General features: G+C 39.7%; 3 protein-coding genes, 1 long non-coding RNA gene and 2 pseudogenes across 6 annotated transcripts; 4 read left to right on the forward strand and 2 right to left on the reverse strand.

Moving 5' to 3' along the window:
- The first annotated feature begins 18,310 nt into the window (after positions 1-18,310).
- LOC115676325 (MADS-box protein JOINTLESS-like) lies at positions 18,311-23,139 on the forward strand. Of its 2 annotated transcripts, XM_056311711.1 has the most exons (10): positions 18,316-18,425; positions 18,600-18,677; positions 18,802-19,011; positions 20,672-20,753; positions 21,001-21,062; positions 21,169-21,268; positions 21,391-21,432; positions 21,657-21,698; positions 21,818-21,941; positions 22,869-23,139. In XM_056311711.1, the coding sequence occupies exons 3-9, from the start codon at positions 18,824-18,826 to the stop codon at positions 21,938-21,940; spliced, it is 639 nt and encodes a 212-aa protein (XP_056167686.1). In that variant the 5' UTR covers positions 18,316-18,425; positions 18,600-18,677; positions 18,802-18,823; the 3' UTR covers position 21,941; positions 22,869-23,139. The 2 variants fall into 2 exon arrangements, with proteins under 2 accessions (XP_056167687.1, XP_056167686.1); XM_056311712.1 differs by lacking the exon at positions 18,600-18,677 and having other exon boundaries at positions 18,311-18,425.
- Positions 23,140-35,283: 12,144 nt separating this feature from the next.
- LOC115676324 (MADS-box protein AGL24-like) lies at positions 35,284-49,616 on the reverse strand (annotated as a pseudogene).
- Positions 49,617-50,198: 582 nt separating this feature from the next.
- On the reverse strand, positions 50,199-52,106 carry LOC115676509 (uncharacterized protein At5g64816). 2 transcript variants are annotated; one of them, XM_056311935.1, is made up of 3 exons: positions 51,944-52,106; positions 51,811-51,861; positions 50,199-50,871 (listed from the first exon to the last, which is right to left on the reverse strand). In XM_056311935.1, the coding sequence occupies exon 3, from the start codon at positions 50,812-50,814 to the stop codon at positions 50,431-50,433; it is 384 nt and encodes a 127-aa protein (XP_056167910.1). In that variant the 5' UTR covers positions 50,815-50,871; positions 51,811-51,861; positions 51,944-52,106; the 3' UTR covers positions 50,199-50,430. The 2 variants fall into 2 exon arrangements, with proteins under 2 accessions (XP_056167910.1, XP_030455318.1); XM_030599458.2 differs by having other exon boundaries at positions 50,199-50,858; positions 51,944-52,104.
- Positions 52,107-52,991: 885 nt separating this feature from the next.
- On the forward strand, positions 52,992-60,153 carry LOC115676442 (uncharacterized). The gene is made up of 10 exons (XM_056311930.1): positions 52,992-53,122; positions 55,009-55,160; positions 55,285-55,376; positions 55,449-55,491; positions 55,613-55,669; positions 55,793-55,847; positions 58,534-58,619; positions 58,709-58,804; positions 58,898-59,746; positions 59,822-60,153. Exons 2-10 carry the CDS (start codon positions 55,014-55,016, stop codon positions 59,969-59,971), a joined length of 1,575 nt encoding a protein of 524 aa, XP_056167905.1. The 5' UTR covers positions 52,992-53,122; positions 55,009-55,013; the 3' UTR covers positions 59,972-60,153.
- LOC130138288 (uncharacterized) lies at positions 53,129-54,818 on the forward strand. The gene is made up of 2 exons (XR_008816695.1): positions 53,129-53,602; positions 53,677-54,818. It is a non-coding gene; the product is annotated as an uncharacterized LOC130138288 (long non-coding RNA).
- A 4,875-nt stretch (positions 60,154-65,028) lies between the features above and the next one.
- Positions 65,029-66,376, forward strand: LOC115676512 (transcription factor bHLH30-like; annotated as a pseudogene).
- Positions 66,377-67,433: the final 1,057 nt, after the last annotated feature.

Genomic DNA, 67,433 nt, shown 5'->3' on the forward strand with positions numbered 1-67,433 from the left:
GAACATCAATTCGGACTTCCACCGGGGCAACCCCTTTTTCCTTGATATATGGCATGGAAGCAGTCCTGCCTGTTGAGGTAGAAATCCCCTCACTACGGGTATTGTCCCAAATGAAACGCGTCGATGCAGAATGGAAGCAAGAAAGATTGGAGCAACTGAATATGATTGATGAAAAGCGATTGAAGGCTCTTTGTCATGGACAATGCTATCAACAGAGGGTAGCCAGATCGTTCAACCGGAAGGTACGCTCCAGACACTTTGAAGCAGGCGATCTTGTCCTAAAAAAGGTGCTACCACTACCCCCTGAGCTTGGAGGTAAGTTCGCTCCTAACTATAAGGGTCCCTATGTCGTGAAAAAGACACTCCCGGGAGGAGCTTTGATTCTGACTGAAATGGATGGACGCCAATTCTCCAACCCGGTCAACTCGGATGCTATGAAGAAGTACTATCCTTGAAATAACTTCTGTGTCCCAACTTATAACAAGGGAATTGGCAGAAAAGTTATTGACAAGGACATTCTTGGTGGCAAATCTAACCGGAAAGGATTTCGCACATGACAAAGTGGCGTCAAGGCAGATCCTGACAACCACAGAAGTATCGATGGTAGTCATGCTCATGTTCGTCAAAGACCTTTAAAGCAGAGATTAGCTTTGCTGCGAAGTTCTCCACGCAAGCAATTGCACATGCCTGTGCGATCGAGAATCGGAGCATCCACAAGAAACTCCTCAACATGCTGGAACTGCATTGACACAACATGCGCTGACAATAGAACCCTCTATTCGGGAGCACCCCTAATTATAGAGGATTTCATTCGAGCTTCGAGATTAAGAGAATGGAGGAGCAGACTGAGATAAAGAAGGCTGAACAAAGTAAAGAGGAGAAAAGACTCTGCTAGCTTTGAAGGCAAAATGGAAGAAGGGTAATTTGTATCGTTCTCAATTTACCCTCAATCCTCTCATTTCTAACATAAGCTCCTGTTTTTGTTAGGAGAAATTATCAACATCTGAGAAAACTCAAGGAGTTGTCAGTTTGATCTCAAATGAAGGGAATCACGAAGGGTAATGTTGTATCGTTCCCAATTCCTGTTCCCCAAAGAGCCATTCATTAACATGGTCTTTTTTATTATTATCTTACAGGTTTACCTCGTTGCTGCTGCAGCACAGGTAAGTATTTCTTTCCCTTAAAACTTTAAGAGTTGAAAGAATCAAAAGAAAGAGGAAATATGTTAAAGTAAATAAATGCTTAACCTTCCCCCAAGTGCATTGCATATCTTTTGGAAAGAATTTCGCATGGTAATTTTACCTGTTTAGTTCACCAATTCCCTGTGAAAATTTTGACAATTCGACGAATGGTGTCGAACTACTCCGAGGTATTGAACGAGGTGTGTCAGGATGATGAGAGGCAATCCTAAGCCTATACACATTCTCAAGTACCAAACCCAGGTAAGATGAGCGAAAAGGTTCCACTTCTACAAGGTAAAGGGGTTTCTCGCATAAGGTATGGTAGCCAAAATGACGAGAGGCAGTTCATTTCTCTGCCCCATACACTACCATTAATCCTTTGCTTGACCATTTGAGCCCATACACTTGGAGGTTCTTTTTAAATCACCCTTGTCAAGAACCACCCCACATTGGGGCAGCTTGAGGTAAATCAACATCACAGGGAGAATTCAGATTCAGAGGGAGCAAGAAGAGCATCCCTCCCTTTCGATCACCGCCCCTGTGACTTCGGCCTCGTCGTTTTCACAGATCCGGTGGTCCTCGACAGAGTCTTCCAAGACAAGCACACCATCGACGGCCGGACAGTCGAGGCTAAGAGGGCTTTGTCAAGAGAGAAGCAGCAAACTAAAGCCTGTCCAAAATGCCAATATCTTATTGATAACAGTGATGTTGTCACTGAGCAAGACAAGAAAGGATGAGGAGTTTGTAATATCTAAAATTTTCTATGATCATCAGCTGCAGCAGCTCGCACAAAGTGAAAAGATGAATAGAAATTTTCTTGCTCTCATTTGCATTAATCTTTGAGTGTTATTATTGCAGGTGAACTCTCACGATAATTTGAGTGCCCTAGGATGACGAAGAGCAGTTCTTTTTTTATCCCATACACTCATATCTCTTGCTAGCCCAATTGAGCCGGCGATTTCATTTCGTACCAACCCAGTTGGTGATCATCCCCTACACCGGGGCAAGGCAAAAGTCACCACAGCTTGAACATCAGGGTCCGAAGTACCGAATCAAGATGAAGACTCCAAGAGCCTAATAACATTATTCTGCTCAAGCTTGTTTAGGTTAGTCTTGACAATACCAAAAGAGCAGCAATAAAATGCTGAAAACTAGGGGCATGAAAAAGCAGTGTGCCTGGTAAAAGCAAGGCCAATGCCCATGAATAAAAAACAAAGAAAAAGAAAAAGGAGAAGAAGAAAAACGATGAAAAGACGACCCCAAAGGGTTAAACTTGAGTTCTTCTTCGATACAAATTCCTACTTTAGAAACTCTGTCTTGACAAAGATCTGTCACATGATAGAATGGTATCCAGGAAAATGCTTGACGCATAAGCTCCTCAAGAAAAAGTTGTCAAAGATGCTAAAACACGGGATTACCCAGGGAATTGTCCAAGAGGATCCTGATGATGAAGAAAAAGACAGGTGACAACGCTAAGATGATCACCAATTTTCGCCCTTACACACATTTTTGAGCCTAACGACCCTTTCGTTTCTCAACCTGTGAACCGAGCCCACGTTACGTCCCTCATGAAGTCTCTTCTGACTAGGACACTTGATTTAACGTGAAATTTCAAATGTTTATAAACAACGCTCGAGGAAGTGCGAGCAAGACTATTTCTATCCCGCTTTGCAGGGTTCTTGACTTGTAAACCCGGAGATGATCGCAGAATATTTTCTTTCATGGCCTTGACTTGAACAGTCACCTTCATTAAGCCATTGACCAAGCCTACATTACGACCCTGAAGAAGACCTCTCAGATTGGCAGCGTCGTACCGCTTGCGAAAAAACTCAGACCCTTGCGGATGTGATAACGGTCAGATTGAGTGTTTTCGATGTTCCCGCATTAATGGACGGGACAAATAGCCCTTTTCAGCGAGAGCGAGCGGAAAGTCCTTTCTGACTGAGAATCCCTCGTTCAGCATCTTGAGAAGTCCACCTCCCGAGTGAATATTGTCTTGATTGACCCTCAGTGGATGTTTAGTGATACAAACATGGCGAAATCATCATGCATGAACTTTCAAATACACATTCTAGGATAGCCTAGCTTGTCTATCCTTGATGAATGCATGCATGTTTGCGCTAACCCTCTTTGACAGGTAAAATATCCTTAAAGATTCAAAGAACATATGACCTTTGGAGCATCTCCAAAGATGTCACAAAAAATTCCTTCTGTTCCCCAAGCGGAATTGACATAGCATGCTTTTGCAGCTCAGAATTCTAATCCCCAGTGATAGAACACGAAAATTCGGGCGCTGGAGAAACCCTCATTATCATCACAGAAGAGATACCCTGAAAAAGGTCGGGCATTCAACAGATGATACATCAAACCGCCGGGAGACACGCCCTTAAGAGGCAGGAACGTGCCCAGGTGCTCATCGTTTGAGCCTTTTCAAGACCTGTTGGCGAGGACCCACCAGGCAAACCGTCAAATCCTCGGGCGAGGACCCCCAGGTAATTTGGTAAAACAAAATCCAGTCAGTCAAGGCAACCGAAGAAAGGTTCGGGTCCTAGACATACAAAATCCAGTCAGTCAAGGCGACCGAAGAAAGGTTCGGGTCCTAGACAGGCAAAATCCAGTCAGTCAAGGCGACCGAAGAAAGGTTCGGGTCCTAGACATACAAAATCCAGTCAGTCAAGGCGACCGAAGAAAGGTTCGGGTCCTAGACAGGCAAAATCCAGTCAGTCAAGGCGACCGAAGAAAGGTTCGGGTCCTAGACAGACAAAATGAAATCCAGTCAAGGCGACCGAAGAAAGGTTCGGGTCCTAGGCAAGCGATTTCCCCAGTCGAGGCAACCGAAGGTAGATTCGGGTCCGAGACAAATGAAATCTAGTCAAGGCGGCCGAAGATAGGTTCGGGTCCTAGGCAAGCGATTTGCCCCAGTCAAGGCGACCGAAGAATGGTTCGGGTCCGAGACAAATGAAATCCAGTCAAGGCGACCGAAGATAGGTTCGGGTCCTGGGCAAGCGATTTCCCCCAGTCAAGGCGACCGAAGAAAGGTTCGGGTCCTAGACAAAAGCAATTCTCGTCAAGGCGACCGAAGATAGGTTCGGGTCCTAGACAAACCATTTTTTCCGTCAAGGCGACCGAAGACAGGTTCGGGTCCTCGACACACAATATCAACTATCTAGAATTACTCTACCCTTCGGCAAGGTAAGTAGCCCCAGGTATGTTTTTACTTGCTTTAGCATGCATCATCTTATATCGCATCATAAAAATGGGACTCCGGTCTCGCCAAAAATAATATTCATTGAACATGCATGGGCCAAATTTAGGTGTCATTTTATCTTTGAACGTAACCTCTGCGAGCTCAATCTCTGCGAGCTCACCTTCAAAGAGGGGCAGCTGTTGACACCTATTTTTAATTTGCCCAAAATTAATTGCACAAAATTTAGGAATTAATTTTCTTTAATTCCTAAAACAAAAATATTTCAATTTAAATGCATTGCATATAGAAATTAGGTACATTGGCACTAATAGAGTCTATTATAGAGTTTATTTAAAAAAAAAAAAAATCGAGTCGGGCCGGTGAGTTTGGGCCGACCCGGCCCATTTCTTTTTTTTCCTTTTTCCCCCCGGGCCCGGCCCCTTTTCCTTTTCTTTTTTTCCCTTTCGCACGGGCCCGGCCCGCTCCCTTTTCTTTTTCTTTTCTTCCTCCCCGCGCGGCCCAGCCCATTCTTTTTTTTTCTTCTTTCTTCCGCGCCGGCTGGGCCTGGCCTGGCCCGGCCCTCCTCCTTCCTTCTTCCCCCGTCGCTCTCGCCGCCCCTGTTCGCCTCTGTGCTCGACGGCAGCGTGACGCACGGCGGCGCTGCTCCTCGGCGTCGCTATCCGGCCAGAGCAGGGCCGGATGAGCACGCCGACGGGACTAGCATTAATTGCCAGTCCCGTCCTCCCCATGTTCCCGGCTCGTCCTTATCCCCTCCTCTCTCCCGGTTCTCTGTTCTCTCCTCTGCATCCCGAAACTGACACCCCCTCTGCACCGGCCTATGGCCACGGAATTCGCGGAGCCTAGGCCGGTGCAGGCCATCGTCACGCAGACGCCACGGAGAGGGAAGCCATCGTCCGTCGTCCGGCTATAAATAGCCAGAGAGAGAGAGAGAGCCCCGGTCGGCCGAATTGAGAGAGAACAGAGGGAGAAAAATTGAGAGAGAAAGAGAGAAAATAGAGAGAAAAAGAGGGGAGAGTTGGTTCTTGCAGGTTCCCAGCCGCGTCGCCGTCGCCCCCCGATCAACCGGAAAGCCCCAGACGCGCCGTCGACGGTGAGCTCTCCCCCCAGCCCGAACCGCCTATGTTCTGCTCTGTTTTTTCTGTTCGGTTTGGCCGGGACTCGCGCCGGCCGTTTCGCGCGAATCCCGGCCCATACCGTCATCCCCCGCCGTCCGTGTGTTCTCACCGAAGGTAAGTTGGGTCGCCTGAATCCACCGGTTCGCCGGAACAGGTCAGAATTTGTTGCTTTCGGTCGCGCACACCATCTGCTCGACAAAAGTCCTCAATGAAACCAGTTTTTGTTTTGGTCGCCGGCCGGCGAACGGCGGTCGGACGGTGACCCCGATGGGTTGAGAGGCTCGGTTTTACTCCCAGGAGGCCGATTTGGGGGCGGCGCTGGTCTGGGTCCGCCGGCGAGAGGCCGTTTTTGGCTTCGCCGGCGGCTGCTCCCACGGATTCGGCCTGACCCGGTTCAGCCGACCCGACCCGGTCAACGACCGGGTCGGATCCGTTGACCCGGGTCAGTTCCGACCGATCCGGTTCAGCTGATCCGACCCGGGTCAACGACCGGGTCGGTCCGACCGACCCGGTTCAGCTGATCCGACCCGGGTCAACGACCGGGTCGGATCTGTTGACCCGGGTCGGTCCGAACGACCCGGTTCAGCTTATCCGACCCGGGTCAACGACCGGGTCGGATCCGTTGACCGGGTCGGACCCGACCCGGTCCGGATCCGCTTCTTTTTTATTATTTTTATTTTATTTTATTTTATTTTTAAAAAAAACTTTTTTTTTCCTTCCCTTTTTTATTTATTTTATTTATTTAAAAAAAGGTTTCGTATTTTATTTTATTTTATTTTATTTATTATTTTTTTATGTTATTTTATTTTTATTTTTATTTTTATTTTTTTAAAATTTTTTTTTATGTGATATATTGTTGTTATTTTAATCTAATGTGATATTATTATACATGTTTTTTTTGTCTTGTTTAAATTAGACAAACCTGAGGTTGCGTGGTAGTATTTTGCATGTTAGTTTTTATTACCGTTGTATTGTTATGCATGTTTTTAATACAATTGCATGGGTGTTATGTTTTTGAATGTCATCTGACTTAGTTAAGGTTAGAACCTTAGGCTGCATGAATTGTTGTGTTTCTGACTGCTGATCGTTCCTGATTATGCACTCGTTTGATCACCTCACATGTTAGGAGAAAGGTCCTAAAATCAATCCAAATTGCCTGACAAATGTTTTCAGAAATGAACAGGGTAAAATGGTACCGAAAGGGCATTAGTTATCCAACTAGTGTAACCAAGTCCCCGAACTCATTTAATCTCTGGTTCGTAGGAATATGGTGATTCTCCCATCACCCTATTTGGGTTTCTAATCGACCCACCCCAAATCGATTAGTGGCGACTCCTTGGTATAAACCACTTGCATGTTAAATACTTAAACCCTAAGTCGCGATATGGTATAGGCTTGGGAGGGCCCGAGTTAAGTCCCAAACCTAGACTTAGCACGTACCAGGCGAGCCCCTTCCTCTTTTTGCATGTTGTTTAAAAAGGGCTCCGGGAGTTCGGTCGCGACACTAATCAAGCTAAGGAAACGACAATCAATGCATCGAAAGTGCGCAAACAAAGGCTTAGCATGCCTCGAATCCGGCACAAGCAATGTCGAATTAAGTACACAATTCAAACATGCGAATCAACCAACGTGCAATCAAGCATGGCATTGATCACACAAGAAGGAAAGAAAAGGCAATTCCATAGCCCAAATTCCATTTTTTTCTGATTTTTTTAATTTAATTTTTTTAATATTAAAATAATAATATTATATTATATTATATTATATTATAAATGGATCTGGGTCGGGACCAACCCGGATCCGCGGGCCCGACCCAAATCAGCTGGCCTAGGCAGGATTTGCGAATCCAAATCGAGTCTGGGTTGATTTGGGTCGGCCAGGGCCAGCAAACCTATCTGACTAGGTTTGCAGGCTCGGTTCAAATGGGTTCTCGCGTGCCTCAAGCACACAAGATTGCCGGCCAAGCGAGATCCGGCTTTTGGCCGACCATCTCGCCCGACCTTTGGCCTTATCGTCCTTGGCACTTCAAACCGAGGAGGCCCCTGTTTGACCAGCCTCTTGATGGCCAGCCAAGATGGTTGTTGGCCGAGCCTCGACCGAGGCGCTTCGAGCCCAGACGTTGGTCGAGGTTTGGCCGGCTGACCCAGGCCACCCTTTAGCCATCCCTGGCCTCCGGTGACCACCACGAGGCCACCCTAGGCCTCTCAGCTTCCCGATCGACTTCGAGATCATCGGCCGATGACCAGAACAAACAAGCCTCTATTCGGCTTGTAGGCGATGGCAAGGCTGGTTGGCTTCCTTTTTCAACCGGCAATCTCTCAACTCTCACTCTTTTGCTCTCTGTCTCACTATCTCTTTTCTCTCTCTGCTCTATTTCTCTCTCTAACTTGGCTGACCCTTCTTTCTCCTCTCTCCTATTTTTTATGGCGATTGGCAACCATATGCTCTGCCTCTCTGGGCCACTCATTCTCTGCTCCTCTTGCTCTTTGCGCCTGGTTGCTCATTTTTTACTTGGTTGTCTGCCGGTGAGCCTCTGCTCTTTTGTGGTGAGGCCATGGCAACGGAGAGAGAGGGAAAGGGAAGAAGAGAAAGGGGCCGGGTCGGGCCGGGAGGAAGGAGGAATGGGCTGGGCCCAACTCGCGCCAGGGGGAAAAAGGAAAAGGGGAAAGGGCCGGGCAGGAGGGAAAAAGAGAGGGCTAGGTCGACCCGGCCCAATTCAAATTTTTTAAATAATAATTTTTTTATTTTTTTTGAAATTTAAAGAATAAATATGTTCTAATCAGTCCTATTAATGCAAATGTGCCTGATGTCTATATACCATGCAATAAAATAAAAATATTTTTGCTTTAGGGGTTAAACATTTGACTCCTAATTTTTGCACAATAAATTTTAATTGGGTAATTAAAATTTAGGAGTCAACAACATGTACGACCCAAGATTGAATCTTGAGAAGGGTGGGACTAATTAAGTGGTCAGTTCATCACAATTCACTCAATATGGGTCACCCTCCCTCTTCATAAAAACGAAAAATAAGACCTGTAAGAGCATAGGCATTGTTCGAGCAACATCAATACTATAAAGACGCGTTTATCTTAATTTCCCGATAAATTTTTTTGCTTTTGGTTCCTTGGAATAATATACTTGTTCCAGTTGGCAATCTTGGTGGATTTGGACATCTTCTCTCGAAGCCCTGGTGAAAATCTGGTCCCGTTGGCTGATGTTCTTAACACACTCCTGAGTTGAGAACAAATGTACTGCATTAGATGTTTGTCCCATCTTTCCTCCGAGTCTTTGGTGAAGTTCTTACACTTGTGACAGGAACTGAACTTTTCGCATTCTCTGCTATATGAATGCCCGCCTCCTCCTTGTTGCAATCGCATCTGTTTGCATCGCAATAAATATATTGCATCGGTAATGCTTGCACACTACATATGAGAATGAAATAAAGAGCTATACAACTTATTGTGAATCCATCTTTTGTCATGGAGCTCTTCTTAATTGGCTGATCAGAAGGGACAGTCTTACCGCTTTGCTTCTTTGGGATTGAAACAATTCTTTAACTTGAAAGCTACATTGAACAAGAAATTGTTAGAACTAATTTAAGCTGATACCTGTTGAACCTGGATACTCATGGATCTGCACAAAAATCCAAACTATCTGTCGAAACTTGAAACATATGGATCTGCATAATATGCATTGAACTTCCGAGAAGACAAGTGATGAAGTTGAGTAACTGCCCAGTTCAAAACTAAACAAAAACTACAGCAAATAAGCCTTATAGCAGTGAGTTTAACTTGTTAACATAAAAGGATAATGACACAAATAGTCCATAAACTTTACCCATTGTATAATTTGGTCTATGAACTTTTAATTTGTTTAATATAGTCCATGAACTTTAGCTTAATGTTCAATGTGGTCCCTGGACTTTTGATACATGTCCAATTTAGTTCCTGAACTATATGAAAATGTTCAATGTGGTCCTCGAACTTGAATTAGACAAAGTTAACAAAGGGGCTTCATTGTACTAATTTAATGAGTTTTTGGACTTGATTGCACTTTTTAGAAGTTTTAAAACTCAATTGCAGAAAATTTAGGATTTTTAGTGCACTTAACCCTTATTAAGAGGAAGTGAACTTTTACATCGTGTTACTAATTGGTCATCCATGAATAAACAAATTGGAAGATAGTGCTCCTTAATTATGCATAAATCACCATAACTTACAAAAAATGAGGAGAGAATCTAAGAAAATGAGCATACTTATTAATCTTTTGTTGATTGCACAATATTTTAATAAATAGAAGTAAGGAAAAAGCTCGACCCAGTAGGGGTGTCGCTTTTTCCACTCCTTATTTGGCTCAAACACTCCCTTTTATAGCATACTGACCATATTACCTCTCACTTTTTCCTCCTTAAATGTTGTATCTCACAAAGTCAAATGTGGGGCCAATTTGAGGTCTTTTTTTTGTATTTATTTCTTTTTTCTTCTACTTTATTTCATCTTGTTCTCGTTTATGTTGATTTGTATTGCCCGTGCGTCTTCATCTTCCTCCTCCGAGACCTCCATGCACACCAATAACTGCGCGGTCTTATAGAACCTCACGAGCTTCCTCCCTACCTTGCCATTGCCCCTCACAAACCCCCGGTTCCGGTTCACACATGGCCACGAATCGGAACCGGCCGGTTCCGAACCGTGGCCATGCCTAATTACAAGGCCGACCCAAGTTTCTCCCAGAGAATCAAAGCATTGTGAATGACAGTAGACTAGGTTACTTGACTGCCGTTGAAGGATCTATCACCGTCCTATCTATCACAAATTCCAAGACTTTTTTTTTTCTATTTTGCACTAATCATGTCACTCGCCAGGTTTCTATTTTGAGAAACCTTTTTGCAACACTAATTTCTCCGCCTGTATCATCACCTTGGAGGCTTCCCTTCTGAAGCTGAAGTTCCAGACAGGAGACAGCCAACCGGTACATTTTCCTGCAAGCAACAACAAATTATTGAAGCCAATGACTACGATAATAAAAATAAAGGATTGAAACCTATGATTGCAAATAACTATTATTATGGCTTGAATTGAGGATTCTTCTTTAAGTGGAATACATTAGCCGATTGTCAGTGTGATCATCGCAAATCATTAATTTTTTTTTTCTTTCCTTTGTATTTGGTATTCAAAAATAGCATATTTATTTAAATAATGTTGTCTGTGACGTAACAAGATGCTACTTTTGAAGTGTCACACTTCGCACTAGTAAAATAAAAGTTAGGGTTCTGGTGTAGACTTTATGGGTTCTCGTACACGTTGGATTCTCGAGTCCAGTTCCTAAGTTTAAATAAAGAAAGGCATTCGAAACGGAATAAACCAACGGATCAACTTGAAAAGTCACATCAGAACCTATCCGCAAATTGACTCTGAAAAGGACGCATAAAGGAAAGGAGCGAGGAGGCCGATGATATATCGACAACCAAGAAGGTCGAAGCTCCCTATTGGACCATCCCAAGAAGACTTTTTAAGAATAGAATCCTCCTATCTATATCTCGAAATGGAACATAAAGGGCACCGAAGAAGACGTAGCGTTTGGCAGATGAATAGAATCTTGAATTTAAAGTTTTTATTATTATTTTACCCCTTCCCAAGTAGGAAGGGTGGCCACTGGGGCAAACCCCAGTGGTTAATCTTGAATAGAAAGTTTTGGGGGCTAAAAAAGGATGCTAAACAAGCTGAGATACGTGGAACATTTTTGTCGTTTCAAGCACAATAATGGACGAAGTGCCAATAGGTACATCGAATCTTGCATAGAACAGTGTTGCCAACCCGAAAGTACACTGGATAAGCTAAGGCGCTTGGACCACCTTAGTCTTTTCATGGTGCGGACGTGGATCCTCCACCTCTCACACAGTGAATTCACATATCGATGTCTCGACCTATTTTCAGTCATCGATGCATTTCATATCGACGTATATCAATGACCAAGAAGTGCTTTTGAGACGCTAATGAGATCGACTCCATACAGGATAAGGGATGTTCATGCTCGTGCTTTGACTTGTGGAGCTGCATTATGTGTGTTTGGAAAGACATGTAAAGTGTACCAAAATCTGACCAAAAAAAAAAGTGTACCAAAATGTTGAAATTGATTTTTGGAGTGCATGTGCATGTGTTTATATACAGGTGTGTATCAAACACCCTACAAAATTTGAAGCCCCTGTTTTCACAAGTGTAGATTTTGCGGAGAGTGTGTTCTTCGAATTCTCTAATGGTTATTTTTCTTTGAAGATAGTTGCCCCACGAAGTGATATTACATATCGTTGCTAATAACATTAATAAAAACTTGTGCTATGTACGGTTGAAAATGAATTTCAATATTATCTAATTTGGTATTCTTAATAGGTTGGAGAATATTATCCAACAAGACTTAAACCTATTGTACGGATGCCAATTCAGGCATGAACTTTCAAATTTTGCCAATTCAATTCTGAACATTTATGTGAAATTTCACTAAAGTCATTCCGGTTAATTTTCGCTAAAAATTGCTGACTTGGTGATGTGCCGTGTAGGATGACCGATGATGACTGGGCCGCCACAACAGCAATTTTCAGTGAAAATTGACCGAAAAGACTATATTGGAATTTCATACAAAAGTTTAAGACTAAATTGGCAAAACTTAAAATGTTTAGAACTGAATTGGAATATTCGAACCTAGGCATGCACTGCCAACTAGGAATGCCGTAGTTACTGGAGAAGGAATTTCCGGTGTGTGTTCACCACTGACGGAGATACTATATCCTATGATTGATCGCCGATTATTTTGCTTGAAAGATTTGTGCTTGTGGAACAAGCGTATGCTTAACCCTATTGGTACTCAGTTGATCCTCTTTGTTTTTTGAATTTGGCTTTGTTTTGCAGTATTCTGGACTTTGCTCCGCTTCGATTGGCTAAACTATGAAGTCTATGTACTTGTATCCTTTTGAGTGATGACTACAATTATCTTTCGACCAAAAAAAGAAAAACCTTCATCTCGGCTCTTTGTTACTAGATGTGCTCAAAATCCCACTGTAACAATTTTAATTCCGGTGAGACAAATCACACATATGAAGTAGCAGACCTCTATTGCAAGTTTTCAATTACTAATTTTGCCCCAAATCCATGGTTGTGAGGTTAGGGAGGAAGAGACCGAGTTTTTCCACAAATCATCTATTGTGAGGTTAGGGTTTGACGAAGAGGCTGAATTTGAGGCAATCATCCCATAAACGACGTCGTTTATGTCAATTAATGTTGACTTACTATGCCGGCTAGCAACATCGGTTGAAAGAAATGTTAGAATATTGCATCTTCGGATTTCTGGGGTCCCAATCAAAGTTGGCACTTAAGTAATTTTTTGTTACCAAAGTGGAATTGAAGTTATCTGTCGAAAATTTTTAACACTCAAGTGAACGTCGTACGAAAGTTATAGCATTTTTAGTATCATTTTCTCATTTTTTTATTGGAAAAGTGCACTAGAGATCCTAAAACTTGTCACGAAAATGCGATTGAATTTTAAAACTTTGAAAAAGTGCTTTCAAGTCCTAAAACTAGTCGAATTGGTGCAATCGAGTCCTTTAGTTACTACTTCCAACTTGACTAAAAGAAAATATTAACGTGGCTCATTTTATTATTTTATCTCTCCTACGTGGCATTAACTAACTAAAACATGAAGCATAAGACTAAAATGACATTGTTTTGGTCCAAATCCAAAATTTTTAAACCCAAATTTGTGTTAAATTAAATTAAAAAAGGTTAAAAGTTAAAGAAAACATATAAAATGAAATAAAAAAAACTATATGAAAGGCCTCCCTGTGGGGCACCGCTGCCGCCCCACCATCACCAGAAAAACCGATGAGGCCGCAAAAATGGCCGGCAACCCTCACTAAACATAGGTGAGGGCCTGCGATCGTCGGGGCCCTACCGACCCTTTCCGGCGATGGGGTGGCGGCCCACAGGGCCCTCCCACCTAAGGGTTTTTATCATTTTTATCTTTTTAATCTAATTTCACCTAGATTTGGGTTAAAAATTTTGAATTTAGATCGAAATGATGTTGTTTTAGTCTTATGGTTAATGCATTAGTAACATTAACGCCCCGAAGGAGAGTGGAAAATAAACCACATTAGCATTTTCCGTTAGTTAGGTTAGACAAAGTTAACGGAAGGACTTGATTGCATTAATTTGACAAATTTTAGAACTTGATTGCACTTTTTGAAAAGTTTAGGACGCAATAACACTTTCTTAATAAGTTTTAGGATTTCTAGTGGATTTGTCCCTTTTAATTTTTGTTTAGTATTAAACAATCCTTATAAGCTACTCCATCAATTGTTTTTTCTCCAAAAGTTCATGTAGTATTACTTAAACTCACCAACTTGGAGGATAGTTAAAGGTATGATAGAATATTAATAAGGGATTATGACATAAATGGTCCCTAAACCTTGGCCCAATGTGCAATTTAGTCCCTGAAGTTTTAATTTGTTCAATGCAGTCCTTGAACTTTAGCCTAATATTCAATGTGGTCCCTGCACTTTTAATTTATTCAATGTGATCCCTGGACTTTTGGTACTTGTTCAATTTAGTTACTGAATTATATGAAAATGTTCAATATAATCCTTCAAATATTTTAAGTTTAAGGACTACATTGAACATTTTCATATAGTTCAAGGACTAAATTGAATATGTACCAAAAGTCCAGGGACCACATTGAACATTATACTAAAGTTCAAAGACTATATTTGACAAATTAAAAGTTCAGGGATCAAATTGTACATTAGGCCAAAAGCTCAGGAACTGTTTGTATCATTTTCCCTGCTAATAATAGCAAAAATGTCCCAAGTAACTATTATAAATATTACCATTATCTTTTTATAATAAAGTGATCCTCAATAATACATGTGTACTTCATTATGTGATTTTTTTTCATAAGGGAAGAAGGGGGGACCAATGCATCAAACCACTATTCGCGTTTACTATACAAGCATGTCATTGCATTTTGTTCTACTAGCATGCTAGAAATCAGAATGTCTCGGGCACAAGCCAGTTAGGGATTCATTCACGACATCTCTCGAACTTATGACCTCATGGAAAGACAGTGTAACCTTTTATCACTAAATGACCACGCTTGGTGATACCGACTGATGTGAATTGCACCATTATGTAGCTAGGTTTTATTTTGGAGGTGTAACCTTTGTAATTCACCATCAAACAGTACATATGCTTCCAAGGTAGGTTTTTTTGTTCATAATTTACTCATATTTTAGTGTTTGTGTAAGTTCACTCATGCGGTTCCTTCCAATTTTTTTTAAAAAAATTTTAACGACATCAAAGAACTTACAAAATTGAAAAAGTATCTTAAATGTCGACATATAGGTTTTTTTAATAAAAAAAATACAGATATTTAGTGACAAATAAAAGTATAATGACGTTTGATTTTAAAAAAAAAATTGAGTTGATTTTCACTATATAAAGATAACATAAAATGTAACACCTCATACAAAATAATATAATAAAAAATAATAAATGAAAAGATGTTTACATCACTCTTTTATTGTTAGCATTTCAGTCGAATCTACTTGTGATTGACATTTTCATAATTTTTCTCCTTTTGTGCTATTTTGAGTAATTATTTTCTTTTTCTTTTTTTTTGAGTAATTAGTTTCTTTCATAGCCACGTGGACTAATAAAGAACGTGACCTTGTAATAAAGGTCAGAATGGTGGCCACGCCACCCTCTGACTTCATATGGCAATCAATTGCTTTGATGTAGAAGAGTTATGGTAACCAGCAAAAAATAGAGTAATAAAGCAATGAAATGATAACTCACTTTATAGCCGTGGTCGTATGGGAAAATGAAGATCTGCCACATCTAACTTGTGATAAAAGTGCCCAACCTTCTTGCTCTCAACTTGGGCTAAAGTCAGATAGCATTTGCACATTCTCCTTCATGCAGGTTTATTAGAACGGACTTTGTGTCTCCTTAGGTACCGCATGATAACCATTCTGGTTCTGTCCAGAACTGGTTTTTTGTTCCCAGAATCAGTTTTGGACCAGAAACCCGTTTGTTAACGCAATTTCATTTTTCTATTTCTGGGACAAGTTTTTGTTCCAGAACCGATTCTGAACCAGAAATCAGAACAAAAAAAAAGTTAATTTTCTATTTCTAGACCAAAAATGAGAATCATTTCTGAGAGAACTTTTTCTTCAAAACACATGTTCATCTGGAAGTCACGATCTTTGAGGTGGGAAAAAAAAGTAAAAAATCAAAAATTTCAAAACTTTACATAATGGTTTAAAATCTGTGGCTACCCACTTTGAGCGAAATTTAAATTTTTTTAGGTGCCGAAAATAAAAAAAAAAAATAAAAAATAAAAAATTTCACAAAATGGCTTAGAATACCTATGGCCACCCACTTTGAGCGAAATTTAATTTTTTTTAGATGCCAAAAAAAATAAAAAAATAATCAAAAAATCTAAAATTTAAAAACTTCACAGAATGTCTTAGAATACATGTGGCCACCCAATTTGAGCGAAATTTAATTTTTTTTAGATGCCGAGAAAAATTAAAAAAAGCAAAAAATAAAAAATTTCAAAACTTCACAGAATGGCTTAGAATACCTGTGGCTATCCACTTTTAGCGAAATTTAAATTTTTTTATGTGTCGAAAAATAAAAATAAAAAAATTTCTAAACTTTACAGAATGGCTTAGAATACCTGTGGCCACTCACTTGGAGCGAAATTTAATTTTTTTTAGATGCCAAAAAAATAAAAATAAGCAAAAAAGCAAAAATTTCAAAACTTCACAAAATGGCTTAAAATACCTGTGGCCACCCACTTAGAGCGAAATTTTATTTTTTTAGGTGCCTAAAAAAATAAAAATAAAAAGCAAAAAATTAAAATTTTAAAACTTCACATAATGGCTTAGAATACATGTGGCCATCCACTTTGAGCAAAATTTAAATTTGTTTAGGTGCTGAAAAAAATAAAAATATAAAAAATTTCAAAACTTCATAGAATTGCTTAGAATACCTATGGCCACCCACTTTGAGCGAAATTTAATTTTTTTAGGTGCCGAAAAAAATAAAAATAAGCAAAAAAGAAAAAATTTCAAAACTTCACAGTATGGCTTAGAATACCTGTGGCCATCAACTTTGAATGAAATTTTATTTCTTTAGGTGCCGAAAAAAAGAAAAAATCAAAAATTTCAAAACTTCACAGAATGGCTTTGAATACATGTGGCCATCCACTTTGAGTGAAATTTAATTTTTTTTAGGTGCTGAAAAAAATTAAAAATAAAAAATACCATTTGGGCACCTAAAAAAATTAAATTGCACTCAAAGTGGGTGGTTAGAGACATTCTAAGTCATTCTGTGAAGTTTTAAAATTTTTGATTTTTTTATGTTTTTATTTTTTTTTCGGCACCTAAAAAAATTTAAATTTCACTCAAAGTGGGTGGCCACATGTATTCTAAACTATTCTGTGAATTTTTGAAATTTTTGAAATTTTTGATTTTTTGATTTTTTTTGGGCACTTAAAAAAATTTAAGTTTCACTAAAAGTGGGTGGCCACAGGTATTTTAAGTCATTCTATGAAGTTTTGAAATTTTTGATTTTTTGATTTTTTTTGAAAAAATTCAACAAATTTCCTATTTTCTAGAAAAATCTGAATTTTTTTATTTTTTGGAAATTGTGATGAATTTTTCTAGAATTTTTCAATTTTTTTGGATTTTTTGAATTTTTTTGAGATTTTTAGGAATTTTTTGGATTTTCTAATTATTTTTATTCCATTTTTTAAAAAAATGGATTTTTGTTCTTGGAAATAGAATTTTGTGTTGTTTATCAAACGGATTTTTGTTTTAGGAAATAGAAATTTTGTGCTGTTATCAAACGGGTTTCTGTTTCAGAAATAGAAATTTTTGATCGTTATCAAACGGGTTTTTTTTTATCAAAAACTCATCCTGGAATCAGAAATAGAAAAATCTATTTCTATTTCAGGAACTCATTCCGGAACAGAATGGTTATCATTCGCTACCTTAATGTAAATCGAAATGAGGGGAGGTTCATACAATTTGTCTTCGATCATAACTCGTCCTAACTACAAACATGTTATTGTAATTCTATATAAAATGTCCAAATATTTAAACTATCAAAAAGTATTACGTTACGTGTCAATGGCTACAAATCTCGTGCGGAACAGTTTGTCTAGAGATTATATAAATATTAATCTAAAAAAGAACAAGCCAACACATATTTGTTAGGGTAATCTGAAGGGTAGCGATGAAAATCAGAAACAAATAGATGACGATTTTCACAGATAAACATGTAATCCAAAATTCAATCGGGATTCCGTCTCCGAAACATAATGCTCATGCTCTACTATTCTTTTGCTAGTCTGTTTACAAAGAAAAGAAGAACCAGTTTGAACTCACTTTGATGGCCGTAGAGTATAAAACAATGAAAAAGAGAGAGATCACGTGTCCTTTGAAGGAGCATTACCCTTCGCCAAAACAAAAGAAAAATGACTAGATGAATGGAGAGTTTATACTTCGCAGGTGCTAAAAGAGCTAAAAACACACTATTATGGGGCAAAGCAATATATGTAGATGAATAAACTGAAGTCCTAGATCGCGTTGATTCTGGTCTCCTCATTCTGAAAGATAGCTCTTAACCTTTCTTCGGCAAAATGTAAATGATAAAGATATCCCTCTTCGGCTATAAAAGGGAAGACCCGGTTTCCTTTCTCGAGTCCACAACACACGCAGTCACACACGCTCTCTCTCTCTCTCTCTCTCTCTCTCTCTCTCTCTCTCTCTCTCTCTCTCTCTCTCTCTCTCACTGCTGGCTTTTTATATTTTTTTTTTGCTATGATCAGACCAACAAAAACCATCTGGTTCAGCGTCTGAACAAGGTAAACTACATCCCCACAAGGTATAAAAAAAAAATAAGTCAAGAAGAATCACAAAACCCACAGATCTTCACTCCTCCCCTCAATTTACTTTGCATTTCCTGGGCATTTTCTTTTCTTTCTTTGTTTGTGGGTGTGTTGTGCTCATGGATCTGAACTGGTTTCCTGCTTTTCTAGGGTTTTCTGGGCATTTAATCTCGCAGAGCTTTCACCATGTGAGTCAATACCTTTGTGTTGCTCTCGCGATATCAATTTGTAGGCCTCATCGCGTCTCACACTAGGTGAAATACTGCTAGTTTGTTGACCTGGGTCTCGTCTGATTTCTTCTTCTTCTTCTTCTTCTTCTTCTTCTTCTTCTTTTGCCTTATTGAATACATAGAAAGAATTTGAGAAGAGATTCAATGAAGATGGCGAGAGAGAAAATAAAGATAAAGAAGATAGACAACTTGACGGCAAGGCAGGTGACATTCTCGAAGAGGAGGAGAGGGCTGATCAAGAAGGCTGAGGAGCTCTCCGTTCTGTGTGACGCTGATGTGTCCCTCATCATCTTCTCATCCACTGGCAAGCTCTATGATTTCTCCAGCTCCAGGTACTCAAAAATTAGTTCTTAAGTCTCTAGTCCTTCATCATCGTATTATATGCATCCCTTTGGTGTGTGTGCGGTGTAATTAGAGAGAGAGAGAGAGAGAGAGAGAGAGAGAGAGAGAGAGAGGGAGGGAGGGAGGGAGGGAGGGAGGGAGGGAGGGAGGGAGGGAGGGGAGTGCATATTTGGGTACTTTGATTGTCTCTTGAGAGATCAATATGTATTGGTCATGATCCGTCGTAAGAACGCATATTTTGTTGCAATTCCCACACAAAGGTACGATGTATAGAAATTTAAATGTATGTGGATCGAAAGTTGAGATCTATTATCTTACAACGGGACGGTGATCAAAACCAAAAGAACTGCAAGAGAGAAAAGCACCAGCATATTTCAGATTCAGGACTGATAAAAGGAGTTAGGAAGAGAGAGAGAGAGAGTCTAAGAGATTTCCGTCTTACTCATGAAATGACAGCAATAAGTAATGGCTTACAATGAGAGAGAGAGAGAGAGAGAGAGAGAGAGAGAGAGAGAGAGAGAGAGAGAGAGAGAGAGAGACCTCCAATTTTAGAACTAGGATGGGGAACTTCGAGAATCTGCAAAGATATCTACAACAGTTTGATGCTGCGGTCTCTTTCTCTTGTGCTGAACACTTGAGGCAGAATCTTTGTTTTTACTCCTTCGAGCTTTGTTTAGGGTAAGTTTACAAACACTTACATGTGCAAACATATACTATACCAAAAGCAAAGTGCACTTGACCAAGATTCTACAATCCTCTTTCAGCACTTTTACAAACTTGTACTGTACCTTTACAAACATGTACTCTACTACAAGCAAGATATACTATACTATACTATACCCCTCGGTACTTGGTATAGACTTTATCAAACATGCACTATACTCAAGTTTCATATCTCACCTCTCGAGCTATATTTCGACATCCACCGCAATGGGCTAGTTAGGCTTGGCCTAACCCTCTTATGTTTATTGAGGCAATCTATCAAATATACAAATACAAAACCTAACCCAAGGATACCATCGATATATATCCTTTTTCTTTTTCGCCAACCTTAAAAAATTATACATGTACATAAATTTGAATATGCCGAAGTTTCATCAACACACATCTCGATATTGGTCACTGCACTTAGAATCTTTTCTTTTTTCAATTAGGTTAATGAGCTCCAGGTTCATTGTTATCATATTTGTGACTCATCCACTGATTCTTTAGTATCGGTTGGTTCGGACCTTCACTTAGTTTCACCCAAGCATTCGTTCTTGTTATGGATAGATCACACAAGTTTGGGTTCATAAGCAATGAGAATTGCCCTATGAAGACTTTTTACTTGACGTTCACCTGAGGTCACTCAACTTATTGTAGACTTCACAAGTGGTCAGCCAACTTTAGGCAACATCATCTTCTATGTTTGATATTGGGTTGGTAGTTGGTTGATCCTCAAGCCGAATAAATTCATTGAACACGAAATCAAAATTTACCGGCTTAGTGGTCAAAAACGAAAAGTTTAGTGGCTTGATTGAAATAGGCGAAAATCTTGCGTCGTATAACAGATACGTAAGTAAGATGTTGAGTTCTGTATATACTTTGAGTAGCATTTTCACTTTCTAAATCTTCCTTCGTTTTTTTCTTTTTGGTTCTTTTTCTGTGAAGTACGGAGGATACACTAACGAGGTATTATGCTCTCCACTCCAATAAAGTTGAGAAACCGGTCCAACCATTTCTTGCACTCGAGGTGAATCACTTGCTTAGATATGCCTTTCATGTTTTCTTAAACTTGTGCCTTATGTTCGTGAAACGAGACACATATTCTCCCGAGGAAATCATTCTATTACACCAACAAATTCCTCTTCGAATGCGCAGGCCTTGCATTCTTTTACCGTGAAGTAAAATACGGACATGCGAAACTCTGATATAAATGAATTAGAATGATTTTCATATGGAGGATTTAACCTTTTCTCATGCTTTTTTTTTTGTCTTAGATAGGGAACACCAATCTCGAAATGTTGCGCAAGGAAGTGTATGATAAGGCTCATAAACTGAGGTGCGTGCCTATGTTTTCCGTGCTTGTTTGAGTAAAAAATATGTTTTCTTTTTCTCGTACCTCCTTGTGGCGGATCAATTACATTTACTTCCCATTTCTTTTACAGGCAGATGAAGGGAGAGGATCTGGAGGGGTTAAACATGGAGGAATTGGGGCAATTAGAGAAGAAACTCGAGGCAGGACTGAGCCTCGTGATCAAGGCTGAGGTCTCTCCTTTAAATATTTTTCATTTGGGTTTTCATAAGAACCAACAAAAGGGTCCCTCACGTGTGTTCTTTTTGTTTCACTCTTTTGTCTCTCCCCATCTTGGTCGCTCCTCTCTTTCCAGGAAGAGCGAGCGTGGAACGAGATCAACGAACTGCAGAGAAAGGTTCGTGCACACTAACTAAACCTCTGTGTGCATCTTTCATTATAAACAGTACGCGATTAGGTCGACCGTCCAAAAAACAATTTCATATGCTGCGAACACTGCATAACATTAAAGTACTTATTCAAGTGGCACCGCACGAGAAGATTTAAGGTTTATTGAAGGTCATCATGAATACAAAGACTGTATTCTGTTGATTTGAAGATTATTTCTTTCTGAAATTGCAGAAAGCACAGTTGATTAAAGAGAACCAGCAACTGAAACAGAAAGTAAGATTACTTCCTGATAATTGATATTAATAGTCACCAATATATGTCCATGCACTTTCTCTTTTTTTTAAAGAATTGTTAACGTCGAAAGTTGGTCATTTGATTTCGATAAATCGCAGATGAAGATGACTTTACATCAAGGGAAATTGGTGACCGTGAACTCGGAGTTGGTTAACAACGTTTCCATCGGCAGCAATAGCATTCCTTCTCTGGATGATGATAGCCCTAATCCCTCAACTTAGGGTGAACAAACAAGTAGAACTGATTTACTAAAGGTATATGTAACACATTTTGATACCCTTTATTTTGTTCTTCTGGTAATTGAATTTATGTTTGCCTTCGGATGCTTTGATATTTGGAGAATTTAACTATATTAGCCCCGGCCTCTTGAAGCCAATTCTTTTATTTTTGAAGTTATGATTAGCTGATGTTATTGTGGGTTAGGTAATGCGTCCGGCTAATAAGTTGGATTAGCTTTTCATTTATGTTTCCTTGTGATAACTCAGTATTGTCAAAGTAATTTATAGGGTTAATATCGCGAAAAATCGCAAACTGATACAACTGTGACAAATTTACCCTCTATTAATTTTCGTTAAATTTTATCATCATATTGTTAAGTTGGATGGTACATAGCAGTTGACGGGTGTACCAGTTTGGGGTTTTACTCTCTATTTGTCACAACTGTAGCAGTTTGTGATTTTTCGTAGTATTAATCCAATTTTAATGGAAACTAACCGAGGGTAAATTTGTCATAAATGTACGAAGTTATGATTTTTTGTGGTAAAAAAATTAGCTTGGGGAAAGTTCGTCACATGTGTACTAATTTGACATTTTTTGTGATATTAATCCTAATTTATACATGATTTTTGAAAAGAATAGTGGTTTTTTGGTCGTCCAGTGTATAACAATTGACTTTGGTTGATAATCTTTTATTTTATTTTTGGCCCAACTATGAAAATCATTACAAGGCGGACTTCCCAAAGAATCAAAGCATTGTGAATGACAGTAGAGTAGGTTTCTAGACTGCCCTTGAAGGATCTATCACCGGCCTATCTATCACAAATTACAAGACTTTTTTTTTCTATTTTGCATTAACCATGCCCATAGTCACTTTGGTTTCTATTTTGAGAAACCTTTTCGCAACACTAATTTATCATCATCACCTTGCAGGCTTCCTTTCTGAAGCTGAAGTCCCAGACAGGAGACAGCAAACTGGTACATTTTCCTGCAGGCAAACAACAAATTATTGAAGCCAATGACTACGATAATAAAAATAAAGGATTGAAGCTTTTGATTGCAAAAAACTATTATTGAAGACTTTTAGTTAGTGCATATATCTAGTTAATAACAATAACGTATTGTACTATATTCTCTTGCTTGGTTGCTCTAGACAACAACATCGATACAATGATGTACTATTGAATGCGGACATCTATCGATAAGTTCCGGTGACTAAATATGTCAATGCCAGTAATATCCATTCACATAAAATATCACCCCCTAATTAATCAAAATTTGGAAAGGCTAATGTTTTCCTTCATTCTTAATCAGTGGGCTACAAGTTATGGACACAATATGGGTGATGGCCATAACTTATAACCTATCAATTAATAAGAAGCATGGTTGGAGGAAATAAGGGAGTTCTAGAATTGGTTTTAAATAATTGATCCTTTTTGACATTCAGTCCGAACCTAAATTAGAAAGGATTATAAGAGCTTGTGTTCTACATGGTTGAAGATACTAGGTTTGTAAAGTTAAGAGATTCTACACTTGATTACGAGGGTGCCACTTCGTTCGCCAAATCTTAGCAGTAATGTGTTGTTTGGAAAGGACGGAAGGGGGAGGAAAACCAACGGTGAATACGAAAAGTTTGGTGAACTTTACACTCTATTGGGCAAGTGGGGAAGTGTTGAGAAAGAAAATTTGAGTGCAAAATTCTAAAATTTTAAATGTTTTGTGAAAAACAGAGAGATGAAAATTCAAGTTTACTAGCATTTTCCATCTCCTTTCCTTCTCCCTAGGTCTCCCAAGCATAGAGTTATTTTCCATGAGGACAAAAAAGGGGAAATCTAAAACTTTTTCCTCCTCTTTCCTCCGGCAGATTCTCCTAATTAGAGGCTAAGAAAATCCGAGTCTGCTCCCCTTAGGAACATAAGTAAATCTATAAAAGACGTAATTAACTGCATCTCTCTCTTGCTTATTTCTTTTTTGTTGGAGACTGTTTAATTTGGCTATAGGAGAAAGCTTACGCAACTTTTATTATTTTTTTAAGACATATGGCACGATGCGACTCCCACCATGCGCTACATAAGAAAAACTTGTTAAATTGGTGCAATTAAATCTTTCCGTTAATTTCGTCTAATTTAACTAACGGAAAATCATCACGTTACTTTTTTATTTACTATGAGGTTTCCCATATACACTTGGCATCGAAGTGGCATTTTTTAATTTTTTTTAAGAGAGATATGATGATGCGGCATCTTCTTCTTCCTTGGTCCATCGTATACCTCCTCCTCCTCCTAATTCATCCACCAACACCTCGCTGAAAACTTCAAGAAATGGAGCAAGGCAAGCACGAGGTAATCGTTGAAGTCATGATTTATCCATATCCCGAACAGGAAGGCTATCCCGAAAGAATTTTGGAACAAAATAGAGTCAATCAGGCAAAGAACAGTACTAGGTCGACCGTAGAAGACACAAGCTAAACGAAGCTGGAGCAGCCATGGCCGAGCTCGACGAAGCTCGAGCGGCCGTGGCCGCGAGCTCTAGTAGCCATGGCTGGGCCACCCAGTTCAACTCAACAGCGCAACCGCGGAGTTCCAACCTCAGGCCACTGCCAGGCCACCGCAGCGAGGTGGTCGATTTTCCTTCCTCTCTCTCTCTCTCATAATCGAAATCATGGTGGACTGTAATCGTTCACAGTGGTCGGCGGCAACCGCCACGAGGTAGTCGAACCTCCCAGTCAACAATGACAACTTGGTCCGAGGTCACAACGGTGGTCCAATTTGTTCAGATCTAGTGCGTCGGAGTGGGTTCGATCTGGCGCACCCAAGTTGGTTCAGATCCGGCTCCGCGGATTGAGTACGTTCAGCTTTTCCGAGGTGGTCCCCCATCATAGAGGCGACTGCTGCCGCCACCGTCACCGGTGGTCACCGTAGACCGGCGACCACCGTCACAGTGGTCGTCACGAGAAGGGCAACCGACGAAGGTCCGACAATAATCGTCACAACTCACAAGTAGCTGGTTATTTTGTTCCTTCTCTCCATCTTTTTCTTAAAATATATTTTATAAAACCTTATTTTTAGTTTTGTTTAATTTTTAAAATTTATTTATTTAATAAAAAAATTAAGAAAAGATGACATATCAGTGCCTCTTTCTTCAAAAAGTAATAAAAAAATGCCATGTCAGCACCATATGTCTTTAAAAAGTATTAAAAAAGCCAAGTAACTATTTTTCGTTAGAGATATTGGACGAAGTTAACATAAGAATTTGATTGTATCAATTTGACAAGGACTTGATTGTATTTCTTGAAAGTTTTACGACTCAAATGTACTTTCGTCACAGGTTTTAGGATTTCTTGTGCACTTATACCTAAAAGGAAATAAAAAAAATTATAAAAAAGATAAAAGTAAAAACTATAAGAATTAAAAATAATGGTTAATACCACGAAAAATCCCAAACTGGTACACCTATGACAAATTTACCCCAAACTATTTTTTTAACCACAAAAAACCAAAAACTGGTACACTTGTGACAATTTTACCCCGAACTATTTTTTTGACTACCAAAAACCCCACATCAGTACACCTATGACAATCTTACCCCAAATTAATTTTTGACCACAAAAAACCCTAAACTGGTACACCTGTGACAAATTTACCCTCAATTAGTTTCCGTTAAATTTTTCTGTCAAATTGCTAAGTTTAATGACACGTGGTAGTTGACGGGTGTACCGGTTTGGGGTTTTATCCCTCTATTTGTCACAAGTTTACCAATTTGTGATTTTTCGTAATATTAATCCAATTTAACATACACTAACGAAGGGTAAATTTGTCACAAATGTACCGGTTTGGGGTTTTTAGTAGTCAAAAAATTAGTTTGGGGTAAAATTGTCATAAGTATACCAGCTTAAAATAGGTCTAACAATTTCTTGTTCAATGTAACTTTGCAAGTTGAAGAATTGTTTTAATCCCAAAGAAGCCAAGTTAAGAAGACTTTTATGACAAAAGATGGATTCACAGTAAGTTATATAGCTCCTTATTTCATTCTCATTTGTAGTGTACAGGCATTACTGATGCAGTATATTTGTGTAGAGGCAAACAGATGCGATTGCAATGAGCAGGAGGCGGCGGCTATCTCATATAGCAGAGAATGCGACGAGTTCAGTTCCTGTCACAAGTGTAAGAACTTCACCAAGACTCAGAGAAAAGATGGGACAAACATCTAATGCAATACATGTGTTCTCAACTCTGGAGAGTGTTGCAATTAACATCAGCCAAGGGGACCAAATTTTCACCAAGGCTTCGAGAGAAGATGTCCAAATCCACCAATATTGCAAACCGGAACGAGTATGTTATTCCGAGGAAAGAAGAGTAACATTATTTGGTGGGAAAGTGAGATACCTATGTCTTTATAGTATTATGTTGCTCGAACGATGCCTATGTTCTTACTTTTTTCCTTTTCCTTTTTATGAGGAGGGCGGATGGCCAATTTTGGATGAATTTTGATGAGCCGACCACTTAATTAGTCTCACCCTCCTCAAGATTCGACCTCGGGTCTTACCGTGGAATGGCGAATGTGGTATGTCATCCCCCTACCAATTCTACGGGCATATGTTGGAAATCAGGAAGTCTTTGCATATGATGTAGCCAATGCTCGAGGGAAAAGTAGGTTAGGGATTCATTCGCGACTTAACTTGAAGTTATGACTTCATGTACAATAAGAATACTGTGACTCCTTTAGCATTGGATTACCACGCTCGATAGTGAAATCATAATCTAATTGAAGATTGTTATGGTAATAACTAATCTCTCTCTCTCTCTCTCTCTCTCTCTCTCTCTCTCTCTCTCTCTCTCTCTCTCTCTCTCTCTCTCTCTGTACAGCCCTGATGCAGCCTGGTGTAGGCTACTTGAACGTTAGGATCGGGAGAGTGACTTGCACACGTGGAACAGGACGAACAGTAATTACAGTCCTGCGCAAGCTCGGAAAAATGGATGTAACTTCGTCGATACAGATCGGAATGACCTGATTCCAAAGCCAAATGAACAAAGACTTCTGGATTGACAATTTCTCTGTTTTGAGTTTTCTCAAATAAGCACTATAGGAAGGACGAAATCGGGGTGGAAGTGGACGGATGTAAATGGACAGAACAGAGGAAAAGATAGAACTTCGTTGGTTGCTCTTCCAGGCCTCCAAGGAAGTGGATAGGGCACCGATTTTTCTAGATCGATGACTGTAACTCTTCAAGGATGCAGATTTGAAAACCTCCGACTCTTCAAGGACGGAGTGAAAACTCTTCTAGGTTTTCAAGGGAATGAACTCTTCAAGGTTCAAGATAATTGCTTGATGAAATATTTTCATTAATCAAATTCGTCTGTCGAATACATAAAGTAGATGGTCTTTTATAGCCAAAGAAAAACAAATGAAAAGACTCAAGCAAATGAAGAGACTAAAGAGCATTAAAGACCCTAGAAGGCATAAAACATTAAAGAACTTAGAAACTAGAAACTAGATAAATGCCCAACGTCTTCTTAATCATCCCAAAGTATCTTTTAGACTTCCAATGTATAGGAAAAGACAAGGACTTTATTGTGGCATGGACTCGTGGATGAGACTCTTGGTCTTCGAATTGCGTCCCTTCGATATCTCCAAGACTGGTCGAGCGACTTGTCGAGCTCGGATGCGGGCTGATCTCCTTGGTCGAGTGAGCTCGTCTTCGATGCGGGCGGCATTATCAATCTGGCCTGCATCAAGCCCCCTTTCACACGAAATAGAGAAGAAAATGAGGATTTGGGAAATCCGTAAAAAGTGTATTACTTTCTGATTGGGACCTTGTATGTATAAGGCTCTATTTATAATACAATGTATGTACACAATAAAGAAAAAAAATATACAGAAGATACTTTCTTAATGGTACATGATTTAATTCCCAACTAAATTGATTTACTCAATCACTCCAGGAAAAGGAACTGTATCTCTAACACTCCTCTCAAGCTGGCGGCTTGTATATGTCGAAAATGCTAAGCTTGCTTAATAGATACGTGTGCTGTCTTTAACATAGAGGTTTGGTGAAGATATCCGCAGGCTGTTTTGTAGTTTCTATTCCTCTTTTCTTGATTATCCATTCCTGAATTTTATCTCAAGTGAAATGGCAACCAACCTTTATGTGTTTCATTCTTTCATGGATTATCGGATTTGTTGCAAGTTTGAGAGTAGCATCATTATCACAAAATAAGGTAGTCGGTCCTTTCATCTGTACGCCAAGATCTTGAAGCAAGCCTCGTACCAAACTGTTTCACAAACAGTTAACGGCAATGGAACAGTTGATTGTTTTTTTGTTTTCCATGAAAGCAACGATTATCCCAGCTTAACACAAAATCCAATAATAGATCTTCTACTCATGGAACAAGTGGCATAATTTGTGTCGTAATAAGCCGTCAACTCTATGTTACAATCTCGAGATAGAAGTATTCCTAGTCCTGGACATCCTTTCAAATATTTCACTACTTTCAACGCTACACTCATATGAGAATGCTTTGGATTATGCACAAATTGACCGAGGATCTGCACTACGTAACATATGTTAGGTCTAGTCTTGGAAAGATAAATGAGTTTTTAGATGAGTCTCTGATAGCTCGATGAATCCTTGAGCAATGGATCCTCTTCTAGAGATGACAATCCTGCATTATACTCAACCACGTTGCTAACTTAATGTTCTGTTCGATTGGACTGACAGCTGGTTTACATTATGACAGATCTGCTTCTGATATAATCTGTAGGACAAATTTTCGCTGGTTGAGACATATTGCTTTATCTAATCGTGCAATATCGATGCCAAGAAAATATTTTGGAAGTCCCGAATCCTTAATGTGAAAAGTAGAGTGTAGATACTTCTTAAATTCTTTAACAAGATATTCATCATTACTCATAATAAGTATATTATCAATATATATTAGTAGGTAGATTGATAATGTACCTTTTATCCTTGTGAATAAGGCATAATCATGTCTGAATTGCCTGAATCCTGCAGTTGTGAGTTCAGTGGTAAATTTAGCATACCACTATCATGAAGCCTGTTTAAGTCCATAAAGGGATTTACAGAGACAACATACTTGAGACTCCCCCTCTCTACGTAACCCCTGTGGAAGGTCCATGTAAATTTCTTCGTCCAAGTCACCGTGAAGAATGGCGTTGTGGACATCCATATGATGTAGTGGTCAATTACGAAGAGCAGCGATGGAGCGAAAAGAAAGAAAAATAACTTCCTTTACTACGGGGGAAAAGGTTTCATGATAATTGAAACATTCTCGTTATGTGAAACCCTTGGCAGCTAATCGATACTTGTAACGCTCAACGGATCCATCCTGTATTTGATCTTGTAGACCAATTTGCAGCCAATCGGCTTATGATGATGGGTAGGGGTACACTATCCCAAGTTTGGTTTTCCATCGGAGCAGGCCTGCTACCAGCGCGGATCCTTGGCTGCCTCATGGTAAGAAGAAGATTCTTGATCTTCGAAAATGCGGCTAATGCAACGTATGTATTCTGGTGATAGTCGATTAAAACTAACATAAGAGGACATAGGGTTGTGAGTACCTGAGTGTGGTGCAACTTGAGAACCGGACCGAATCGACTTAGATCAATCGGTTCAAGGCCAAAACCCCCAGTTCTATTTGGAACTAGTTTTAAAGCCTCTTTTAGAAAGGAAAGAAAAAGAATATTCTTGCACCCATCCGGAATCGAATTATAGTCTTTAACATGAAGAAATAACAGCATAATCACTTGACTAACAAATGTTTTTGTAATGAAATAACACAACCTTTATATTTTATAATAAGAAAACCGGTGGAGTTTGAATGACAAAAGACTTGTAAGAAAAAGCTGAAACAGTTGGAACACATAGTAACGAGAAGATGGGGTCGATTGTGATTGGTAAATTGATATTCAATTCTAGTTATGTAAAAATCAAGAAAGCTTGAACTGATGATTAGTCGACGGATGTGCTCAAATATAAGAACTGACTTGTACTTTATTTGTAAATTATTATTTCTTTACTTCTTCTGTGTTTGGAATTTAAATAATTTAGATTTGATTGAATAATCTTGTCTATCACACAACAAGATGCTACTTTCAAAAGTATTGCATTTGCATTCGAATTCGAAATAAGTCGACGCAGCAATTTCGCTAGTTGCATTAGAATCTATCCACAAATTGACTTTGAAAGGGGCACATACAAGGAAAGGAGCGAGAATCGAAGGCACATGTCCAATGAAACATAGACAACCAAGAAGGTCGAAGCTGCTTTTGGACCATCAAAAGAAAGACTTCTCAGAATGCAATCCTCCTAATCTTACGTCGCAATGGAATCTAAAGGGGCCTGAAAGGACGAAGGGTTGATAGACAGATAGAATAATCTTCGAGTAGAACCTCTCGCGGGCTCGAAAGGACGGTGAATAAGCTTTGAAGTACTTACTCGGGGACACTTTCGTGGAATTGAAAGGACGCTGAATGAGCGGACGGGGACCCTCCTCCGCCTCTCGTATGGTTGTTGCCATAGATCATGTCTCGTCGACCCGCTCTGGGGCAGTGATAGCAGACGTTCATGCTCGTGCAGCCATGTGTGAAGCTGCAGTACCTGCATCTGGAAAGACCTATCATCATGTTTCGGCATCAGAATCTATCCACAAATTGACTTTGAAAGGGGCACATACAAGGAAAGGAGCGAGAATCGAAGGCACATGTCCAATGAAACATAGACAACCAAGACGGTCGAAGCTGCTTTTGGACCATCAAAAGAAAGACTTCTCAGAATGCAATCCTCCTAATCTTACGTCGCAATGGAATCTAAAGGGGCCTGAAAGGACGAAGGGTTGATAGACAGATAGAATAATCTTCGAGTAGAACCTCTCGCGGGCTCGAAAGGACGGTGAATAAGCTTTGAAGTACTTAGTCGGGGACACTTCCGTGGAATTGAAAGGACGCTGAATGAGCGGACGGGGACCCTCCTCCGCCTCTCGTATGGTTGTTGCCATAGATCGTGTCTCGTCGACCCGCTCTGGGGCAGTGATAGCAGACGTTCATGCTCGTGCAGCCATGTGTGAAGCTGCAGTACCTGCATCTGGAAAGACCTATCATCATGTTTCGACATCTTGACTTTGAAATTTACCGAGACAACTTTCTGATAAGATGCTTTGGCTGTATATATATATATATGTTCATTGAAGCGTCTTTCCAACAGTTGTAACCCTTCCAGGGTAACACCCACAGGATTTCCTACTTGAGACAAACAAAAAAAATCGATTTCTGTTTTTATTTAGTTATTCAGTTAAAGTTAAATCAACAATTCATTATCATAGTAGATAGTAACAACTCTTTCATCCGACGTGCGTAGTTTTGATTCTCTCATGGATTTATGTCTTTCACTAATGGCAATTTTTTGATGTAATGAGTGATAGTTACGGTTATTCTCTAAATTTATTTGTATTGAAAATAATGGCCCCGCCACGTCATGTTGCATGGAATTACCAATTGCTACAGCATGTTAAAAATGAATTTCGTTTCTCTCTAAATTGGTGTTTCTAATAGGTTGCTTTATCAGCTCAGAGAGCTTCAATGAAAAAATTGAAGGAATTAATTTCTTTGTCAATAGAACTTTATAAATTTAAAATTTTGAGGCTTACTCTTTTCCACTTATTAGGTTTGGAATCCTATACAAGATGCTCTGGGCAAAACCCCTATCTCTGGAAGGGCTTATGCACTCCACAATTAAATTCTCCATAGGAGCTCCTCCATCATTTATTTTTTTCCCCAGAAGCTCATATAGTATTATTAACACTCACCAAGTTGGAGGATAGTTAATAGGATAATACTATAATTATAATAGCAAAAGTTCCCCAGTAATTATTCAAATTATCATAATGTTTTCGATCAATATTGAGATATGTTACGGTACGTGGCAATGGCTACAATCCTTAAGTGAAACAATTTCTTGAGAACTTACAAAAACATTGACTTAAAAATGAGTGAGCCAATATATATCTTCCGGGGTATCCGAAGAGAAGTGATGAAAATTAGAAAAATGTAGGGAAAGAAAATAGGGCAAAACGTATCAACGACATTGCCTTATAGTAAGTGATTTTCGCAAATAAATTTGCAATCCAAATCTAGTAAGCTACTTTAGAGATTCTGTCTCCAAAACATACTATTCATACTCTGATATTCTTTTCTCAGACTGCTTACTAAGAAAAAGAACCCGTTTGAACTTATGGGGAAATTGTTCAATTTGTCATAAATCTATTGTACGGATATCAATTCAGTCTTAAACTTTTCAATTTTTACAATTATGTCCTAAACCTTTGTGGAAAATTCCTATGTAGTCTTTTCAATCAATTTTTGTTGGAAATTGCTGATGTGGCGAGTATCATGTAGGATGGCCGGCGATGACTGGATTGCCACGTCGGTGATCTCCGGCGAAAATTGACCGAAATGACTATATTGGAATCCCGGGCAAGGGTTTAGCATTAAATTGACAAAATTGAAAAATTTATAACTGAATAGACAACCATAATAGGTTTAGGATTGATCCGGTAATTTTCCGAAACTTATTTGATAGCCATAGAATATAAAACAATGAAGAAGAGAATTTGCTGGATCTTTCCAAAAGGCAACACTCATATATAAATATGGTCAAGAGATATCCCTTGAAGGAGCAAAACCCTTCACTAGAATAAAAGAATCAATAAATAAACAAATGGCGAGTTTATAATCTGTAGGTGCTGAAAGAGGTCAAAACACTCTAATGTCTAGAAAAGCAATATTTAAATGAATAAACTAAAGTCCTAGTCGAGGTGGGTTGATGTGGGGGCCATGGCGGTGGGTTAAAACACTCTAAGGAGTGTTTTTTTTTTTGTACAATTGAGGTGGGTCAAAACACTCTAAGGAGCACGATTGAGGTCAAAACACTCATTTTGCACGATTGAGGTGGGTCAAAACACTCTAAGGAGCACTTGTGATTTAAGTGGGGGGCCATGGCGGTGGGTTGATGTGCTAGTCTCCCCCGAGGAATAGTCGAGGTGCGCACAAGCTAGCCCGGACACCTCGGTTACCAAAAAAAAAAAAATTCGAGTTCATTAGCATTTTCCTTCTCTTTTCCTTCTCCCTAGGTCTCCCGAACATAGAGTTATTTTCCATGAGGACAAAAGAAAGGGAATTATAAAACTTTTTCTCCTCTTTCCTCCAGTAGATGCTTCTAATTAGAGCCTAAGAAAATTCGAGTCGACTCTCCTTATGAACATAAATAATTCTATAAAAGATGCAATGGTTGCTACGACATCTCTCTCTTGCTTATTTCTTCTTCTTTTTTTGGTGATTTCACTTATTGCTCTTGTGGCTAGTGATATAATCTAGGGGGGGTGAATAAGTTATTTAACAAAACTTGATTACTTTTTGTAGAAATAAGTAGAATCAAGTTGATAGGCTGGAACAACGTATCCTTCTATCAAACAAATGAATAGCGAGTAAAGGGATGGAGATAAATGCCCACGGATTGATAGTGGTTCGGCTTGGAATAAGCCAACACACTTTTCCAGATCGACAGCCACCAATTAAATTGGAATTCACTAGTAGCTCCTAAGACGTTACAAATGTAGCTTGCGCTGCTTCTATCCAAAGCTGGTCAATCACACTACCAAATTACACGCTCTTCTACAGTACTTGTACGCTCAAAAAATTATAAATAATGTGTGACTCTCAATAAGCAAATTAATCGATCTTATAACATGTAAGGTGTTCGCGTAATTTCCGTAGCTTGTCCCTATCTACTTTGACTTGCATCGATCCTTTTATAGTTGTCAATCTTTGAGTTGACCATTGAATGATCTTTCGGATATTCAATATAACCATTGTAGATTGCAATAAAATCACCGAAAATTTGGTTACCCATACAATCAAATCTTCCAATAATCTTCTCACTTTCAAGAATAGATTCTCTTAGTTTGGAAATAATCCTTGTCCAACGGTATGATGAATAATAGATTGAATTTTCTTCGGAGCAAATAAATCGGTAATTCCAGGCTTGTGACAGACTATCAGATTCCTTTGAATGTGTCATAACGGTAAAAAATGTCTAGGTCTTCATTATGTCACTTGATCAGAGGCGAACCGGGAACCGGACCATTGGTCCGGTCCGGTCCGGTTCTAGGCAGTCCAACGAAACCTTTTGCTCTTAACTAGCAAAGAATCGTAGCCACAAAAGGCATACAACTTCACATGCTCATGGCTTGGCTTAGGTTTTATACACAACCCCTTTGATGGTCTCTTCATTCCCATTCGATGTGGGACTCTTGGCATTTGCATGAAGACAAGCCAAGAGTCTCACATTGAAGGTGTTCAAGGCAAGCCGAAAGTCCCACATCGAATGGGAACGAAGAGGCATTAGAATCATTGTGTATAAAACCCAAGCCAAGCCTTGTAATTAGAGTTCAATACACCCAAGCCAAGCATTGTAATTAGAGATCAATTTACTTACAATGCATGGCAATTAGAGTTCAAATTGTTTTATTAAAAAAAATAAATAATGAATTTTTTTTAAAAATTTCATTATTATTTTTTTTTTAAATAATTTGGAACCGGAACCGGGCCCGTAGGCCACGGGCCGGTTCCGGTTCCGAACCGCGGGCTCGGTCAACGGGCCGGGCCTGGGTTTGACCGGGCCGGTTCCGGGCCAAAACCGGCCCGTGGCCATGTCTACTTGTAATGATTTTCATAGTTGGGCCAAAAAATACAAAAGAATATCAAAGTCAATTTTACACACTAGACGACCAAAAAAAACTATTCTTTTCAAAAATCATGAATAAATTAGGATTAATGCCACGAAAAATCTCAAACTGGCACATCTGTGATAAATTTATCCAAAATTAATTTTTGTAACAAATTTACTCTCCATTAGTTTCTTTTATATTAAATAAATAACACGAAAAATCACAAACTACTATAGTTGTGACAAATAGAGGGTAAAAATCCAAAACTGATACACGTGTCATCCAACTCAGTAATTTAACGGTAAAATTTAACGGAAACTAACGAAGGGTAAATTTATCACAATTGTATCAGTTTGAAATTTTGGTGGTCAAAAAATTAGTTTTGGGTAAATTTGTCACAGGTGTACCAGTTTCGGGTTTTTCGTGATATCAACCCTATAAATTATTTTGACAATACTGTGTCCCCAAAAAGAAATCTAAATGAAAAGCTAATCCAACTCATTAACCGGACGCGTTACCTAACCCACAATAACATCAGCTAATCATAACTTCAAAAATAAAAGAATTGGCTCCAAGAGGCCGGGGCTAATATAGTGAAATTCTCCAAATATCAAAGCATCCGAAGGCAAACATAAATTCAATTACCGGAAGAACAAATCAAGGGGCATCAAAATGTTTTACATATTCATTTTCAGTAAATCAGTTCTACTCGTTTGCTCACCCTAAGTTGAGGGATTAGGGCTATCATCATCCAGAGAAGGAATGCTATTGCTGCCGATGGAAACGTTGTTAATCAACTCCGAGTTCACGGTCACTGAGTTCCCTCGATGTAAAATCATCTTCATCTGCGATTTATCGAAATCAAATGACCCACCTTTTGACATTAATAATTCTTTTAAAAAAGAGAAAGTGCATGGACATAAATTGGTGACGACTAATATCAATTATCAGGAAGTAATCTTACTTCCTGTTTCAGTTGCTGGTTCTCTTTAATCAACTGTGCTCTCTACAATTTCAGAAAGAAATAATCTTCAAATCAACAGAATAGAGTCTTTGTGTTTATGATGACCTTCAACAAACCTTAAATCTTCTCGAGCGGCGCTACTTGACCATGTACTTTAATGTTATGCTGTGTTCGCAGGATATGAAATTATTTTTTGGACGGTCGGCCTAATCGCGTACTGTTTATAATGAAAGATGCACACACAGGTTTAGTTAGTGTACACGAACCTTTCTCTACAGTTTGTTGATCTCGTTCCACGCTCGCTCTTCCTGGAAAGAGACGAGCGACCAAGATGGGGAGAGACAAAAGAGTGAAACAAGAAGAACACACGTGAGAGACCCTTTTGTTAGTTCTTATGAAAACCCAAATGAAAAAAATTTAAAGAAGAGACCTCAGCATTGATCACGAGGCTCAGTCCTGCCTCGAGTTTCTTCTCTAATTGCCTCAATTCCTCCATGTTTAACCCCTCCAGATCCTCTCCCTTCATCTGCCTGTAAAAGAAATGGGAAGTAAATCTAATTGATCTGCCAAAAGGAGGAACGAGAAAAAGAGAACATCTTTCGACTCAAACAAGCACGGAAAACATACGCACGCACCTCAGTTTATGAGTCTCATCATGCACTTCCTTGCGCAACATTTCGAGATTGGTGTTCTCCATCTAAGACAACAAAATTAAGCATGACAAAAGGTTAAATCCTCCATATGAAACGTTCTAATTCATTTATATCAGAGTTTCGCATGTCAGTATTATACTTTACGGTAAAAGAATGCAAGGCCTGCGCATTCGAAGAGGAATTTGTTAGTGTAATAGAATGATTTCCTCGGGAGAATGTGCCTCGTTTCACGAACATAAGGCGCAAGTTTAAGAGAACATGGTAGACATATCTACGCAAGTGATTCACCTCGAGTGCGAGAAATGGTTGGACCGGTTTCTCAACTTTATTGGAGTGGAGACCATAATACCTCGTTAGTGTATCCTCCATACTTCACAGAAAAAGAATTCAAAAGAAAAAAAAACAAAGGAAGATATAGAAAGTGAAAATGCTATTCAAAGTAAATACAGAACTTGACATCTTACTTGCGTTTCTGTTATACGATGCAAAATTTTCGCCTATTTCAATCAAGCCACTGAACTTTTCGTTTTTTACCACTAAGCCGGTAAATTTTGATTTCGTGTTCAATGAAGTCATTCAGCTTGAGGATCGACGAACAACCGACCCAATATCAAACATAGAAGATGATGTTGCCTAAAGTTGGCCCACCACTTGTGAAGTCTACAATAAGTTGAGTGACCTCAGGTGAACGTCAAGTAAAAAGTCTTCATAGGGCAATTCTCGTTGCTTATGAACCCAAACTTGAGTGATCTATCCATGACCAGAACAAAAGCTTGGGTGAAACTAAGTGAAGGTCTGAATCGACCAATATCGAAGAATCAGTGGATGAGTCACAAATCTGATAAACAATAAATTGGAGCTCATTGACCTAATTGAAAAAAGAAAAGATTCAAAGTGTAGTGACCAACATCAAGATGTGTGTTGATGAAACTTCAGCATATTCAAATTTATGTACATGTATAATTGTTGAAGGGTGGCGAAAAAGAAAAAGGATATATATCAATGGTATCCTTGGGTTAGGTTTTGTTTTTGTATATGTGACAGATATTACCTCAATAAACACAAGAGGGTTAGGCCAAGTCTAACTAGCCCGTTGCGGTGGATGTCGAAATATAGCTCAGGAGGCGAGATATGAAAGTTTAGTATAGTGCATGTTTAATAAAGTCTATACCAAGTACCAAGGGGTATAGGGTAGTACATCTTGCATGTAGTGGAGTACATGTTTGCACATGTTTAGTATTGTAAGTGTTTGTAAACTTACCCTAAACAAAGCCCGAAGGAGTAAAAACAAAGATTCTGCCTCTAGTGTTCAGCACAAGAGAAAGAGACTGTAGAATCAAACTGTTGTCGATATCTTTGCAGATTCCTGAAGTTCCCCATCCTAGTTCTGAAATTGGAGGTTTCTTCGTATCTCTCTCTCTCTCTCTATCTCTCTCTCTCTCTCTCATTGGCAGCCGTTACTCAACTTTCGATCCACATATATTTAAATTTCTATACATCGTACCTTGCGTGGGAATTGCAACAAAATATGCGTTCTCACGATGGATCATGACCAAGACACATTGATCTCTTCAGAGACGATCAAAGCACCCAAATATGCACTCCCTCCCTCCCTCCCTCCCTCTCGCATTACACCACGCACACACCAAAGGGATGCATATAATACGATGATGAAAAACTAGAGACTTATGAAGAATTAACATTTGAGTACCTACCTGGAGCTGGAGAAATCATAGAGCTTGCCAGTGGCTGAGAAGATGATGAGGGACAGATCAGCGTCACACAGAACGGAGAGCTCCTCAGCCTTCTTGATCAGCCCTCTTCTCCTCTTCGAGAATGTCACCTGCCTCGCCGTCAAGTTGTCTATCTTCTTTATCTTTATTCTCTCCCGCCATCTTCCTTGAATCTCTTCTCAAATTCTTTCTACGTATTGAAAAAGGCAAAAAAAAAAAGAAGAAGAATAAGAAGAAATCAGACGAGACCCAGGTCAACAAACTAGTAATATTTCACCTAGTGTAAGACACGATGAGGCCTAGAAATTGATATCGGGAGAGCAACACAAAGATATTGATTCTTATGGTGAAAGCTCTGTGAGATCAAGTAACCAGAAAACCCTAGAAAAGCAGGAAACCAGTTCAGATCCATGAAGACAACACACACCCACAAAAAAAAATTCCCAGAAAATGCAAGTTAATTGTGGGGAGGAGTGAAGATCTGTGGGTTTTGTGATTCTTCTTGAATTTTTTTTTTTTTTTTGTATTTTGTGGGGATGTAGTTTACCTTATTCAGAGGCTGAACCAGATGGTTTTTGTTGGTCCGATCATAGCCCAAAAAAAAAAAAAGCCACCAGTGAGAGAAGGAGCGAGAGAGAGTGCGTGTGTGCGACTGTGTGTTGAGGGCTCGAGAAAGGAAACAGGGTCTTCCCTTTTATAGCCTAAGAGGGGTTATCTTTATCATTTACATTTTGCCTAAGAAAGGTTAAGAGTTATCTTTCAGAACGAGGAGACCAGAATCAACGACGCAATCTAGGACTTTAGTTTATTCATCTAAATATATTGCTTTGCCACATAATGGTGTGTTTTGAGCTCTCTTAGCACCTGTGAAGTGTAAACTCTCTATTTATTTATTCATTTTTCTTTTGTTTTGGTGAAGGGTAATGCTCCAATGGTGAAGGGTAATTCTCCTTCAAAGGACATGTGATCTCTCTCTTTTTCATTGTTTTATACTCTCCGGCCATCAAGTGAGTTCGAACTGGTCTTTCTTTTCCTTGTAAACAGACTAGGAAAAGAATATTAGAGCATTAGCATCATGTTTCGAAGATGAAATCCCGATTGAATTTTCGATTACATATTTATCTGTGAAAATCGTCATCTTTGAGACAACATCTTTGATATGTTTTGCTTCTCTATTAGTTTCTGATTTTCATCGCTCCTCTTCAAATTCCCCCAACAAATACATACTAGCTCTTTCGTATTTAGGTTAATATTTATATAATCTCTGAACAAATTATTTCTCACGAAGTCTGTAATCATTGACACATAACATAATACTTTTTGATGATTTAAATGTTTGGACATTTTATATAGAATTACAATAACATGTGTGCAGTTAGGATGAGTTATGATCGAAGTAACAACGCTTCGAAGAATTGTATGAACCTACTCTCATTTTGAATTACATTAAGGAGACAGAAAGTATGTTCTAATAAATCTGCATGAAGGAGAATATACAAATGCTATATGACTTTAGCCCAAGTTGTGAGCAAGAAGGTTGGGCACTTTTATCACGAGTTAGATTCTACAGATCTTCATTTCCCGTACGACCATGGCTATAAAGTGAGCCATCATTTCATTGCTGATTACTTTTATTTTTTGCTGGTTACCTCAAAGCAATTGACTGCCATATGAAGGGGGTGTTTGGTTCAGCTTTGGAAAGGGGCTTTGGGCCTCGAAAGCCCCTTTCCAAAATGCTGAAGTGTTTGGTTCAACTTTGAGACTAGCATTGGCCAAATGCTAGCATTCCACGAATGCTACTGTTCACATCCTTTTTTTTTTTTGTGGGGTTTGACGCTGTTCATCTTCTTCACGAGAAGGACCGGCGACGGCGGCCGGCGAGAGTGGCCGACGAAGGAGAAGGGCCGGCGAGGTCGCCTGGGGTCGGGCGAGCCCCGGCGAGGTCACCTGGGGTCGGGCGACCCCCGGCGAGCCAGATCCGCCGCCGTCGGCGGTCGCCTGAGGCCAAGCGACCCTCGGTGGGGGTCGCACGACCCGGACGAGGACGACGGCTGGGTCTCGCGACCTCAGGCCGTCGCCGCCTGGGTCGCGCGACCTCGAGCCGCCGCCGCCCGGGTCGCGCGACCCAGGCGGCCGTCGCCCGAGGTCGCGCGACCCGGGCGGCCGTCGCCCTGGGTCGTGCGACCCCCGCCGAGGGTCGCCTGGCCTCGGGCGACCGCCGGCGGCGGCGGATCTGGCTCGCCGGGGGTCGCCCGACCTCGGGCGACGGCCGCGGCCGGCTCCGGCGATGGGTAGGTTTTGTTTTTTTTTTTTAATAAATAAGATAATTCTCAAAGTGCATTTGCAAAAAAAATTCACCAAACACTATATTTTGGCCAAAGTAGCTTTACAAAATATTTTTACCAAACACCATTTGCATTTCCCCAATGGGCTTTCACGCAAAGGTATTTGTATTCCCCCAAGTAGTATTTTCAAAGTTGAACCAAACAGGCCCGAAGTCAGAGCGTGGCGTGGACACTATTCTGACCTTTCTTACAAGGTCACTTTCCGTATTAGTCGACGTGGCTATGAAAGAAAAATAATTACTCAAAATAGCACAAAAGGACAAAAAATATGAAAATGTCAATCAGCAGTAGATTCGATTGAGATGCTAACAATAAAAGAGTGATGTAAACATCTTTTCATTTATTATTTTTTATTATATTATTTTGTATGAGGTTTAACATTTTATAATATCTTTATATAGTGAAAATTAATTCAACGATGTTATATTTAGATAAAAAAAAATCAAACGTCATTATACTTTTATTTATCACTAAATATGTCGACATTTAAGATACTTTTTCAATTTTGTGAGTTCTTTGATGTTGTTAAAAATTTAAAATAATTTTTTGGTAGGAACCGCATGAGTGAACTTACATGAACACTAAAATACGAATCAATTGTGAACAAAAAAAACACCTACCTTGGAAGCATATATACTGTTTAATGGTGAATTGTGTAGGTTGCGCCTTCAAAATAACCTAGCTACATAATAGTGCAATTCACATCAGTCGGTATCACCAAGCGTGGTCATCTGGTGATAAAGCTTACACTGTCTTTCCATGAGGTCACAAGTTCGAATGATGTCGTGAACAAAATTAGCTTGTGCCTGAGACATTTGTTTCATCACATGGAGAGACATTCTGGTTTCTGGCATGCTAGTAGAACGAAATGCATTGACGTGCTTGTATAATAAACGCGAATAGAGGTTTGCTGCGCTAGTCCCCCTTCTTCCCTTTTACTTATGAAAAAAAATCACATAATTAGGTACACATGTATTACTAAGGATCACTTTTTTATAAAACGATAATGCTAATATTTATAATAGTTACCGGGGACATTTCTGCTATTGTTAATATTCTATTATACCTTTAACTATCCTCCAAGTTGGTGAGTTTAAGTAATACTAGATGAACTTTTGGAGAAAAAAACAATTGATGGAGGAGCTTATATGGATTATTTAATAGTAAACAGAAATTAAAAGGGACAAATACACTAGAAGTCCTAAAATTTGCCATAGAAGTGCTACTGTATCCTAAATTTTTCAAAAAGTGCAATCAAGTTCTAAAACTTGTTAAATTAATGCAATCAATTCTTCCCGTTCACTCCATCTAACTTGACAAATTGAAAATGCTGATATTTTTTTTTCCTCTTTCCTACGTGGTGTTAATGTTACTAATGCATTAAACATAATAATAAAATGACGTCATTTTGGTCTAAATTTCAATTTTTTAACCCAAATCTAAGTTGAATTAGATTAAAAAGATAAAAACCCTTCGGTGGGAGGGCCATGTGGGACCGCCCCATCGCCGGAAAGGGTCGGCAGGGTCCCGACGATCACAGGCCCTTGCCTATGGTCAACAAGGGTCATCAGCCATCATTGAGGCCCCGACGACCCTCGTCGGCCATCTTTGTGGCCTCATCGGTTTTTTCTGGTGATGGTGGGGCAGCAATGGTGCCCCACGGGGAAGGCCTGTCCTATGGTTTTTGTTTCCTTTTATTTGTTTTCTTTAACTTTTAACCTTTTTTTAATTTAATTTAACTAAAATTTGGGTTTAAAAATTTTGGATTTGGACCAAAACGACATCATTTTAGTCTTATGCTTCATGTTTTAGTTTAATGTCATGCAGGAGAGAAAATAATAAAATAAGCCACGTTAGTATTTTCTATTAGTTAAGTTGGACAGAGTTAACTGAAGGGCTTGATTGCACCAATTTGACGAGTTTTAGGACTTAAATGCACTTTTTGAAAGTTTTAAAAAACTCAATCGCATTTTCGTGACAAGTTGTAGGATCACAAATACACTTATCCAATAAAAAAATGATAAAGGACACTAGAAGTAGAAGAGCCATAACTTTCGTATGACATTCACTTTAGTACCAAAATTTTTCAACAAATCACTTCAATGCCACTTTGGTAAAAAAAATATATTACTTAAGTGTCAACTCCAATTTGGAACGCCAGAAATCCGACAAGGCAATATTCTAACATTTCTTTTGACCGACATTGCTCACCGGCATAGTGAGTCGGCATTAATTGACATAAACGACGTCGTTTATGAGATGAATGCCCCAAATTCAGCCTCCTCTTCAAACCCTAACCTCACAATAGATGATTTGAGGAAAAATTCGGTCTCTTCCTCCCTAACCTCACAACCATGGATATTGGGCAAAATTAGTAATTGAAAACTTGCAATAGAGGTCTACTACTTCATCTGTGTGATTTTGTCTCACCGGAATTGGAATTGTTATAGTGAGATTTTGAGGATATATAGTAACAAAGAGTCGTGATGAAGATTGTTTGTTTGGTCGAAAGAGAATTGTATTCGTCGCTCAAAAAAATACAAGTACATATATTTCATAGTAAAGCAAATCGAAGGGGAGCAAAGTCTAGAATACCGTGAAACAAAGCCAAATCCCAGAAACAAAGAGGATCAACGGAGTACCAAAAGGGTTAAGTACATGCTTGTTCCACAAGCACAGATCTTTCAAGCAAAATAATCGCGGCTGATCAAGGGATCTCGTATCTTCATCGGTGGTGAGCACAAGCTGGAAATTCCTTTTTATAGTAATTATGTTGTTCCCAATTGGCGGTGCACGCAGAGGTTCAAATATGCCAATTTAATCCTAAACATTTCAATTTTGCCAATTTAGTCTTAAAAATTTGTGCAAAATTCCAATATAGTCTTTTCAGTCAATTTTTGCCAGAAATCGCTGACGTGGTGGCCCAATCATCACCAGTCATCCTACACAGCACACCACCAAGTCAAAGATTTTTGGCAAAAATTAGCTGAAAGGACTACAATGGAATTTCGCATAAAGGTTTATGCTGCAAATTCAAGACTAAATTGGCATCCGTACAATAAGTTTAAAACTAATTAGACGATATTCTCCGGCCGATTAAGAATACCAAATTAGATAGAACCGAAATTCATTTTCAACCGTACCTACCACAAGTTTTTATTGATGTTATGAGCAAACATATGTAATATCACGTGGTGGGGCCCTATCTTCGAAGTAAAATTACCATTAGAGAATTCGGAGAACACAATCTCCGCAAAAGCTACAATTGTGAAAACATGTGCTTCAAATTTTGTAGGGTATTTGATACACACCTATATATATATATATATATAGACACCTGCACACTAAATTTCAATTTCAAGATATCGGTACGCTTTACATGTCTTCCCAAATACAGATAATGTACCTCCACACATCACAGCACTAGCGTGACCACTTCTCGATCATTGATATACGTCGACATGAAATACATCAATGACCGAAATAGGTCGAGACATCGATCTATGAAAACACCGCACGAGTGGCAGAGGATCCACGTCCGCGCCACGAAAAGATTTAGGTGGTCCAAGTACCTCAGCTTATCCAGTGTCCTTTCGAGTCCGCAACACTTTCTATTCAAGATTCAATGTACCTATTGACAACTTCTTCCGTTATTGCGCTCCAAACGACTAAAATGTTCCACGCACCTCAGCTTGTTCAGCATCCTTTTTGAGCCCCCGAAACTTTCTGTTCAAGATTCTATCCATCAACCGACGCTTCGTCTTCTTCGGTGCCCTTCATGTTCCATTTCGAGATATAGATAGGAGGATTCTTATTCTTAAAAGTCTTCTTCGGATGGTCCAGAAGGGAGACTTGGACCTTGTTGGTTGTCTATATTTCATTGGCCTCTTGCCTTGGCTCCTCGCTCCTTTCCTTTTATGCGTCCTTTGCAATGTCAATTTGTGGATAGGTTCTGATGCGTCGTTTCAAGTTGGTCCGTATTGGTTTATTCCGTTTCCAAATGCCTTTCTTTATTTAAAATTAGGAACTGGACTCGAGAATCCAACGAGCACAATAACCCATAAAGTCTATACCGGAACCCTAACTTTTATTTTTCTAGCGCTAGTGTGAAGTGTGACACTTCAAAAGAAGCATCTTGTTGCTTAACAAACAAGATCTTTTAATTAAACTTACTATTTATAATTACTATATACAAAGGAGATAAAGAAATAATGATTTGCGATAATCACATTAACAATCGGCTAAGGTATTTGTTAGAAAGTTCAACCCAAAAGCTATAAGTTATAGGTGGAGGGAGACTACTTGAATATATCAAGTGGGATTACGAAATGCTCATTAAATTTTGACTACGCACATTTACGTCTGATACCATGCTAGATAGTCCAATCTAAAAGTTTAAGCTTATAGGTGGAGGGAGACTACATGAATATAAAGATCCATTAGGATCCGTTGTCAAGCGATATAAGATAATATTTCAAGTTTCAACAATATTGCTCTTAAAGTTGAACAAGCTCTTAGATCTAGATCGGGGGAGGTTTTTTTTTTTGGTCGGATAGATTAGGAGAGGTTGGACGAGTATAGAAACACCTCTAAGGAACTCCCAAATCTAAATCTAGATCGGAAGAGAAGTGTTCCCAAATCTAGATTTAGATTGGGAGATGAGAATTTTAAAATCTTGAAGAAGCCGTATAACTGCTTCCAGGCAGTAGGAACTCACAGTATTCCTCATCGATTCTGTTGGACTTCTTAGTTTGGAGAATCTAAAGCAGAGGGTTGATACCTAACGATGAAAACGGAATACGTCTGGCGAGTGAAAAAGACCACCCACAGCGAGCAAAAAAACCTAAAAAAAAATAGATGAAAACAATAAAATACTCATCGATCATATTGGGATTGAGAAATATGGAGCCTCCCTCGACTGATAGTGATTTCTCAATCGAGGGAGCTTGGAGTGAAAGAGGAAAGGGAACCAGAGAGAGGAGGGCGAGAAGAGAAAGCGGCTAGGGTTTCAACCCCTCCTTATTTTTCACATGACTAGTGTTCACATGTTGGATGGGGATCGAATTTGAATTTTGCGGTCAAGATCAAGCTTGTCTTCGCACTCTATTGGTTCCAACTTTTTCCACTTTCTTGATAAGTCTTTTGTCTTTGAAACCATTGTTTGTTTGGCATTAGGCTAATGCAAAAAATTCCGCCATAATTCAAAATATTATGTGAAATTTTAAAATTTACAAACAATATATGTCATCCTACTTATCAATATTCATATATACCGAAAGTTTCGAATATCTCAAGTTAGAAAAAAAAAAGGTACGGAAATCGTAATATTTTTGTTAAGTAAAAAGTAAAATGTAAAAATCGATGGAGTTCTATATCTTTGGATTTGGAGCTAGTTCAGCGTTGTTGCGTGACGGGCACCCGCGATCGAGAATAGCTAGAGAATACCTTGAGAAGCTGGTCAAGACTTCAAGAGGCTCTCGCACACAACGCTGTTGGAAATGAGGCCTAAAAGATGGCCAATCCAGATCCACGCCTCAGCTTAAAGCAGGCCTAGAAAATGCCTACTTCGCAAATCCGAAACCCTGTTATTGAATTAGAAATGATTTGAGTGAAATACTCAAATTCTTGGTCACAACTTACTATCAACAACAAGGTTGTGCTAACAATCATTATAGGAGCATTTGTTAAGCATAATAATGAGAAAATACTCCTTATTTTTGAAGTATTAGTTATTTCGCAAGAAAAAGTTAGCTCATTGACGGATTACTTAATTGTTTTGTTTCAAGGGTGCATCGTGTAATACATTCGTCCGCGAAAAATGGAAACTAGGTGTGTTTGAGAGAGAAGGTGGGGTACGGAGAGTATGCTGCGGGGGTGAGAGACCAGAGAAAGGGTAAGAAAATTGGAGAAAGCAAGAGATAAATTATCACCATAGCAACCTTCAATTAGATTATAATATCACTGTCAAGCGGAGTATTTCGGTAGTAAATGAGTCACGGTATTTGTGCTGTGCTTAAGGTTATAACTTCGAGCCATGTCGCACGAATCATCACCGGTCAATTTTTGCCAGAAATCACTAACATAGTGGCCCAATCATCACCGGTCGTCCTACATAGCACACAGCCAAGTCAACGATTTTTGGTGAAATTTGCTGAAAGGACTATAGTGGAATTTCGCATAAAGGTTTATGTTGAAAATTCAAGACTAAATTGTCATCCGTACAATAAGTTTAAGACTGATTGGACAATATTCACCGGCCTATTAAGAATACCAAATTAGATAGAACCAAAATTCATTTTCAACTGTACATACCACAAGTTTTTATTGATGTTATCAGCAACCATATGTAATATCACGTGGTGGAGCCACTATCTTCGAAGTAAAATTACCATTAGAGAATTCGAAGAACACAATCTCCGCAAAAGCTACAATTGTGAAAGCACGCGCTTCAAATTTTGTAGGGTATTTGATACACACCTATATATAGACACATGCACACTAAATTTCAATTTCAAGATATCGGTACGCTTTACATGTCTTCCCAAATACACATAGTGTACCTCGACACATCACAGCACGAGCATGACCACTTCTCGATCATTGATATACGTCGACATGAAATGCATCGATGACCGAAATAGCTCAAGACATCGATCTATGAAAACACCGCCCGAGAGGCGGAGGATCCACGTCCGCGCCACGAAAAGACTTAGGTGGTCCAAGTACCCCAGCTTATCCAGTGTCCTTTCGAGTCCGCAACACTTTCTATTCAAGATTCAATGTACCTATTGACAACTTCTTCCGTTATTGCGCTCCAAACGACTAAAATGTTCCACGCACCTCAGCTTGTTCAGCATCCTTTTTGAGCCCCCGAAACTTTCTGTTCAAGATTCTATCCATCAACCGACGCTTCGTCTTCTTCGGTGCCCTTCATGTTCCATTTCGAGATATAGATAGGAGGATTCTTATTCTTCAAAGTCTTCTTCGGATGGTCCAGAAGGGAGACTTGGACCTTGTTGGTTGTCTATATTTCATTGGCCTCTTGCCTTGGCTCCTCGCTCCTTTCCTTTTATGCGTCCTTTGCAATGTCAATTTGTGGATAGGTTCTGATGCGTCGTTTCAAGTTGGTCCGTTGGTTTATTCCGTTTTCGAATGCCTTTATTTAAACTTAGGAACTGGATTCGAGAAACCAACGAGTACAATAACCCATAAAGTCTATACCGGAACCCTAACTTTTATTTTTCTAGCGCTAGTGTGAAGTGTGACACTTCAAAAGAAGCATCTTGTTGCTTAACAAACAAGATCTTTTAATTAAACTTACTATTTATAATTACTATATACAAAGGAGATAAAGAAATAATGATTTGCGATAATCACATTAACAATCGGCTACGGTATTTGTTAGAAAGTCCAACGCAAAAGCTATAAGTTATAGGTGGAGGGAGACTACTTGAATATATCAAGTGGGATTACGAAATGCTCATTAAATTTTGACTACGCACATTTACGTCTGATACCATGTTAGATAGTCCAATCTAAAAGTTTAAGCTTATAGGTGGAGGGAGACTACATGAATATAAAGATCCATTAGGATCCGTTGTCAAGCGATATAAGATAATATTTCAAGTTTCAACAATATTGCTCTTAAAGTTGAACAAGCTCTTAGATCTAGATCGGGGGAGGTTTTTTTTTTTGGTCGGATAGATTAGGAGAGGTTGGACGAGTATAGAAACACCTCTAAGGAACTCCCAAATCTAAATCTAGATCGGAAGAGAAGCGTTCCCAAATCTAGATTTAGATTGGGAGATGAGAATTTTAAAATCTTTAAGAAGTCATATAACCAGTTCCAAGCAATAGGAACTCACCGTATTCCTTATCGATTATGTTAGACTTCTTGGTTTGGAGAATCTTAAGCAAAGGGTTGATACCTAACGATGAAAATGAAATACGTCCGGCGAGCGGAAAAAGAGCACCAGTAGCGAACAAAAAACTAAAAAAAATATTAGATGAAAACAATAAAATACTCATCGATCAGATTGGGATTGAGAATATGGAGCCTCCCTCGACTGACAGTGATTTCTCAATCGAGGGAGCTTGGAGTGAAAGAGAAAAGGGAACCAGAGAGAGGAGGGCGAGAAGAGAAAGCGGCAAGGGTTTTAACCCCTCCTTATTTTTCGCATGACTAGTGTTCACATGTTGGATGGGGATCGAATTTGAATTTTGCGGTCAAGATCAAGCTTGTCTTCGCACTCTATTGGTTCCAACTTTTTCCCACTTTCTTGATAAGTCTTTTGTCTTTGAAACCATTGCTTGTTTGGCATTAGGCTAATGCAAAAAATTCCGCCATAATTCAAAATATTATGTGAAATTTTAAAATTTACAAACAATATATGTGATCCTACGTATCAATATTCATATATACCGAAAGTTTCGAATATCTCAAGTTAGAAAAAAAAAAAAGTACGGAAATCGTAATATTTTTGTTAAGTAAAAAGTAAAATGTAAAAATCGATGGAGTTCTATATCTTTGGATTTGGAGCTAGTTCAGCGTTGTTGCGTGACGGGCACCCGCGATCGAGAATAGCTAGAGAATACCTTGAGAAGCTGGTCAAGACTTCAAGAGGCTCTCGCACACAACGCTGTTGGAAATGAGGCCTAAAAGATGGCCAATCCAGATCCACGCCTCAGCTTAAAGCAGGCCTAGAAAATGCCTACTTCGCAAATCCGAAACCCTGTTATTGAATTAGAAATGATTTGAGTGAAATACTCAAATTCTTGGTCACAACTTACTATCAACAACAAGGTTGTGCTAACAATCATTATAGGAGCATTTGTTAAGCATAATAACGAGAAAATACTCCTTACTTTTGAAGTATTAGTTATTTTGCAAGAAAAAGTTAGCTCATTGACAGATCACTTAATTGTTTTGTTTCAAGGGTGCATTGTGTAATATATTCGTCAGCGAAAAATGGAAACTAGAGTATGTTGCGGGGGTGAGAGACCAGAGAAAGGGTAAGAAAATTGGAGAAAGCAAGAGATAAATTATCGCCAAAACAAACTTCAATTAGATTATAATTTCACCGTCGAGCAAAGTATTTCAGTAGTAAATGAGTCACGGTATCTGTGCCGTGCATAAGGTTATAACTACAAGCCATGACGCACGAATCCCATACCAACCTCTCTCTTGGGCAATTGCTACATTACCTGGAAAGACTTCCTGACTTGCAACATGACAGGTAAAACCATCGCGACATGTCCACATTCGCCGTTCCATAGTGGTTGGCTCATCCAATTCATTCGGGTTGGGTCGGTAAAAGCAAAAAAAGGTGAGAGCATAGGCCTTGTTCGAGGCCTATGGGTATCTCGATTTCCTGCCTATATTTTTTGCTATTCTTTCCTTGGGATAATATACCTGTTCCGTTTAGTAATCTTGGCCTAATCTTTTCATAAACAAGAAGACAACACATGATATGACAGATTGTTGATCTTCCGGCAATCACACATAAATTGTCCCAAATTAGGTAGAACAGTTGCTAGCAGAGATAGGAACAAAGTCGTAAGAGTAACAGGCCTAGCAGAAACAATTGTATCTTATTGGAATGCTTGTTCTCACACATCTGAGCCTCCCATAACAAGAATTTGAAAACTTCTCCCTTCAAAGAACATCAAGACTCGTCCAGAAATCTTCAGATATCTCAAATTTCCTTGAGTTCTTGATTCATATGAATTGGGGGCCCTAAGCGAGTCCCAAGGTGTTATACCCATAAGATGAGCATTTGACAAATAACCAACAGGAGTTCGGCAAGAAGAATACCAAGAAAATCCATGGAATGATAAGGAGCTAAAACCAAATTGTACTCCAGTAAATCCAAGATGAAACAAATTGGTCATCTAGCAGAATCCACACGAGAAAATGCCAACACTACGAGAATAGTGGTGGATACTTGTAGACAACTCAGCTGTCATGGAACAAAACATGTTTTATGACAACTGATCTATTTAAGAAAAGGATCGAAAAAAACATTTGCACAAGTAATAAAGAGGGTACAGTATATGACTACTAAGATGCATCAGAGGAATTAGAGAGCCTCAGGCACTCGCTCTGGCACCTCCTAAGACAAATATCATTCCAATTGGGCACTTGGTGTTGATTAACACAGACGGTTCTTGCACATGCATCAGCACAAGCATCAAGCTGGGATACACCACAAACAGTGACACATGTATCAGGAGTTGGGTCTTTGGAAAATGAGCCGACCTTCTTCAGCATTCTCTTTGAAGTGCAGACCCTCTCGCAGACAAATATCTCTTCGGAGCTCTTTTCTCGCCCTCTCACGCTCTTCAACCTCTGTTCCTCAGCTCGCCTTTTCCTTATCCTCCAAGCTTGCCCTCCAACAATGGCAGGTATCACTGCTCCAAGCAAAGGCCACCACACTTCCACCATCACTGCTTTTCTTGTATGATTCCTTCACTCGATTAAGTCTTCACCTATTAACACATATTCAACATAAGCAGAATTCAGAAAAATTACTCAATATATTTCCATATTTCCCTGATATCCATCTCATCTTAAAAAAGAAATTGTCCTTTTCTTCTTTAAGCTATCTAACTGATACAACAACCCTGACAATAGTAATTTGGACACTATCAAATCAGTTAGAACTACAGAGGCTACGTATAAATCCTACCGACGAGATATACAAAGAGACTGGAACTCACTTCTTTACATCCATAATACAACGTATCAAATCTACTCACATAAAAAATCAAACAAAAAGCCTACTATTCATGCTTTGATAGTCAATTTTGCATCCAATAAGAGTCATTTGTGATTATGCATTACGGGTTACGCTATCAGAAATACAAAGAACAGAATGCGCTCAAAAACAAAAAGGCAAGACAAAGAAGTTTCTTTTGACATCAAATACGAACCATGCTTCAAAAAGATGCAACAAGCAGTTGTAGCGGTTCTATAGCCAAGGTGGTGTTTATTCCAAGTCACTAAATGAGCTCTCCAGATGCATAACCGACCACTAAGACGAGAAACCTCCAAACAAACAGCATCCCATTGAATTCATAATAACTTTGAAGACTAAGCTTCAACAGAGAGGCATTAGGGAACAGCATCCCGGTGTCAGGGATAGGCTCGAATGGACAACTTAATCGTGTAATGTTGCCGTGCTGTAATCATACCGCACTAAAACAGGAGAGTCACATAGGTTCGGCTAATGCGAAAAGCCGTCTATGTTCAAAAGATAGCGACAATGCGAAGCGCTGTCACCTTCAATAATCGTGTCGAATTACCCGAACAACGAATTCAGCTCAGTGCTTAACACAGTTAGTAAATGTCATGCAAATGAAACGTTATGCAAATTCACACATCCACCCTTGTTTTGACAGGTGTAAACGAGCTTCGAATCGCGCATCCCCAGGGACTAACCTGCGCATTTTAGAGAGACGGCGGCAAGAGCACGGCGGCGGGGACAGCGTCCTGCAACGAGACAAATTCCAATGCGGGAATCCGATAAGAGAGAAACGCAAGCGCAGGGGAAGAAGAAAGAGGCTCCTCGAACCTGGAACGTCTCGGACTGCGGTGAGCCGAAGCAAGTCGGGGCCGCGGCCGCCGGCGATTCGCGGCCTACGTCGCCGGCGAGGCGATCGGCGAGCGAGAGAACAGGTAGCGCTAGAGAGAGAGAGAGAGAGAGAGAGCGTGTGTGTGTCTGTGGGTTAGGGTTCTGAGCGAGTGAAACGAAAGAGGACGGAGACGAAACTGCAGGCGGATAGAGGTTTTGGACGGGCCGGTTCGATTCGGTTTTTGACTCGATTTGAACCGCCCGGTTGAACCTGAACGATCAACGGGCGCAAAAAATGGAATTAAGTCCACATTTTCTCCTCTTATTTACGTAACTTTTTGCAATTGGAACCTCAAATTTCTCTTCGGGTACAATCAATATTTCCGATAAGCATTAACTTGTTTAATCACATTGATGCTATCAAATTAAAAATAGAAGAGAGCAATATAAAGTTCTAAACTCGCCTTTGGCAGGCGAGCGGGTCAAATCAGTTTCGATTCAGTTAATTTATTTCAAGAGTCATTTCGATTTACAAATTTTCGAGCGCAACCTATCGCCCCTAAGATCAATAGGTTTAAAGAAGGTTGACTAGTTTTGACTTAACTATGAAAGTTTAACCGTATAGAATTTTGCTTTTTGCCATTTTCACTTATCCTAAATTTTGTGTTAATGCACTTTGAAATTTTTTTCAACCCGAAAACATCCATAATTTCCATCTCATATAAATTTATGATGTGCTTACAATTTTTATAAATTCAAATAACATTATAAATTATGTCAAGAAAGCAAAATGTTACTTTTAACTTTTTGAAAAGCACAAATATATATTTAATTTAATTTCTGAACTATATTGAAATGTTCAATATTATCGCGGAACTTGAATTAATTGAACGATAACATTGGATACTTTCATATCAATATAGGTACTAGATTGAAGATTTACCAAAATTTCAAAGATCGCAATTGAACAAATTAAAAGTTCATGGACGATACTGTGCATTATGCCAAAATTTATGGGCCATTTGTATTATTATTCCTTATTAAAGTATCCCCCCACCCAAGTCTTGACTTTCACCGTCGTATATGGTCACACTTTCACACTTTCTTGTCTTCACGACGTCCGTCCTTCTCTTCGGAACTCGGAAGCTCCGTCGGCCGAGAAGACGAACTGCAGTGCAGGTACGACGCTTCATCGCTCACCATCGCAATTTCAAATCTCCCTCTCGTTCCCGTCGCCGCCGCCGCCGCCGCCGCAAGTAGGTGCGTACGGTCTCGCCGTTCCCCTCCACCGTCGCTGCTGCGAGCTCCTCCGGATTCCGTCTCCGTTCGCGCGGCCGGCCCGGCCTTGTCCCGGCGCCGGGCCCCGCGCCGGGGGGCTCCGTCGGAGCGCCGGTTGCTCGGGAAAGTCCCGCCGGAAAAAGGACCGAAATCGGTGTTCAACGCGCTGCATTTCGCGCTTCTGTTGCCCCTTTTCTGTTTTTGGCTTTCGTTGCGTTTTCGGTTTCCTCGGTGGACAGGCCGATGTTAGAAGCTGCGCTCCACGCGCGGAGAACCTTCGGTTGTGTTGCGTTGCGTTTGTGCGTGCGCGATGACGGTGTGGATGACGGACTTGTCGTGTTGCGAGTCCTGAAATGTGGGTTGACGAAACTCGTCGGACTGGTAATGATGCGATCAATCGGATAAATTCTTGCATATGACCATGACGATCACCTTGGGAGGTAATGTACATGTAGGTCGGGGAAGCGCTGTTGTCTGGAATTTGGAACACGGACACGAGAACGAGGTTTGAGCGGTTCAGCATAGTGCCTTGGCGTGCGTGTGACTCCAGCATCTTGTCTCTTGTTTCTCGGTTTCGATTTTTTCTTCTCCCAATTTCTTCTCATGTATCTTAGCTGTGTGTTGCTCTGCACTTGCTGGGCTTTAGGATTCTTTTCTTCCAGCCCCATTGCGATGAGGGAAGGAGAAAATGTGCTGCGTGTTGATGGTGGATATCGTCGAGAGATCGCCTCGTTTATTGAAATACCAAAAAAAACATTTGTTCTTTTCGAAACAATATGGTTTCCGGTTTGCATGAGGTAACTCTAGTGGTGGACAAGCTTTCGAGCTGTGATCGGAATGGTCTAGTGGGATCTAATGATAATGAGAATTAGTTGATGCCATATTTAGGTAAAATCTTAACAAATTAGTGGAATTGTTCGTGGATCTCTTTTGTCAGATTATAGTTTCAGATTTGTTTGTGGTCACCTGGAGGCACTTTTGTTTTTCTACTTGTGGAAACAACTGCATTATATATCTTCTGCAACTGAACAAGTCTATGACTTGTTATAAATTGAGAGTGGGTTATAATATTTCCTGTTCAGTCAAATGAGACGATGAATAGTGTAGTGATATTCTTGGTAAGATACTGGGGATTGATATTCATCATCAAGGATGAAGTAACTTTGCTTGATGACAAAGTATTGATATGGACTCATTAGGAGTGGATGAGATGAAGAAGTTCATTGAGAGTCTTTGATTATAAGATGCTAGAAGGAATCAGTATATGTAAGAAAATGTTTGTAGGAACAAGAAGGATGGTTTTACTGACATAGAAGCATCCAAGGAAAATGGTAGAGTTTGATAGGAGTTTGACAAGAATGAGGGAGTATTGTTGAGGTCAATTTAGAGCAACATCTTTGAAATGACATGCCACAGAGGATGGGAGAAATTGGAGGGGACATTTGTGGATCTCTTAGAGAAATTCCTTTAATTTTCATATACCTAAAAAAGAATGCGGTGCTTATGAATATGAGAAAGTATTTCTATATATGACCATTCAGGGGAAAGGAAAGTTGCAAGTATGGTTTTCTTCTTCTAAAAGCTATAATAAACAAAATTAGAAATTTAGGACAATTCTGCATAAAGAAAGTTACGTAAATTCGATATAACTGGAAGTGTAAATAAAACTTCTCCTTGTTGCCAGGGATACTTAATTGATAGTGTTTTAGGGGAAAGTGGGAAGTAAAAGATGACATAAGAGAAGAATTTGGCGATAATCCTTGATGTTCTATTTGTGATGTTTGTAGGATCTATGAAGAAAAATCATCTTTCAAGTACTAGATCATCAGTTGCTGGGAATAGTGGTAAGGAAGGTACATCTACTCAATCAAAAGGGGAAGTTGTGCCGGGGAGCTTGATTTGGGTCAGGCTCAATGGTGATTCATGGTGGCCGGCACAGGTTTGTCAAATGCTTATGTGGTTCTGGACATCAAACCTTTGAATTGCTTCGTATTCTGTGGCTATCGTCCACAACATGTCACTTTGGGAAAGAGTTCATTTTGTTCATATGCTTTCTCTGTTAGGTTGTTGATGGTGACAGTGTGAGTGAGAGCAATAAACCCAGTAAGAGGTTGGCAGGTGAAGTTCTTGTACGGTTGTATGGGAGTTACAAACAGTGAGTCAATATGCCAGCTCTCTTATGACTGCTCTTGTGTTTAACAGCTTAATCAACTCTCTTCTTTTGTAGTTTGTATGCAGATCCTCTTAAATGCCAATATGAGTTTGAAAGTGTAAGTTAGCTACAAAGTTCTAAAAGAATGACACCTTTCCTTTCCTTTAAAGTCCTTTGAATCAATGGTTTTGGTTATTGCCCTCTACCGTTGCCAACTCTTCTGTATATTCGAAACTCAGGTGCTCAAACAGAATAATGAGAGCTATCATCATGTATTTGCGAAAGCTCTAGAGAGGGTATGTTTATTTTGTGTTTCTCATTTGAGTTACTACAGATAGTGCTCAAGGAGTATAGTATGTATGCTCCCAGTTAATTTTGAATTTCTGGTGGACTTAACTGCAACTTGTCTCTGGATATAGGAACTTTCTAGTTCGACATCTGCCAAATCGAAGCAACGGGGATGTAAGCATACAGGTAAGTACAGAAGTTGCACTCGATAAGGTAGTGATCATCAAAACACCGAACCATCCAATGTAAAGACATTTTTTGGTGCTGGTTATCCAGTTACAGAAGCGACTCCATAGGCTTCACTTTTGCGTCTCTCTACAATTGCAGTCATTGTAAAATCTTGGTTTATTTAATCATCAGGGACTCCCACCCAAGCACACTAATCCTCTATAAATAGAATAGAATTAGATAATTGAGGGCTTGTTTTCGACAGTATAACATGACTAACATACCTGTGTCAACCAATTTCTATTGAGCTTCTTATCTCTCTCCTGGAATTGCTTCTTCTGATGACACATTTTCTTGTATCCTTGGGTATCATATGGTGGATAGCATCCTGGCTGGATGTTAAATCCTCACGCATTTATTGCATGGTAGGCTAGGCTCTATATTAAATGTGCTGCAGAAAATAATATTTCTAACTTATTGCTGCTTATGTTTTGATGTTTTCCTGTAACATTCTGTAGATTCTCTAATTCTTTCGTAATTTTTGGACTTCTTATGAGGTCGTTGACTACCTTGCCATTCTTATGTAGCTTGGAAAAACACCAGCCGGGAGAACCTTGTTTGAGATATGCATTCTTTTTAAATCACGAGATAGTGTACCCTCTTCATCTTCAATCTGACTTTACCGTAGGATACCTCATGCTTCACTTGTGCATGCAGGAAGTTTTTAGTAGCAGACACAAGCCATGTGCTTTGTTTATAAAGAAAATGCCTATTACTTTCAGCAGCAATGCTGAAAAAGAAAAAGATTAATGTGGTGTTTTTAGAGGGTTAATTCCAAAAAAAAGCACCAACTTTAGGTTGAGGGACAATTTTGGCCCGAACTTTTTTTTGTTCCATAAAAAAGCACCAACTTTAGGTCGAAGGACAATTCTGGCCCGAACTTTTTTTTGTCCCATAAAAAAGCACCAACTTTAGGTCGAGGGACAATTCTGGCCCGAACTTTTTTTTGTCTCGTAAAAAAGCACCAACTTTCATTTAAATCCCAAATTTGGCCCCCCATTGGCTTTCTGTTTGAAGTTACCCTTGTTTGAGAAAAAAAAGTTATGGTGGTGAGCCTGGCGAATCTCTTCCATGGCGTCTGTCGACGGGCGGTGGTCTACAGCTTCAGATTACGACAAAACGACGAAGTTTGGCCAGAAAGATTCAATCTAGAGATATTTTTGATTTGCCGGTGAAGTGAAGGAGACGAACAGTGTCACCGTATTCTTTGAGAATAAGACAATGAATAATGCTTTAAATCCAGTCAGCAAGTCACGTGGATTTATTGCTAAGGTGGAATAGTCAAGTTGGAAAATCAATGGTTTTAAGTCAATAAGGGCCAGATTTGGGATTTAAGTGAAAGTTGGTGCTTTTTTACAAAACAAAAAAAAGTTCGGGCCAGAATTGTCCCTCGACCTAAAGTTGGTGCTTTTTTACGGGACAAAAAAAGTTCGGGCCATAATTGTCCCTCGACCTAAAGTTGAAACTTTTTTATGGAACAAAAAAAAGTTTGGGCCAAAATTGTCCCTCGACCTAAAGTTGATGCTTTTTTTTGGAATTAACCCTGTTTTTAGATGCTTTGAATCTCAAGTGAGTGCCTTGAAGATTAGTGTTTAATCTTACGCCAGCTTATGCCAGGAGGACTTAATAGCAACAGATCCCATTGTCCTGGATAGGACTAGTTTAGCACAACTTTTCCCTCTTTTCCCAGTGGGATATAATTGATCGCTCCTCTAGGGAAAGGAGGGAAAAACCAGCAGCACTATTTCAAAACTACATAAATGCTAAATAGACTTGCTGCCATATTAATTTCCATTTTCAACCTATGACTCATATTTATTGTAACATAATCACAGTGATCCTTCTCTTAACTTATGTGTCACGATCGCTTTTGTATGATAAATGATGGAGTTCAAGAAAACTGGTGATACCATATAGCATGTTCAACAACATATATCTTGTGAACTAGCGTCATCTAAATAATTTAACCAAGTTGTGGATGGAAACTGGTGAAGCTTGAACTGTTGCTTGATTCCTCTATGTATACAATATACAAAGATTTGTATAGTGATTTTTTCATTGACTACGAAGCTAGTGGCCTAATTACCTTGCCGCTTGAAAATGTCAGGATGCATAGATCTCTCTAGCTTTTGCAGCTGTCTGAGCTGCTCATTCTGGCTTTCAAAAGCCTGCTCAGATAGCAAGTTGAACTGTACGTCAAACTGGGTCATAGGCTTTAGGCTGGCTACCTTCATTTTAGACTGTCTTTTGTGAATATAATATGCAGAGTACTCGACCTTTTCAATAGTTAACTCACTCAAGTGCATTTGTTGACATGCTTTTGACTTATACAGCCCCAGAGATATGATCTATGTCGCTCTGAAGATTGAGTGCCAAAGAAATAAAAGACACCTCGCAATGACATTAGGTTTAGCATTTGTCTGCATGTGCATGGCTCACATATATAAAGCTGCGAGTCTATGATAGGAGTTCCAGGTTTCCTGTTTAGTCAATGCCTGTTTGTTTGAATCTGCCCATCGTTGTGGTAGGAGAATAAGTTATCTATCAAACTATTGCTTTCTTGAGGCATTTTTTTCTTTGCTCGCTACCCTCAAATGTAAAGATACTAGTTGTTGTATATATAATTTTGATATGTTTTGTGCAGATAGAAGAAGGAATGGTGCTTCCAAGGATAATGGATCGAATCAAGATACTGAGGATAGATCTCAGAATCTACAAGACAGGAAATCTGTGGGTTGGCGTAGAATGGTTTTTTGTATTATAATACCCTTACTTGCTCATAATGACTCTTGAGATGTTGTAAATAATCTTGGTTCCAGGGAGATGCTGATGCAGAAGGTTACACAGATCTAAGTTCGAAGAGGACTGCAGGACGAAGAGGTGATCCAATAGCTGAGAGATCTAAGATGAAGTTGGTAAACACTAGGCCTCATATGCATGGCCATTGGGCTGATTTTCTTGATGCACATTTGCTGCTTGTACCTGTCTGAAGAGTCTGTTGCTTCTAGGGTTCTCAGAGAGCTGAAGGAGCAACCTTGAAAACCTTTCATCGTGGTAAGACACGCAGAAAAGAAAGGCTAAGTGACAATCCAGATCCATCAAATAGTAAAGATGTTTTGCCAACAACACCAAGAACTGTAGAGGCAGGAGAGAGTGGCATTTCTGGGAGAGAGAGAATTGACAAATGTCTAGAGCAAAAGAATGGGAGCACCAAGAATCTGAAGATCAGAACTCCCAATCAAGATGGGGTTAAGAAAAATCATGAATTAAGCACCGAGAATGCTTCTGTTTCAGCAAAGAGGAAGAACTCAAAATTGAAGCAAGATAGTGTGTCAAGCAGAATCAAGCTGTATGGACGAAGTGCAGCAGAAAATGCAAAACTAAGGATCTCGGGACAGCTTGGTCCACAGGTTAAGCCCAAGGCCATTGTCAACTGTTCGAAAGTGGAAAGCAAATCATTGAAGCATCATGAGGTGGAGAATGAACAGAAGCAGAAGAGCTTTTGCCAGCATGAACAACAAGGCTGTGGCGAAGTTGATCAACATGATAGCATGCCCCGAGGGTTAAAGAGGAAAGGCCGGATTATGGACCGTGATAAAGAATGCGAAATTTTGAAGCAGGAAGAGAACCGGAAAAACTGCAAGCCAAGTAGCATAAGGGTGGATGAGAATTCAATCAATGAACCCCCTTTGCTAGACAGGTCAGTGAAGAAGCTGAATGCAAACAAAAGAAAAACGGCGCAAGATAATGTGCAGAAGGAGCTCCAGCCAAATATAAAATACGCCAAGGAGGAAACAGAGATGCAAGCTGCAAAACAAGTTGAGTCGGTGAAGAAAAAGAAGCCAACGAGTGCAACGGTGAGTATGCTACTTTTGCTCGACTAATGATCGCGTTTCTGTCTTTCTGCTGGTGAACTAGTTTTTTCTTTCCAGAAAAACAAATCTCAGGCACCTTCTCCCAGTTCAACTGGAAGAGCTCAAGAATTTTCCGCCCGGCGATTGCGAGTAATGAGAAGTCTTGGTTTGGTCAGTCCTGCAGGGTCGCCATTTCAAAAGGGAGAACACCACTGTCTTAGTTTTTAATCGGGGCGTAAAGGAATTGGGAATTTTTCCAAGTGAAGATATTTCTTTCTTCGTGACATCTAATTTGGTTGTCTCACCTAAGTGATAATGTTTGTGTATACATGATTTAGAAAGCGGTAGCAGCAAAGCTTAAAAGACCCTAACCTTTCAATTTGTTCCTCAGTTCATAGTCGACGTGTGCAGATATTCTCCCTACTTCTAAACCATTAATTCACTGTAAATGGTGCTTAATGTTCGTCCATAATCTATCGAAAATGCTAATGCTGAGTTTGAGATCTCAGTTTAGTCTTGTCCACTTTCAAAGCTTTGCCTGAGTGATTACCATGTGCTTGAGTCATCCTTTCTTTAGGTTTCGCTGTTGAGTCATCTGCATAATGTCGGCCGTGGTGTATGATGTCCCATGACACCAGGATAACACCGTGATATGCTTTCTGGAGAAAATGCTTGTGTTAGTTATTAGTTGCTCCATGCATCTTCATATATTGCTTGACTCTCTGGATGTGCTCTGTTCAGCGATTTTCTTCTCGGGCACCTTTCGGTTTTCACATCCACATAAAAGCGCACGTCGGTATCGAGTCCATGCGTTTGGGCCAAAAGAGAAAAAAGTATCGTGTTTATCAAAGACATTGGTGGAAGAAAACGAACTGCATCCTATAATATCTAGTACAGTCGCATTTCGACGATGTTGTGGCCATGCATTTTAGGGCCAAAATCTTACATGTCACTTCAAAAGCTTCGCTTCCACGGGGCAATGAAGCATCGATCATCACTTTTTCAGTCCCACCTGAATTCCGCCTCTGGACAGAAATGGAATCGCCGGTCCCCTGGGTCTGGTTTTCACGGCTGAGCATGCCGATAATTGAGATATAGTTCCTCGAACATATAGCAAAGACAGTTATATTGTTTTCGATTTTACCCTCTTATAAACTCGTATTCAAGCAGACCGCCCCATTCCCTCCGCCGGCTTGGTGTAACTGAGCTGACCCTGCTCATTTGCTTGCTTACTGTCTTTCGATGATGTGCGACATCTTCAATTGTTGATCTCACGGATCAGAAAAGACTTGATGCAAAGTGCACACTAGACTCAGGTCGGAAAAGAAAGCCTGACCTCGATTACGGTGTGATAATATGAGCCGAAGGAATCACATTCAGGGAGTCATGGCATCTGCATTCTTCCGGGTTGAAGTTGCAAATGCTAGACATGGCAAATGGCACCGTGCAGTCCCGAGCCCGGCCAGCGCCATTAGGATTGCGCAGCAACGGATCAACCCTTGGGAGGGGCGCATGCTAGGCCGAGGGGCCAAGCCTGCCGGCTCGGCTCGGCTCGGCACGAGGCATGGGGTACGCGCCTATTGTCCCACATCGTTTGGCATATTCATACGGTCTCTCTCCACCTATAAACCTAAGTTTTTGGATTTGGCATTCTAACATGATATTTGAGCTAGGTCTATCCCTTTTGCGAACATGCATCCACCCCATTAGTCAAATTCCACATGTCGCTCGTATCGGCTTGCACGTGAAAAGGGGTGTTAAAGTATTGTCCCACATCGCTTGACATATTCATGTGATCTCCCTCCACATATAAGTTTAAGCTTTTGTGTTGGACATTTAATATTTTGATCTTTGCAAATAATACCTAATCCTTTTCAAATTGTTGCAGATATTTTCACAATTACGACCTTTAATGGTTTTTCTTCTAGCTAAACAATGCCCCAAAAGGACCTATCTATGGGTAGCTCAGTTGGTTAGGGCGTACTTGGGATTATGTGGTTAGGCGCACTGGTCCCAGGTTCGATTCCCCAGCTAAGCACTTGTGATTTAAGTGGGGGGTCATGGCGGTGGGTTGCTGTGCTAGTCTCCCCCGAGGAATAGTCGAGGTGCGCGCAAGCTGGCCCGAACACCTCGGTTACAAAAAAAAAAAAAAACAAACAAACAATGCCCCAAAAGGATCCAACCGAATCTTTAAAATGCTGAAAATCCGATTTAGGATTTTGCCGTTTGGAGTGACTTTTTATTTTCACTTATTACGATATATAGATTTTGCAGTTCGCGGACTTTGACTTTTTTCATATGTAGAATCAGATATAAATTTTTCCATAATATTTCAAGACTTAAAATTTATTTTCTTAGTTTCAAATTTTGGAAGAATAATTAGAAGTAATAAGTAGATATAACAAGTGTGATGTTACTATTTCCAAACAGGCCACCCCCCTCCATTTCTTTTTTTTTTTTTCAAATTCTTAATAATGAAAGGCAATGATTTTGTTTGTATTGAGTCTTCATTAATGGATATCCTTTTCAATTCATGGTGTGTTTGATTCTTACGGTAAAGGGAACAATTACGAGTCTATCTCCTTTATGTTCATACCATATATGAGGAAACAACAAAAATCACAAAATTAATTACAGTCTCATATAATTCCGACAAAAGCTCAGAATTTTTCAATAAACATTCCTACATGATCGGCAAAATCTTGAATTACCGCAAGAGGCGAACATTTATTTACCAAATTAGAACAGATAATAAAGAATGATTGGTACATTACTTAGAATCAACAACGTATTGCGATAAAGCGGTATTTATACAAGAATAATATGCGCAGTGAGATAAGTAATCTTACAATGAAACTAGCTAAACATAGAAAATAGCCAAAACTACATAATCATTTATAACCTCATGAAATCCCTCGAAAATTTAGGAAATATTCTGGCAATATTCGAACAAGATCATCAAACATAACAGTAAGAGGATGTTTGTAAAACTCCGTAAGGTGGTTGAGTTTGTATGCCAAAATCCGAAGAATGAGGGCATTTGCGAAAAACAACGCAAGTTGAGAGTATCTTTTTTCTTCTCTTGGTTTAGTGGTCAAGTGATGTTCGGGCCAGCTTCTACGCACGTCGACTAGTCCACCTCCACGGGCAATCTTAAGGGCCCTCCAAAGTCTTTTTTCTTCTACCTTTGCCTCCGTACTCAGCAAGTGGAACTATAGATTGACTAGCGAACGATATCGCCAGGAGAAACGAAAGAAAGATCAGTGCAGTGAGGTGTCTCTGTCCTTTCAAGTGTATGCTGCTTTGTTCATACACGACAAGAGGGCAAAACCCTGTTTTTAAGGACACAGAGACCGACAGCATGGAAGCCAATTTAGGGCAATCAGTCATGTTGGCTCCCTTGTACATTTGCCTTCCTTGTTTTTTCCCTCTCTTTGCTTTACTCTCTTATATACCCTTTATTCACCCAACATCAAAGCAAAAGAAAAATAAGAAAATATACACATGCCAGACTATTTTGGAACATTATACTACAGATGTAACTTTGTCTCTTCACAAGGACTCTTGAGATTATGTACTGTCATGTGATCATTCAATATAAAAAACGGACACATGTTTCTTTTGTAACACCATCTCTTTGAGGATCCCACTACGACCTCCGACATGAAAATAAAACTTTACCCTCCATAAAATGCAGTCGGTTCGAGAAATCTATTGGAAAAATTAGGTATATGCTAGTATTTCGGTCTGAAAATTAGCCAGCCCAATTTGCTGGAAGCTAATAAAGGGGCAAATTGTTTGTTATAAGTCCAGAAAGCATGCATAATCTCACCAAAGAATAAAATACAGGTAGGAAGAGACACAAGGAGAAATATCTCGGTATAGATCATCTGTGATGCTTGTTTCCCAGTAGAATCTTGGCAGAGGGAAAAAAAGAAGTTCAAAAAATAGTGACAGAACAAGCATCTATGGAAACTTGCATGTGACTATGTATCAGGATGGACCCCCACAAGTTAAACGAGAAGCAACCCTATTATTTCAGGGACTGGAGAGAGAGCAATAACATAAGAGGTGAGACAGAAGCACAGTGGCAGAGAGAGAGAGAGAGGGGATCAGGAATAGCTGAGAAATTGCCATATTTCAACACCACGTAAGAGGATGAGAGGATACCATGATGAAGACGACATGTCCTGTGCACTGCTCAGTTTTTGCATGCACAGTGTCTCGTCTCATCCAGACTGTTGCTATCACCCATCAATGGCCTTGTGCTATGTTGCCCTTTAGGATGCTCTACGACTTTGACTTGTATATCACCATCGGACCCCAAAATATATCTCTTCTCCTCCTAAAGCCCAACTTCAAAAGAGACTTTTCAAAGAAGGTTTATAAGGAATTTAATTGAGTGGTTGTCCCATCAATGTTCATCCATCAAACTTAACACAACCTCTCTCGAACATCTTTGTTTGTTTCGAAAGGTCCGAAGGAAAATTATTTACCAAAAAACCTTGAATTTGCAATGTTGTAAATTAAGCTTCAATTCGATATGTTCTTCCGTTTCTTATCATCTGGGGCCATGGGCATGGAGACCCAGCTATTTAGAGGCTCATGAAATACCCCGTAAGTTCCCAATGAACTGATTAAGCCTAGATTGTTAACCTAAGTAATTGGCCCTAACCCATAGCAATTCGCACTCAGTTGGTGAGATGCGAATAAGTTTTCCTCAAATTTCCAAGCTGAAAATCCCTAATACCGCAAGCCACTACATCAATCCTAGGGGCTCTCGTTCGATACATTAGTCATATGTATCCAATTGGTTTTCATATAGACTACAAGCAAGGCAAAATGTTCTTCCCTTGATGGAGTGCTTACCAAAAATGGAGAAAAGGGGGGAAAAAGAGGGAAAAGATCTCAATGTTGGAATACACTTTCACTTGTTTGACTAACGCTCATCATCTCCATATTGTAAGTCGTATGAGTCTCATGTGATTGTTGAGCATAAACCGCAAAGAAATCCTATGTGCATTCAAATAATTCGCTTAACCGATATACCATATTCGGTTGGTAATTGAATAAGCTTGTTATATTCAGCGTCCAACTTAGTCCACCAAATCACTAGCTAAATATATCAATTCTATAAATCGACCTCGAGATTGATTTAAATAAAAATTATAAATTAATCATTTTCTTAACATCACACAACTTCTTCTTCCTTCTCTGGCGTACGTATATCTTTTAAAAAAGAAGAAGAAGAACAACAACAAAGCTTGGTCTATTTAAATACTACTGGCCTCGTCAGGACTCAAAAGGTCTCTCCTCTTCACTCTTTCTCAGTTCTTCCTCGTCACTCGCATATTCTACTCTCTGCTTCACCTCTCTCACTCCCAACTTCTCCTTCTAAAGCTGTCTTATTCATCAATCTGATCTTTTGCTTTTTCTTGTTCTTCTTGTTATGTAACTCGATATATAGCATATGTATATGCTTCCTCTGGGGAGCTACTCCATCCAATGGACTCAAGACCTCTTGGACTCGGCATCCCTCATGACCGACTGGCTCGGCCTCGTCAAGAGCCCACTATAGCCTTGGTGAGCTCTGTCGACGATGTCAGGGACCCGTCGCTGAGTCACATGATGAGGAAACCATCGACGGTGGCGAGCCGGAGCCACAAGGAGGCGGAGAGGAGGCGCAGGCAGCGGATCAACGCCCACCTCACCACCCTCCGCTCTCTCCTCCCCTCCACCTCCAGAGTATGGCCATTGCACATATCTCTCTCTCTCTCTCTCTGAATTTTCTCTCACTATAAAGAGGACTTTGTATGTTAATGTTGTGATAATCTTATGATCACATGTTTGTGGTAGATGTCAAAATGATTCCCTAAACCAGCTCGACTAAAAGCGCTCAAAATCAATGTAGTAGTAAAAATTGTCACTTCAAAATCATCTGTAAATCACTGGCCTTCATATGTTGTGTTCGTCTCGAAATTGTGCAGATGGACAAGGCGTCCTTGCTTGCCCAAGTGGTCCAACGAGTGAAGAAGCTGAGGCGCCAGGTCGGCTGGTGGAAGCGACGGTGTGCTGCGACGACAGGCCGGGCTTGAACCGGGACTTGGGCCGGGCTATTCGGGCTTTCGGGGCCAGGGTGGTTCGCGCCGAGATGGCGACGTTGGCCGGGCGCGCCCGGTGCGTTTTGCTGATCAAGTGGGCTGGGAGGGAGTGTGAATTTGGTGGGCTGAAACGGGCTTTGATGGTGGTTGTGGAGAATCGGGCACTAGGTTCTGGTTCGGGCCGAGTGGCGGTAGGGGATAAAAGGACTCGGGCTTATAGTTCGGTCGACACTGGGGTTGATGACCGATTGTAGGATCATAAGTCCACATTTGAATTCGATGGCATTCTTATTTAGGAATCGGGTGCACATACTTCGCCGTCGAAATCTTATCGGTGAATCGTTTTATTATTAAAATAGCTCGAATTCACGTTAGTATATATGGGAAAACTAAAGTATTTCAAAACGCTGTATGTTCATCGATCTCGGCTTGATTGTATTCTTGTATGTCGAATTAGGGTTTCTCTTGCTATATCCATGTTATGTTGGACTTTTTCTTATGTAATATATGGATGCGTAGTTGAGTTTTGGTCGTTTTTTCTTTTTTAAATTTCTGTGGGGCCGAATAGCTCCTAAAGATTGGTAATTTGATGGTTTAGTATTTTTCATTTTCGTTGACAATTTTTGGCCAATTTAATTAAGTGAAAAATGTATTTTCCCTTAGGGTTGAGATTAATTGCATCGCCTGCGATTATATATGATTTCACAAGTTATTCTGGAAACCTTGGGTACGGAAATGATAAACCTCGACCTCACGAGGCTTCACTAGCCTTGCCTTTGTGGAAATCAATGATAAAAGAGAATTTTCCTTGAGAAATGAGATGAAAGTACGCTTTTACCCCTTGAAAGATGCTAACGAAAACTACAAGGTAGTTAACGAAACAAAGTGAAAGTTGGAGGGTAATTTATATTGAGAGTATGCAGAAGAAGCCCGATACCTTCACCGGGAGAGATCGTCAAAAGGGCGCCCAAATTGGAGCCCATCAATATATCTAGTTGAATATACATTCACTCAAAAACTTAAGCCAATGAGTTATGAGCAAATTAGAATAGATATATTAACTGCTTCACACCATACCAATTTTCCGATATAAGACTTCTCTAATACAACCCACATATGTATCTCAACAATTTCCCCATCACGTGTGAGCTCAGTGTTACTTAGTATGCTCCCCCTTAATTTAGGTATAATTCTATATCAACTTATCTCAAGTTGAATCTATTCATCATTGCAATGCACCCGCAACTTTGCACAACCATCATTAACTACTAACTTGGGATTGCATCACCATGGTCTCTATCTTTCATCACCAGACCAATTGTGCACGGTCTCTTCTCGTACAGATCAACCATGATGGCAATTTCTACCCGGAACAAGCGTCGATCATGGATTTCTTTCTTGAGATATTAACCAAACATCAAAACAGATCAAGGGTAGAGCACCAATCAACTATCAGCTCTGATACCATTTGTTAGGAGGTCGCAGCAAAAGCCCGATACCTTTACCAAGGGAGACCGCCAAAAGGGAACCCAAGTTTTAGCTCGTTAACATATCCAATCGGACTCACCTTCACTAAAAAATTTAAGACA

Source organism: Syzygium oleosum, unplaced genomic scaffold (genome assembly GCF_021117445.2).
Source record: "Syzygium oleosum isolate NSW1041296 unplaced genomic scaffold, Sole_v2.1 Sole_v2.05, whole genome shotgun sequence".
NCBI classification, from domain to species: Eukaryota; Viridiplantae; Streptophyta; class Magnoliopsida; order Myrtales; family Myrtaceae; genus Syzygium; species Syzygium oleosum.

Bases quoted from the DNA above. Each gene is read 5' to 3' on its own strand.
- LOC115676325 (XM_056311712.1), top strand. From the start codon at position 18,824: ATGAAGATGGCGAGAGAGAAAATAAAGATAAAGAAGATAGACAACTTG. The intron at 21,063-21,168 runs GTGCGTGCCTAT...TTTCTTTTACAG, and splicing joins GATAAGGCTCATAAACTGAG to GCAGATGAAGGGAGAGGATC. The intron at 21,433-21,656 runs GTTCGTGCACAC...CTGAAATTGCAG, and splicing joins TCAACGAACTGCAGAGAAAG to AAAGCACAGTTGATTAAAGA.
- LOC115676509 (XM_056311935.1), bottom strand. From the start codon at position 50,814: ATGGTGGAAGTGTGGTGGCCTTTGCTTGGAGCAGTGATACCTGCCATT.
- LOC115676442 (XM_056311930.1), top strand. From the start codon at position 55,014: ATGAAGAAAAATCATCTTTCAAGTACTAGATCATCAGTTGCTGGGAAT. The intron at 55,492-55,612 runs GTAAGTTAGCTA...TTCGAAACTCAG, and splicing joins GCCAATATGAGTTTGAAAGT to GTGCTCAAACAGAATAATGA. The intron at 58,620-58,708 runs GTGGGTTGGCGT...TCTTGGTTCCAG, and splicing joins ATCTACAAGACAGGAAATCT to GGAGATGCTGATGCAGAAGG.